Genomic DNA, 60948 nt, shown 5'->3' with positions numbered 1-60948 from the left:
GAAGAGTTGTGGGTAAAATGATACTAAACATTCTAGGGTGCCTTTAATCATATACAAAATCCAATAAAGACAAGAGAGAGATAAGAGAGTTTCTCATAAGCACAGTAGAATTGGAAATGATACACTATTTCAGGAAAGGTTTCCCACTTCACAGCATTTGTGTAACAACAGAAATGTTGTGTAGTAGATACTGTTGATGTAAATTATTCTAGAAATTTGAAAAATACAGCAAGAATATTCTGATATATATTCACTCCTGCTCCCAAGATCTGATACTCAGTCTGTGAGTTCGAGCCCCACGTCTTACTCTGTGCGGACAGCTCAGAGCCTGGAGCCTGCTTCAGATTTAGTGTCTCTCCTTCTCTCTCTGCTCCTCCCCCGCTCATGCTCTGTCTCTCTCTGTCTCTCAAAAATAAATAAATAAACGTTAAAAAAATATTAAAAAAAAAAATCTCCGTGTCTGATGGCAATAAAAGTAGAGCTGTAACAACATCAAGTGACGTATCACACTGTTCATGGGGCATAAAGCACCCTTCAGTCTTAGTACCAAGAAAAGTCTCTGAAATAACTGGCTTGGTTTATCCATGGTGAATTGCATGACTAGGTCAGCTTTGTTTTTTCACCCGTGAACCAAGTTTGTGGGTCATATGAAACGTATTTTGCAGATTCTTTCTTGGCTTCTTTTTATGCCCTATATTTCAGTTTTCTTTCTCCTTTTGAACATACTTTTAATTTACATTTTCACCTATATCCTTGAAGGCTTCTGTAAGTAGTTTTCGGAACAAAGTTCAATTACATGAATAAAACATAAATTAATTTGAATATTAATCTTAACATGATGAATGACAATCTTAAAACCCTTTCTTTAACCATATGTTAACTGGCAAAATTTCTGAAGCCTACTGTAATTCTATGCGGAGACTTACCAGGAGGAAGCTTACTGAATAAGTGTTTTTTATGATGCCATTTATCTTTCCCATTGTAAATGCCTGCATTGATATTACAGTTGAGAGATATGTCTCTTGACTGATTTTTTTTCTGACTCTGAAATCATACGTTTGGACCCATCAACCTGAACACCAGGCAGTGCAGACCCATTCCTTTACCCTGTCAGAGCAAAGAGCCACTGCCTCCTTAAGTGTCTCTTAGTTGTATTTACAGTTTATTAAAAAAATATTACAAGGAAACAAAGAGAAGATATAGCTTGAGCAGAACTAATATAAAGTAATCAAAGGCAGGGTTAGAATAACAAAAATATACTAGGTCCTTTATATTCTTGTCTTAATCTTTCTGAAAAACCCTACCAGGGAGTGATTAGTAAGCAGAGGAGTACAGTTAAGCTCAGAGGAAATGAAGCAGCCCAAGGTCATGGTGCTAAATGGCAAAGTTGGCATTGCAGTCCAGGCATTTCTGGCTCCAAGGCCGTGCCGTTTCCTTCCACAAATGGGTTTTGATGTTGCATTTACCAAAGAACTATGAACTTGAACTGTGAGCTTGAATTTAAGTGTTTGGGTCAAAACTGAAGCATACTGCAATTATGTCACATGAGAAGATCTTGCACAGTTATGATTCATTTTTCTTCTTCCCAATGCCATGTTCATTGTGAATCTATTCTCAATCTATCACTTACACTTACTCAGAAAATATATTTATTGTTGAGGAATTCTCTCTCAGGATCTTCTCTGCCAAGTGACCATCAGTTTGATGGCTTTTTGAAACCAAGGATAAAAGAAAGCATAAATTAAGGGGTCCATTGCTGAGTTATAGTAAGCAATCCAAACCGATATTTCATAAATATATGTGGGTGTGATGAAACCCAAGAAGGCATTGATTATTGGATCAATGAAGCATGGCACTCATGAAATCAGGAAAGCTATCACTGGTAGCCTATCAGTGATAGTGAAAGCTATCACAGGAAGGCGATTCCCAGGGTAGACCAGAGGGTCAGTGACAGCCATGTATCTATCGAGAGAAATAAAACCCAAATGGTAGATAGAAGCGTAGCAGAAAGACTCTTCGAAACAAGAGTGAAATTTACAGTAACTCTCCCCAAAGTACCAGCAGCTCTCCATGGACCTCACTGTGCTTAAGGGCATGACAGTCACCCCCACCAAGAAGTCAGTGCGTGCAGCCCAGGGGCACGATCAGAAAGTTTGTAGGTGTGTGCAGCTGCTTGAAATGAAGAATCGAAATCATCACCAAGAGGTTTCCAAATATGGTCAGCATGACCCCAAAGTCAAACACTGCATAGAGAATCATGCGGGGGCCTGGTGAGTAGGCAGTTTTGACACAGGATCTATGCAGGTTCTCAAAGCACTTTTGCCCAGCTGCAGGGGGGAGCAAATCACTGCTCATGATTCTTCGTTTCGATACCCGGGAAACTGTCTTCTACGGCTAAGAGTGGCATTCCAGTTTTCAAAAATCCTTAGGGAAAAAAAAAGATATATACAACATACCAGTAATTGCCAGTACATTCTTTCCCTATTTTTTTGTGAGTAAAATTCCCTATTTTCATGTTTAAAAAGTGATTGGTTCATATCCTCACCTTATAAAATATTTCACTTTGCAATGAATAAGCAGTTAGTTTTCATCTTTACATAAGATGCTGTTTATTTCTTTTTTTTAAAATTTTTTTTTTCAACGTTTATTTATTTTTGGGACAGAGAGAGACAGAGCATGAATGGGGGAGGGGCAGAGAGAGAGGGAGACACAGAATCGGAAACAGGCTCCAGGCTCTGAGCCATCAGCCCAGAGCCCGACGCGGGGCTCGAACTCACGGACCGCGAGATCGTGACCTGGCTGAAGTCGGACGCTTAACCGACTGCGCCACCCAGGCGCCCCAGATGCTGTTTATTTCAATTAAAAAATATTTTCCCCGTATCGCCTACTAGTTCATATCTGAGAAGCATTGGTCATCAAAGAGCTGTTATGTGATGCATGCATAATGCCACTTTTTATTAGCATTTCCCCCCTAATTTATCAGAGCTTTATCAATGCCCAAATCACTCTGTCCCCTCAGGAAAGTAGCCAAATAATTCCAAATACCCAGAGCCCTGAAGATTGAATCCCCATAGTGCAAGGTGTGGAAAGAAAAGAAAAATCTAAATAATGATTATCTTTAGGCTAAAAATAAGTTTATACTCTTCTAATTTCCAGATGACATCTGACTTTTTCATGAAAGAGAAATAGAAATAGTGCCTCTCCTTCAAAACCTTTGTATAGAACTTGAAAGCCATATTGTTCATTCTTACCAATTACTGGAGACCGCATTATCATTTTTGTAAGAACCATTTATTTATGATTCCTGTTTGTCACTAAAACCTTCAAATAAACTCTTTCTCCTTTTCATTGTTGGTTTGTGTTAAAGAAATTAAATGTATAATCATTTATTAAAATCTGGAATGTCTAAGGTTGAGTTTTAATAATTCTGATTTGGAAAAATGGGGGTATGGAAATATAGCGTTTTCTTCATGGAAATACGTAAAGGAAGTATATGTCCACCTAAAAAGCAGGTTTCTGCTAAGGCTTTTTGTTTTTGTTTATTTGGTAGTTTGTTTCTAAATGGGAACTGTTGGGAAGATATTAAAGAAGAAAAATCTTTGGAATGTGGATATTCCTACAGTATACTTTAGATTTTACCATTGACAAAGTTCTTTTTCCTCTTAGCTTTCTAGAACAGAGCTCAGCTTTAGGCTTTGAAAAAGATTTTTGTTTTTAAATAAATGAGTTCTGGTCATTTTTAAAAACCAGCTTTTTCGGGGCGCCTGGGTGGTGCAGTCGGTTAAACGTCCGACTTCAGCCAGGTCACGATCTCGCGGTCCGTGAGTTCGAGCCCCGCGTCAGGCTCTGGGCTGACGGCTCAGAGCCTGGAGCCTGTTTCCGATTCTGTGTCTCCCTCTCTCTCTGCCCCTCCCCCGTTCATGCTCCGTCTCTCTCTGTCCCAAAAATAAATAAACGTTTAAAAAAAAATTAAAAAAAAAATAAAAACCAGCTTTTTCATTGTGAGGGATAATTTGTGTGTGGAAAATTTACACTTTCACAGTGTTCAGGCTGATGACTTACAATAAATAGATCCATCTTTGCCATCAAAATATAGAACATTTTCAATGCCGCAGCAACTTCCTGAGCCTTTTGTAGTAGATCTCACCCATTCCTCTTCTCCTGCCCTAGGCAACCAGTGATCTTCATTCTACTAATACAGATTAGTTTGTGAGGTCTAAAAATCACTCGGGGAATGAATCACACAATATGTACTCTTCTGTGACCTTCTTTCTCTCAGCGTAATGTCTGGGAGATTCATCCGTTTATTGGCGATATTTAGTGGTTCGTTGTTATTGCTAAATAGCAATCAATTATATGAATAAATCACAATTACTTTATCCCTGTACCTGTTGGTAGACATTTATTGTGTTTACTTTGGGGTTATTAGTAACAGACTCGCTATCAACATTCATGTGCAATTCTTTGCGTAGACATATGTTTTCATGTGTTTCTGGGAAATACCTAGGAGTAGAATTGCTAGATCATATCGGAACCTTATGTTTAACTGTACAAGAAACTACAAACTGTTTTGGAAAGTAATTGCACCATTTTACGTGCCCCAAAACAATCTGTGAGCATTCCAGCTGCTCCAAGTTGTCTTCAATATCAGTATTCCCATTTCTTTTCGTTTTAAACAGTCCAGGTGATGTTAGCAGTATCTCGCGATGCTTTTAGTGAAATGAATGGTGATATTAAGAATCTGTTCATGTTATTATTGGCCATTGATGTATCCACTTTGGTGAACTATTCATTAACATTTTTGCCCACTTGTAATTGGGTTTTAAGAGTTCTTATTACTACTGAGTGGACTGGGTACAAGTCCTTTCTAAATATATGTTACGAATGTTGGACTTTTCGATTTCTTGAGAGTGTTTTTTTGATGAGTAAAGGTTTTAATTTTAATGAAGTTCAACTTTTTTTTGGTTAGCGACTTTGTTTCTTACCTGAGAAGCCTTTGCCTCATTGTCACAACGATTTTCTTCTATGTTCCTTCTGAAATTCTTGTAATTCTACTCCTAATGTTTACTTTTGTGATTCATGTCATATTAATTTTAAATATATTGTGAGGAATTTTATTATTATTATTATTTGAGGTTTAGTAGCATTAGCAGTAGTAAGATATGGGTATTTAGCACTTTCAGCAGCATTTCTTGAAATGACTATTCTTTTTCCAGTGAATGATGTTTGTTCTTTTGTCAAAAACCAGTCAACCATGTACATGTGAACCTGTTTCTGGACTCTCTATTCTAGTCTGTTGATCTTGTTTCTGTGTTTAGGTTCATACCTGATTGTCTTAACCGAAACATGATAGTAAGTATTAAAGTCAAGTTATGTAAGCTTTCCACCCTGCTGTTCTTTCCAAAATTGTTTTGGCTATTCTGTTGTCTTTATGTTTCGCACAACTTTTAGAATCACCTTGTCAATTTTTAGGAAAAAAACAAAACCTGTGGTTTTGTTATTGGTGTAAAATTTCATCTATAAAAGTTACAGAAAGACATACTGAAATATTTGATCAGGACAGTGAATTTGCTCATTTCTCCTTCTAGTTTTGTCATTTATGGTTTACGAGTGTAGATATTCTACCACTAACTGTATACATACTTAAGATTGTTATATTTTCCTGGTAACATTTAAGGATTGGACGTCCTAATAATATTGAATCTACTAAGTCTCCATATTATATTTCTCCATGTATAAGAAGCCCAAAGAAGAAAATAATGGTAACTAAAAGTGTTTTTTTTTTAACAAAAACTAAGGCAAGAAAGGAGCAACAGGGAAACAAAATACAAAAGAAACAAATGAGAAACAAATATCAGATAATAGAATTAACTTAAATATGTAAAATTTATATCAGATGTAAGTGGATTAAACTCTCCAATTAATAGACAAAAATTGTCAGGATGCATAAAAATAGTAAATCTCCACTATTGCTGTCTAGAAGAGACACACTGTTTAAAGGAAAAAAGAATTAAAAAATATACGCTGTTCACATAATGAGCATAAGAATGATGTTATGGCTATATAAATACTGGACAATATAAAAATCCTGACAGATCATACCTTCAGAAATAAAGACCGATTCCATAAAATGATAAAAGAACTATACTCCAGAGGAATTGAATCTTTTTTTTTTTTCAACGTTTATTTATTTTTGGGACAGAGAGAGACAGAGCATGAACGGGGGAGGGGCAGAGAGAGAGGGAGACACAGAATCGGAAGCAGGCTCCAGGCTCTGAGCCATCAGCCCAGAGCCCGATGCGGGGCTCGAACTCACGGACCGCGAGATCGTGACCTGGCTGAAGTCGGACGCTTAACCGACTGCGCCACCCAGGCACCCCGAGAGGAATTGAATCTTAAGATGAGTTCTCTGAATAGATTCTGGGTTTCCTGGAATTGGTTCTTTGATGCATTCATGACCCCATTTCCAAAGGTAGAAAGAGAATTTTTAGCCCGTAGCCTACAGTGGCAAAACATTTACTCAAATTATTATTGTAGATACCTGTAATCAAGTGCCTACAGAAGACGAGACTCTGGTGACCAAGGATTTGCTGCCATACCACATTTTAGTTAAAATAGAAGTGTAATACATTGGTTAGTTTCTTTTAACTGCTCTGGAGAACCTGGGGAAAGAAAATGATGAGCTTGAGAGTCTTTGAATTCTTTGCTCAAGGCCCATATGAAGGATTGGAACGTTCCCTGAATACTTTGAAAGAATCCCCTCTCTGCCATAGCCATAGGACTGAGTTTCTGAGAACCAAGCCCCAGGCCCAATTCTATAGCTGGCTGAATTACCATGCAAGCTGAATTCTCAAACTCCCAGAGCATCTTTTGCTAAAATTCTGGCATTGGTTAGGAAATAAAGATTCTAAATATTAGAATGTTGACCTATGGCAGGTCCTGATAAAACTGATTACCCCTGCCCTCTAATTCTCACAAGCCTTTCTCTGCTGGAAGAGGCAGCTGGTCCACTTCTGCCTGAGGAGGTCACTCTCCTTTGTTTCAAAAAGCTATAATGGCCTTCCCTGGGGAAATTGCCTTACGGTGCACCACTGACCCTCCTCAGGACTTCCCCTAACACCTTTTCTTGCCTCCAGAACTGTAATTACACTCAATTCCAGCAGCCCCAAAGAGAGAAGTACAAAGTGTGATCCATGAAAATGTGCAACTCAAAACAATATTAAAAATATTTTGATAACATTAAGATGTAACTCTTAAGATACTTTAACCACTTTTAAGAGGTACTTCCTAAAATATACCAATGCAGCTACAATTTAGTTTCCTTACGTAAGACAAAATATGCTAGGGATATATAGTCGAAGAAAATCCTCATTTGATTGAAACAAGCAAACAGTACTGAAGTAAAACAGATATTGTGAAATAGTAATGTCAATTTTGATACATTAATTTTTCATCACAAACACCACAATGATAAAGATAAATGACACAGTAACCCCTCCATATATACACACATTGTCCATTATACATAAAGTTAGACTTTAAAAGAGCATATGGAAATATACATATGTAGGGGCCATATTACTTATACTGTTATGTAATCTGGGGTTTTACAATCAGGGTGTTTGGGTTTTGTTTTTATTTTATTTTATTTTATTTTATTTTATTTTAATTTTTTTTTATTTTTTATTTTTGAGACAGAGAGAGACAGAGCATGAACGGGGGAGGGTCAGAGAGAGGGAGACACAGAATCTGAAACAGGCTCCAGGCTCTGAGCTGTCAGCACAGAGCCCGACGCGGGGCTCGAACTCACGGACAGCGAGATCATGACCTGAGCCGAAGTCGGCCTCTTAACCAACTGAGCCACCCAGGCGCCCCTGTTTTATTTTGATTTTAGTCAAAAAATATATTGTGGTTGTTTTTCCATGTCAATTTATACAGAACTCATTAGCACTTTTTAACAGTTTCATAATGTTCCATTACATAGGTGGAGCATAATTTATTTAATTTATCCCATGTTGACCTTGGCTTTTCCCAGTTAATAATTAAAAGTTATACAATGAATGTTATTGTCATGTTTGCTTTCTTGGCTGGCTCTTTTCTTAAGATTACTTTCTAGAAATGGAGCTATAGAGTCAAGTGACACGTATGTTTTAATTTTTTTAATGTTTCTTTTGAGACAGAGAGAGAGAGAAAAAGAGAGAGAGAGAGGGAGTGCAAGCAGGGGAGGGGCAGAGAGAGAGGGAGACACAGAATCTGAAGCAGGCTCCAGGCTCTGAGGGGTCAGCACAGAGCCCAGCCGTGGGGCTGGAACTCATGAGCCGTGAGATCATGACCTGAGCTGAAGTTGGATGCTCAACTGACTGAGCCACCCAGGTGCCCCTTAAATTTTTAATTCCTCTCACAAAGGAGATACTAAGTTATAGTCTCCCAAGATGTATGTAATTATAATCTACTTGCATGAAAGTATCCAATTTCCCATACTCTAATATTGGGTATTATAGAAACTTCAAATATTTGCCAATTTGGTATATTATACCATATCACACATTCATTAGCATTTAAAAGTTATTTTTAGATTTGCACTTTAATGTGTTTATTAAACATTCGTATATTTTTTCTCTGTGGAATCACCAGTCATATGCCCAGTCAGGTGTTAACCTTGTCTTACTGGTTTGTTAAAGCCTTTACATGTTTAAATCTATTAACCTTCACCATGTGTGCTGCCCAGACTTTTCCAAGTGTAACTTTTTAATTTTTCCCGAACTAGGCTTCGTTTCCTTTGAATTAAAAAAAAATTAAATTGAGTGCTTGAATCTATACAGATGTTCAGTCATGATTTCTACCACGAAAAATTCTAAAAACACTAGTTTTTTTTTTTAACATCTGGAAATACTAGTTTTGATTTTGTTCATGATATGAGGCAAGATGCTTACCATTCTTTTCCAAAAAGCTGTATGCCACACCATCACTTCCTAAATAACCCATTCTTTCTCCATAACTTGCAATGCATTGTTATTTTTGTCATCAACAATGTACTACTTTGGATATTTTTTATAGAAAAAAAAATGCCAGAAAAATACCCTCCACAACAGCAGAAAGGTAAAATAGCTCACCGCGTAGGGTGAGAAAACAGTCCCATGAAAGAACAATCACCAGTGTGGAAATTGCATCATCTGTTCAGAATTATTCCATAAAATATGCCCCAAAATATAAAACACAAGTCCATTTCGGAGTCTGAAATAAGCCTCAGAGAACTATAGGATCTACAGAAAAAGACCAGACCCAAGAAACAAGCTGCTTAAAATGGAAGTCAAGTGCTCAGAGTCCAGGGATGACAGGGACAGCGAGACTTTCACAGGGAACATGGAACCAGGCAACCTTTGAAGGTGACACAAGGGGAAGCCTAACGAGAGGCCTTGAAAAGGAAAATAATTAACAATTGGCAAAGCAGGGAATGCACAGATTTGAAGACACTAGAAAATATGAACTTACGTCAGCCATTTTTTAGTAAACATATTTCTTTCAAATGCTTAAAGGTGTTCACTGAGAAAGTAAAAACATAAAATTATGCTACTGAAACTGTGGCATTATTTCTCCTCTGCAGTTTGATGGGTCATCTTCATACAGCGTGATTCATGCCACAGTTCTGGGGAAATTCGCACTCGAGCAACAGATTCCTTGATTTGAAATTTAGGATCATTAAGAAAACAGGCTTATGGTTGAGGAACTGTCTTTTAATACTTGACCACTTATAATGAGTTTTACTGCTCTCCTAAACCAAGGGTAAAATAAAGCATAGATCAAAGGATTTACAGCAGAGTTATAATAAGCGAACCAGCAAAGTATCTCATAGACATAAGAAGGTGTTATAAACCCCCCAGAAGAATCAATGAATGAATCAATCATGTACGGTAACCAGGAGATCAAAAATGCTACCACCGTGATACCCAGGGTTTTAGCTGCTTTTCTCTCTCTCTTACTCACCCTGGTTTTGTATGTCCCTGATGCTTCTGTTTTGCTACTAATGTTTTCAATCTTTATAGCCTGTTTTCTAGCCACAAGAAAAATATTACTGTACAGCACCATCATTACAAAAGTAGGTGTGACAAATAATAGCAAATCTATCAAAATCCAAAATTGATTTATAAGTGGCCGACAACCGCCTACGCAGCTGAGGGCACTTACTAATTCCTCCAGCCCGTCATCATGAACACCTGTGAAGAACACGGCACCACTGTATACAAGGGGCAGGATCCAGGAGATGCCGATGCATGTCCCCGACACGGACACCGTGAACTTGGTAGGATAGACCAGAGGCTCAGTAACAGCGATGTACCTGTCGATGGAGATGAAGCACAGATGGAAGAGAGAAGAGTAACAAAACGCCACATCGAAGCAACTGTGCAGGCTACAAAAGCTGGCCCCAAAGTACCAGCAGCCCTCCACAGACCTGACCATGCTGAAGGGCATGACGGTCACCCCCACCAGAAAGTCAGCGCAGGCCAGAGAGGCGATGAGAAAATTGGTTGGCGAGTGCAGCTGCTTGAAATGCAGGATGGAAATCACCACCAGGAGGTTTCCAAAAACGGCCAGCACAGCCCCCAAGCTGAACAGTGTGTAGAGAATGAGCCGGGGTCCGGGCGAGTAGGGGGCTTTCGCGCAGGATCCGGTCACGTTCTGGTAGCAGAGCTGCTCGGATGCAGCGGGGGACGGGTTGGTGCTCATGGTGCTGCTGCAAACAGCTTGTAAACGTGGAGAAGTTCTGCCCTTGGCCAGTCGCACCAGGCAGAGGGGTTTCTTATTTCCTAAGGCGGAGAAAAGATCTTTTTAACTGATACCCCTGTTGTAGTTATCAGATATTATCACTGTGCCCTGTCATATGCATTTTATTTTAAGCTCACAACATATAAAATAGTACTATGTTCAATTTAAATGCTCAGTAAATCTTAGCTGTTAGTATCATTTTTATTTTTACTCTTTGGCATGTAGTTGAGCCAATTTTTTTAATCCAATAAGAATTTTACTTCACGTAAGACTGTGGCAAATTTGCTTTTGCCACAAAAGATTTGTTTATCTTGCAACTTATCGAACGTCTTTTATTACCTGCTCTTGATATAGGGGATATTCCTTTTTGCCAGTTAGCGATAATTGTGTGACTTGTGTTTTATTAGTTACCTTTTACTGCCACCCCCCACAAAATTGTCTGTGACGTTAATGACAAAAAAGATCCCAAGAAGCACCACCAAATCCCATGTCTCAAGTCATCGCAAATCAACTGGAGTCCCTGTAGTGCAAGGTGTGAATAGAGAGCAGAAACTTACTATTCTCCACTTAAAACTCATATTTTGACATAGAATAGCCTCCATACTAAAACCCAACAGAGACTATGTGAAAAACATAAACGAAAGGACACCTCACTCATATAAATAAATGCAAAAATCCTGAACAGAAGTTTAACAAACCAAACCTAGAAATATACGAAATGATAATGCATCATGATTGGAGTCGATACAAAGAAGGGAAGTTTGCCTTAACATTAGAAAGTAAAATAATACAATTCACCATTTTAACATATCTGAAGGAGGAAAGCAAATTATATAAAGTTCAACACTGATTCATTACTGAAAAAATTCTTAGCGGGGAGCCAGGGTGGCTCAATTGCTTAAGCATCCGACTTCGGCTCAGGTCGTGATTTCATGGTTCACGGGTTCAAGCCCTGCGTCAGGCTCTGTGCTGACAGCTTGGAGCCTGGAGCCTGCTTCAGATTCTGTGTCTCCCTCTCTCTCTTTCTGCCCCTCCCCTATTTGTGCTTCTCTCTCTCTCAAAAATAAATAAATAAACATTTAAAAAATTTTAGCAAAATAAAAATACAAGAAATCTTTGTAGGTTTAAAGGTCTCTACTGAAAATGTCTATTACATATAATTTACTCCAAAGTGCGATTTGAGAGCATTCTCTTTGAGTGACAAGGCAAAGATGCTTCAGTAATCACAAGATTCAGAGGGTAAGTCCTCCCACAATACCCATAAATTCATGTGCAGTCCAGTCATTCATGCATGCATTGTTCATGCTTATTTATTTAGCATCTATTTGTATCAGAGTCATGAAGATGCAAGAATAAGCAAGGAATGTGTCCTGCACTTCAGGGGGGTATCCATGTTAATATGAGAGACAGACGTATAACAATAACAGTTCACTGTGCTCTGAGTTAAAGTTGACACATGTAAAAAGGGTAAAGTGAAAAATGACAACAGCAACTAATAGAATTGGGTGAATACATAGAATTCACTGAGGGTATAAATTGAGAGCCAGGTCTAGAAGGCTCTTAATACCTTCCAGGAAGGTATTAATGTAAAGAACAGGGAAAGTTTCAAAACTCTGCACAGCTTTGAACACCCCAATGATCATTTTAGATTTAATCCTATGACTAGTGCAGGCAGGTAGAGAAAACATATTGATTAGCAGGTGAAGATCTCAACTACCACAGAAGGCAATTTTCTTGATTTTTCTGTAACTTATCTTTACCTCTCTTATAAGCCCCCATGTCATGGGATGCAATAGACTTAAGTTCAGTCAATTTGGGTTTCCCGCTCACTTCTCCCAGAGTAGCTATGTAGTCTGCCTCATTTCCACACGAATCGATTAGGATTGTGTCTGTAGGTGTGTTCTAGGATGAAATGGCCATCTATCTCCAAATGGAAAAATGGATGTACACACAACCTGAAACTCTGCATAATGTGCTTAACAATAGCCGCCTCTAGACTACGAATCCGATGTCTCTTACGCGTGTTCCAGACCACCCACGTGTGGCACGGTGAGGGGCATGCTGCCTTAGCTTTTTCAGATTTCACAGCCACTGTACCCTCATCAGTCTTTCCTCTAGCTCCAAGAAAAATGCCACTTTTGTTGAAATTGAGATATTAATTCTTACTTATCTGCCTTCAAGGCCTTCCTTCTCGGCGTCCTCAGCTAAGACTTGGAGATTTGAGTTACGTCAGAGTAGTCTGTCATTTTCTCTCTAGTTTTCCTTCCCTCCTTCCATCATCTCTCCCCTCCCCTCAGCCTCTGCTAATTACTTTCAGGATATTGAAAACATGCTGAAGTTCTCTTTCAACTCTGTCTCATCATAGCAATCAGGTATTTCTCAGCCTACTATAACTGCAGAGCACCTACCTAACATCTTTGTATGAATATTCTTACAATTCGGATAATAGCTCATTATCAGATTGTTATGGCTTTTAACAATCTGTTTTACAGAAATCCTTCCTAAAACATTACAGAAATGCCGGAAAAACCCACAAGTATCTTCGTGAATCACAGGGCACAGATTCAGGTATGCAAAACATGCTACCGTATTGTTAAAGCAACTATCACTATAACAGTAGCAAACAGCTTTTGAACACTTGCTATATCTAAGTGTTTTATACGTATTAAATCATTAAATCGTCACAGCAAGAAGAACACATGAAGTCATCGTGACTATTTTACTGAAACATTACAAGTTAATCACTTGCCCAGGGTAAACGTCTAGTAAATGGTGAGCTGGGGATTTGCATCCAAGCAATTTAGCTCCAGATTTTGTGTTCTCTATGCTCTACAATTATAAATTTACCTCATTTCTGGGCCAAGCTCCCTAACCTCCAGGTGATAGAAACTTCCTCTCTGTCAATCTGGGTTTTCTCTACCTTCCCTACTGTGTCAGTCACCCATCAACAGTGATTCTGTGGATTAGAGATCTGATCTGGGTGACCATCTACCTACAATGATGTCCAATAAGATGTCCTTCCTGGTCTCTGGACTTTGGTCCTCTTCTGTCACAGAGTAGTCATTCCTCATATCTGACAGCAAGGCTCCTTTAATTCTTACTTTTATCGGCCAATTCCAGTGCCTTTCTCAGAAGAATTCCCCTACGCTTGTGGCATCACAGGCAGTCAAACATTTGGTGGGGTTTCGAGGACCTGTCATGACTCCATGGCACCCTCAGGGGCTCAGGAATTTTTACTGTCCTTGTACCATGCAGAGCAGTGGGGTGCTCTGTGGTGCTGTCTCAAGCTGTATGCTCAGACAGCCTATGTAGCCATTTCTGCCCCGTGAGTTCTGCACAAGGAAGGAGAATGAGTTGCCCTTGCACTTGGATCTTTTCCCCTTAAACCTACCTGACTATGTTAGTTTCCTGTGGTTACTGTAACAAATTACCACCGCCCCTGATGGTTTAACACAGCACAAATTTATTCTCTTAGAATTCTGGAGGGCAGAAACGTGGAATCAGTTGTATTGAACCAAAATCAATGTGCCTACATAGCTTCACGCCCTCTGGAGGATGTGGGGGAGAATCCATCCTGGCCTCTCCCGGCTTCCGCTGGCTGCTGGCACTCCATTGCTTCTGGCCCCAACACTCCAATCTCTACCTGTGTGGTCACACTGCCTTCTTGGTGTGTGTCAGCTCCCTGTGCTTCTTTCTTATAAGGACACTTGAGATAGCATTTAGGGCCCTCCCAGTTAATCCAGGATGATTCCTCCACGTCAAGATTTTTAATTTAGTCACATCTGCAAAAATATTTTTTTCCGAACAGGATTAACAGTGGTAGGTTCCAAGTATTAGGATATGGATCTCTTTCAAGGGGATATTATTAAACGAACTGCACTGGCATGTCAATTTTTGCCCTTTCTCAACCCTGTTCCAGAGAGGGAGAGATGGGGCGCTCCTGTCTCAGAGATCCCCACTACTCTCTCCCTTATTTTGGCCATCCAATTATCTTTCCTACTCTTATTCTGGAATACAGGGAAATTTTTGATAGTGTGCATAACTTCCTCAAATCCAGTGACTATCAGCTCTTTCTTTTCTGAACAGGGCTTTGGCTTTTAAGGTTAAAGTGCTTGGAAAAAAAAAAATCTGTCTTGCTCATTTCAACTAAATCAATTAGAGCACAATAGATGTTCCAAAGAGTTTTTTCCAAGTTTATCTTTTCTAAATTTTATTATATGGAAATTTTAAGTTTATGTTAAATCTTCCAAAATTTTCCATTTGAAACTATGAAAGTATTCAGTATTTTTTCTAAATTTTTATGGTTTTGAATTAAAAAAAATTTTTTTTAATGTTTATTTTTGAGACAGAGAGAGAGAGAGACAGAATACGAGGTGGGGAGGGGCAGAGAGAGAAAGAGACACAGAATCTGAAGCAGGCTCCAGGCTCTGAGCTGTCAGCAAAGAGCCCGATGCAGGGCTCGAACTCACAGACTGTGAGATCATGACCTGAGCTAAAGTTGGATGCTTAACCAACTGAGCCACCCAGGCACCCCTATGGTTTTGTTATTTTATACTCAGATCTGTCCCAGGGGAACATCTATCTATTTAGATACAGATATAAATATAGATATAGATATAGATATAGATATAGATATAGATATAGATATATAGATATAGATATAGATATTCAAGTGTTTGTAGAGGAAGGATATAACTTTTTTCCTCCAAGGTAAATGTCCAAACATAATTTGTTGAATATATCATCTTCTATAAATATATGACATTGTAAGTTTGCATTATAACCAACAGTGACGATATTTATAATACATTATGAAAGGCAACTATTCCCACATGATGTTGAAGAAGTGAAGTGAAATAAACATGTTGGAAAGATAGTTATTGTTATAAATACATCATTTTGTCAATTTCACAATGGAGAGATGTCCTAAGGAGAATGTCCCTTAAACATCAAATCTCAGGCTTGAGTCAGATCTGAACTGGATGTCTGATTCCCTTGCTGTTGGAAGAGCACTGGCGAACAAGAGGAACTCAACTCCTCACTAGAGCATGAAACAGAGGGAGCTGAGGAGATTTAAGACAAGAACTCCAGCAAAAGAAAATGTTGGAATGAAAGTTGGTCGAAAAACACAAGAGTCTAGGGGAAGGCCAAGAGCACATGACATTAATAGAGAAGAGGAAGAAGAAAATGAGCATTGAAAGTAACAGGGAAGTAACCGTGAAAGGTGAAAATACCAAGAAATCACACCCCCAGAAGGCTGGGAAGTGGAAAAGTGACAGGACAAGAAGTCAGCAGAATCAGCAGTAGGAAGTAGATCTGTTCACCACGTCAGTAAATCTGTCTGTGGCAGATGCTGGGAAAAGCTCACTTTAAGCAATGTTTGGTTAAATCTGAGGAAGACTTTTTTCAAATTTGATGTCATATTCACACACCGTATCCCATGTCATAAAACACGGAAAATTCCCAACATCTCACAAATACCTCAATTTTAAGTTTAGGCTGATCTTGAAAACACATTTGTGGCGGAGAAGCTACCCTGTAGTTCCTGAGCAGTTAGGTTGTTTGACTTCTCTCCAAATCTCAGGGTAAATAAAACCAAAGATTTGGTCCTGAAGTTTGAAATCCAGGCCTAAAAGTTTGTTACCAATTTGAATGAGTCTTCTCCTATTTTATTATAATCATTGATGCATTTGGGTTTAAGTCAACTATCTTAGTATTTTTCTTCATTCTTCACATTTTGTCTTTGTTCTTTTATCATTTTGGACTCATTTTAAATTACTTTTTTTAGGGGCGCCTGGGTGGCACAGTCGGTTAAGCGTCCGACTTCAGCCAGGTCACGATCTCGCGGTCCGTGAGTTCGAGCCCTGCATCAGGCTCTGGGATGATGGCTCAGAGCCTGGAGCCTGTTTCTGATTCTGTGTCTCCCTCTCTCTCTGCCCCTCCCCCGTTCATGCTCTGTCTCTCTCTGTCCCAAATAAATAAATAAACATTGGAAAAAAAATTTTTTTTAAATAAATTACTTTTTTTATTATTCACTCTTTCTCCTATGAAATTATAAATTGGACTAACATATTATTCTGTTGGAGTCCTGGAGTTTTAATATGTATCCCTGATTAATTAAATTCTCCAATAAGTTCATAATTTTGCTAATTCAGAGCAATGCAAAAGATTGCCAGGAATTTCAATATACACTTTAACTCCGTTTGTCTAGTCCATTTTATTGATACTGTGGTCATTTATTTTAATTCTGCGTATAATTTAAGTCAAAGAGATATTTATTTTTACTTTTATCATTCATTTTATTTTTCTGATATTGACACTCTGTGGCACACTTTGTTACTTCCCACACTACAGTGTTTCCTCTGGGATTAGTTTTTTTCTGCCTTGAAAACTCCTTTAGTTTTTCCTTTTGTGTGGGTATGCTGGCAATGAAGATTCTTGGGTTTTGTTTATCTAAAAATATTTTTATTTTGCATTCAATTTTGAAAGGTATTTATGCTAATTTCAGAATTCAAGGTTGTCAGTTATTTGCTATAAAGGCTTTAATGATCAGGGCACCTGGGTGTGTAAGTCGGTTAAGGGTCCAACTCTTGATTTAGGCTCAGGTCATGATCTCAGGGTTCGGTTCCTGAGACGGAGCCCAGCGTTGGGCTCTGTGCTGACAGCGTGGAGCCTGCTTGGGATTCTCTCCCTCTCCCTCTCTCGCTGCCCCTCTCCCTCTCATGCACACACACACACTCAAATTAATAAAGAAAACATGAAAAAATAAAAGAAAAACATTCCTAAAAATCACTGTCGAAAATAACCTACCAGTTCACACACCTTATGCTATAGGGATCCCATGCAGGGATTTTCCCGTTGATGGCATTTATTTATCTGGAAGGACTACATGTCCTAGTAAAGCAATGCTGAGATAAGGATAAGAAGAGGTGATCCTTCAGTCCCAGAGTTACATACCATATCAATGACTGTTGCAAAGAGAAATGCTAAAGGTAGAAAATAAAGATATTTATGACTAAAAGGAAATTTTATCAAATTAAGGCAACCAAATGTTTTTTAATTGACATCAACCCCTCAGTAATCTTTTATTATATAATTTTAATTTTATTATAGAAATCAATAGATTTATCATAAAAATGGTAGATTGAAAAATATAATAAACATCCTATCTGATCATTCCTTTAGACATCCTTGTGGATTTTTTCCCAGATGTGTTGAGAAGTAAAATCCCACTTCCTCTGTGAAAATGAAGAAACACAGAATTCTCCACATGTAAACAGCAGCATCAGGAGTAGCACCTGTCCTCACCTGCAGCCCAGAGCTCTGCTACCAGAACATGACTCTGACCAGATCCTGCGTGAAAGCCCCCTACTCGCCCGGACCCCGGCTCATTCTCTACACACTGTTCAGCTTGGGGGCTGTGCTGGCCGTTTTTGGAAACCTCCTGGTGGTGATTTCCATCCTGCATTTCAAGCAGCTGCACTCGCCAACCAATTTTCTCATCGCCTCTCTGGCCTGCGCTGACTTTCTGGTGGGGGTGACCGTCATGCCCTTCAGCATGGTCAAGCCTGTGGAGGGCTGCTGGTACTTTGGGCCAAGTTTCTGTACCTTCCACATGGGCTGTGATGTGGCATTTTGTTATTGTTCTATCTTCCACTTGTGCTTCATCTCCATCGACAGGTACATCGCTGTTACTGAGCCTCTGGTCTATCCTACCAAGTTCATGGTGTCCGTGTCGGGGACATGCATTGGCATCTCCTGGATCCTGCCCCTTGTATACAGTGGTGCCGTGTTCTTCACAGGTGCTTATGATGATGGGCTGGAGGAATTATCTAGTGCCCTCAACTGTGTAGGAGGTTGTCAGACCGTTGTAAATCAAAACTGGGTGTTGATAGGTTTTCTATCTTGCTTCATACCTATTCTTGTTATAATAACTCTTTATAGCAATATTTTTCTTGTGGGTAGACAACAGGATAAAAAGGTTGAAGATACTGGGGGCAAAATAGAATTTTCATCAGCTAGTTGATTTATATCCAGAGTGGCCAAGAGAGAGTGAAAAACAGTGAAAACCCTGGGTATCACTGTGGTAGCATTTATGACTTCATGGTCACCGTATAGTATTGACTTATTGACTGATTCTTTTATAGGCCTCATAACCCCTCCCAAAACTTATGAGATTTGCTATTGGTGCGCTTGTTATAACTCAGACATGAACCCTTTGATTTATGTTTTATTTTACCCATGGTTTCGGAAAGCCATAAAAGTTGTTGTGAATGGTTGACTTTTCAAGGACAGTTCAGCTACCGTGAATTTGCTCTCTGAACAAACGTAAACAATTGGACTGGGAAGTTAAAGAAATCTTTACAATTTCTAAATGAAACGAGTTTTAAAAATCAACTAAGGCTATTAATGAGGAGAAAACAAATTACTCTTCAAATGTAATAGGGTAAATGTATTTATGAGTAAAAGGAATTTTTTTTCCACTCGTTAAAGTGTGAACTTCCTTGTCACTTCTCCAAAAGCATGTACTTTATTAATAAGTGTTGAATTTTTATTTGCTAACTACCTCAGAGCTCAGCATATCCCACTTTCTAAAAAGACTTTTCTCCCTCATTCCTTTCAGTTCACTGACTCTTCCCTTTGTTCTGATATGTCATCTACAAACATCTTCATTCTTTGATTCACTTTCCTCTTTTCTTTTTTTTTTTTTTAATATATGAAATTTATTGACATATTGGTTTCCATACAACACCCAGTGCTCATCCCAAAAGGTGCCCTCCTCAATACCCATCACCCACCCTCCCCTCCCTCCCACCCCCCATCAACCCTCAGTTTGTTCTCAGTTTTTTACAGTCTCTTATGCTTTGGCTCTCTCCCACTCTAACGTCCTTTTTTTTTTTTTTTTTCCTTCCCCTCCCCCATGGGTTCCTGTTAAGTTTCTCAGGATCCACATAAGAGTGAAACCATATGGTATCTGTCTTTCTCTGTATGGCTTATTTCACTTAGCATCACACTCTCCAGTTCCATCCACGTTGCTACAAAGGGCCATATTTCATTCTTTCTCATTGCCACGTAGTACTCCACTGTGTATATAAACCACAATTTCTTTATCCATTCATCAACTGATGGCCATTTAGGCTTTTTCCACAATTTGGCTATTGTTGAGAGTGCTGCTATGAACATTGGGGTACAAGTGCCCCTATGCATCAGTACTCCTGTATCCCTTGGGTAGATTCCTAGCAGTGCTATTGCTGGGTCATAGGGTAGGTCTATTTTTAATTTTCTGAGGAACCTCCACACTGCTTTCCAGAGCGGCTGCACCAATTTGCATTCCCACCAACAGTGCAAGAGGGTTCCCGTTTCTCCACATCCTCTCCAGCATCTATAGTCTCCTGATTGGTTCATTTTGGCCACTCTGACTGGCGTGAGGTGATACCTGAGTGTGGTTTTGATTTGTATTTCCCTGATAAGGAGCGACGCTGAACATCTTTTCATGTGCCTGTTGGCCATCTGGATGTCTTCTTTAGAGAAGTGTCTATTCATGCTTTCTGCCCATTTCTTCACTGGGTTATTTGTTTTTCGGGTGTGGAGTTTGGTGAGCTCTTTATAGATTTTAGATACTAGCCCTTTGTCCGATATGTCATTTGCAAATATCTTTTCCCATTCCGTTGGTTGCCTTTTAGTTTTGTTGGTTGTTTCCTTTGCTGTGCAGAAGCTTTTTATCTTCATAAGGTCCCAGTAATTCACTTTTGCTTTTAATTCCCTTGCCTTTGGGGATGTGTCGAGTAAGAGATTGCTATGGCTGAGGTCAGAGAGGTCTTTTCCTGCTTTCTCCTCTAAGGTTTTGATGGTTTCCTGTCTCACATTTAGGTCCTTTATCCATTTTGAGTTTATTTTTGTAAATGGTGTGAGAAAGTGGTCTAGTTTCAACCTTCTGCATGTTGCTGTCCAGTTCTCCCAGCACCATTTGTTAAAGAGGCTGTCTTTTTTCCATTGGATGTTCTTTCCTGCTTTGTCAAAGATGAGTTGGCCATACGTTTGTGGGTCTAGTTCTGGGGTTTCTATTCTATTCCATTGGTCTGTGTGTCTGTTTTTGTGCCAATACCATGCTGTCTTGATGATGACAGCTTTGTAGTAGAGGCTAAAGTCTGGGATTGTGATGCCTCCTGCTTTGGTCTTCTTCTTCAAAATTCCTTTGGCTATTCGGGGCCTTTTGTGGTTCCATATGAATTTTAGGATTGCTTGTTCTAGTTTTGAGAAGAATGCTGGTGCAATTTTGATTGGGATTGCATTGAATGTGTAGATAGCTTTGGGTAGTATTGACATTTTGACAATATTTATTTTTCCAATCCATGAGCAGGGAATGTCTTTCCATTTCTTTAAATCTTCTTCAATTACCTTCATAAGCTTTCTATAGTTTTCAGCATACAGATCCTTTACATCTTTGGTTAGATTTATTCCTAGGTATTTTATGCTTCTTGGTGCAATTGTGAATGGGATCAGTTTCTTGATTTGTCTTTCTGTGGCTTCATTGTTAGTGTATAAGAATGCAACTGATTTCTGTACATTGATTTTGTATCCTGCAACTTTGTTGAATTCATGTATCAGTTCTAGCAGACTTTTGGTGGAGTCTATCGGATTTTCCATGTATAATATCATGTCATCTGCAAAAAGCGAAAGCTTGACTTCATCTTTGCCAATTTTGATGCCTTTGATTTCCTTTTGTTGTCTGATTGCTGATGCTAGAACTTCCAGCACTATGTTAAACAACAACGGTGAGAGTGGGCATCCCTGTCGTGTTCTTGATCTCAGGGGAAAAGCTCTCACACTTTCCTCTTTTCTAAAAAGCTTTTTAACTCTAGCAACCAGTCAAAACTTTCACCTGTGAATTGCATCCCAAGATTCTTGCTTTCTTTTGGTTTGCTTCATTTCTGGAGGGAGCCTTATGGGGAGCAGTTACATGTCTTGGGCTTAATGTCTGAGGAGAGAGACCTGAAATATTTATCTATAAATTGTGTGTAGACTAACACAGCCACTGTGTCTGATTTAGAATTAGTGGAGATCTCTTGGGGGTTGGGGGGCATTTGCAAGCATAGATATCGTTTTGACCAAGCTGTTGTGATGGCCAAACAGATTACTGTCATCTTGTGTAATTATTTCCTCCCCCAATGTAGGAAGCAGAAGCCACTGTACTTCCAGAAATGATGATAGCATGATTATTTCTCTGCTCTTCTCACTACTGCTGTTACAACTCAGAACTGTGTAAATGGTTGGTATGGATAGGACTCTATGCTATGCTCTTCTGTTTAAACTCATTGAATATTACTTTCCCATTCAGGGTAATTCTTTTTTGAAAGCAGTCTTTAGTTCTTTCTTTTCTATAACAAAACTTAATTTCAACAGAAAATTTGCTAGTTTTAGGAGGTAAGTGAAATATACATCAATAAAGACATTCACATATTCACCTTGTTTTTCATTTTTGACATATGAACCACATGCCCACATTGTACCAAATCAGTGCTAGATTATGTAAAAATGGTAATACCATCTTACCTTTATGTTTCAGAATCTGTAACTCTGGCAAGAAGCAATGTTGTTAACTGTGAAAATTTTAAAAGGATAAACACTAGTTCAACTAGATCAAGATTAACATCGATAGTGACAAGTCATGTTGATAGCAGTGTGCCTTTGTCATGATGTGATGAGAATGGCATGTTATTTCAATGCTTTTCCCCCCAAAAAACCAATAACCTCAGTGGAATCATGAGAAAAATCATTACACAAACCCTCATAGAGGACTATCCTACAAAATGCCTGACTAGTGCTCCTCAAAACTGTCAAGGTCATAACAAATAAGGGATAAAAGGAACTGTCAAGGTCTAGAAGAGCCTAAGGAGACATAACAACTAAATGTAGTGTAGTGTCCTAAAGGGGAACTAGAACAGAGGAAGGACATAAGGAAAACCTAAGGCAATCTGAATCATGTATGGACTTCTTACTGATACATTAATAATAATATATCAATGTTGGTTCATTAATTGTAAGAAATTTATGATACTAATCTAAATTGTTAATAATAGGAGAAATGGGGTGTAGGGTATAGAAACTCTCTGTACTATCTTTGCAGCTTTCCTGTAAATTTAAAATATTCTAAAATAAAATGTTTATTTTTAAAATATAGAGCACACAATTATGTGAGGACAGTGAGCATTGATCCTTATACTACTGATTCATTGATCCATTTCACAAATACCTTTGAAAACTTAGCATTCTGGGTTCTGGTTCAGAGCTTTAGGAATACAAAACAAAAACCTTAGACTATCTTATAGAAAAAAATGGTATATCAACAATTTTTATGGTTTGGAATGCATGGAAGTTTAAATGATAAAAGATGTGTTTGAGAAGCACAAAAGAAAGGAGAACTTGGTTTCTCGAAGGAAGATCAGGGAGACTTATTAAAGAAGTGGCACTTAAGCTGGGCCTTATGAGATTCAGAGTTTTTGCAGGAGGGAAAGGATGGAAATGGATTTTCAGGCTGAAGGAATGGCATGACCAAAGAAACTGAGAAAGTGCACAGAGTATTCAGGAAATATGGAGATAAAGCAGCTAAACAACTACCAAGGGAGTCGTCACCCTTTTGACCTCCCTGAGGTTGGCATTCAAGCCCCTCCACCTCTTCCTCTCCCTCCATCTTCCCAGGCATCCCCCACTTTAATTTGGAGGCATTCTTACCTCCACTGCTTTGCTCAGGTTTTGACTCCTCTGATTCTCATTGTCTTCTGAGCCAACATTTCCCAAATGAGGTTTTATCAGACAGTCATCCTACGAAATGCTCCAGGGGAAAGAAATTCCTGCATCCCCAACATTTTGGAATTGCTGCATACAATAGTCTGCTCTTGGAGAATAACACTAACACTAGACATGACAAAGTAAAGACTCCGAGAAGTCCTGTTTCAACAAAAACCTGTTTAACATCGTTTAAATATGCACATAAAAATTATTTATGCAGAGTTCCACCTTGTGATATAACAGAGCATCCTTCTAGGACAGACAGTGCCATACTCAGTGGATTGTGAAGAGGTGTGGATTTATCTCTAAGAAGAGGAAAATGTGTTTTTAAAAATTTTTTTAAATTTATTTTTGAGAGAAAGAGAGAGAGACAGAGAGAGAGAGAGAGAGAGAGAGAGAGACAAGAGTATGAGCGGGGGAGGGGCAGAAAGAGAGGGAGACACAGAATCTGAAACAGGTTCCAGACTCTGAGCTATCAGCACAGAGCCTGACATGGGGCTCGACCTCATGAACTGCAAGATTATGACCTGAGCTGAAGTCGGACACTTAACCAACTGAGCCACCCAGGTGCCCTGAAAATGTGTTTTTTAAAGTAATGACTGATTTATACTTTGCAATTTTTATTTATTCCTATATCTAAGGCACAGTGTTCCTTGATATCTCAAAATTGCATGTATTAGAATAAATTGTAATTTATAATTCTTTTTAAATTTAATTATGTAATAATACCAAAAAGATAATTGGAAAAGAAAGAATAATTACTTCGAAAGAAAAAAGAAGCATTAAAAAATACATCGAAAAATATGTTTATAATAAATAGTTTTTTTGAGAGAGAAAGAGAGAGCATGAGTGGGGGAGAGGGGCAGAAGGAGAGAGAGAGAGAGAGAGAGAGGATCTTAAACAGGTTCCACGCTTAGCATGAAGTCTGACTGGAGACTCCACATGACCTTAGATGAAATCAAGAGTCAGATGATCGACTGAGCAACCCAAGTGTCCCTACAATAAATAATTTTTTAATTAAAAAAAACAATAAAGTCAATAAAAGTTATCTCTCTAGCCAGAAAGGAAGGAAGGAAGGAAGGAAGGAGGGAAGGAAGGAAAGGAATTCATTTCAGTTAACTTCCATGACAAAATAAAACATTACTTTTTTATTTATGGAGATTGATTGATTTATGTTCATATATATATTACATCTATCTATGTATATAGATACATACATACAATATGTTCATATATATATTACATCTATCTATATGTTTGTACTTTGGAGACCTCAAATTAACTTACAAATACGTTTTCCAAATCAGCAATTATTAATTTGAAAAATAGTCAGTAAGAAATATGGGAGTTATTAGAGACCTGTAGGAAAAGATTTAGGAAGAAAAAAGAGGTAAAATGTGCATAGAAGATGTCAATACCTTTACTAGTAATAGGTCCTAAGAAACACTTGGTTCAGTGTTGAACAAGCATGTGGCTTAAGTACTTGTATTTCCAAAGAAAATCATATACTGGTGTCCCTGGAAAGATAGTAGATCTAACTTAGGTAATTTTTTTTAAAAGGAAAAATATTACAATGGCCAGATGTGGATCATTATCACTTTACAAACGTTTCACCATTTCCAAGTTTTAATAATTAAAGAAAAGCGAAAAAATATTCCTTCAAGAATACAATACATTTACTCAGTGATCATTGAAATGGGCGAACATAGTTTACAATCCTGTTTAGGGAGACAGGGATTCTAAAGAGGACATTTTGAAAAAGAAACACTCCCAACACTTGACTACAATTATGAAAAGTGATGTCAAACAGGATTTTCCAAAGTTAAATTATTATACAATATTTGAGCTTCAGGTTACCTGAACAAACAGTACAAAACCCTAATTTTCCAGCTGCAACTCTGAGATGGGGAGAAATTCAAAGGTTGTCAAAATAGTCTCACCCAAGCACTGCCAGGAGGCAGAACCAGTATGAGAACTCAGAAATCTCCACCTCACGCTCTTTTCTCTCCACCTCTGTATCTCAGTCTCAAGGAAATGATAACAAGGAGCCAAATATTTTCACAGAAGTTTAACGCAGCCAATAAATACTTGGTTGATTTCATTCCCTCCTTTTCTACAGAAAAATTAAATAAAGAGAGTGCTACATTCTACTACAGAAACATTGAATTAAGAGAGTACTATATTTCTTTTCAAATTAAGAGGTTGTTTTTTCTCCTCCACTTAAACCATGGTGCCCTAAAAGCATGCCCACAAACTCATGACACCACCCCTGCCACAGAGCACTCATCCTTCCTGCAGGAACCTACCCCTCGCCCGCATTCAAAGAAGTCACTCTTGGTACAAGTCAATAGTGGGTGTCCGAGGTGAGAAGATCTCTCGACTCAGGCAGAGTTTCAGTGCCTTTCTGAACCACCGGTAGGAGAAGACATAGATGATAGGGTTGCAGGCCGAGTTGAAGTAAGCAAACCAAATAAAGATGTCAAAGACCAGTGGTGGTGTGACGAAGTTAAGGAGGCTGTCAACCAGCGTGTCGATGGTGAAGGGAAGCCAGCACAAGAGGTATATGCCCACGGCAATGCCGAGGGTCTTGGCAGCTTTTCTTTCACGTTTGGCAGCCCCAGCCAGGTTTTTGCTCAAGGTGTTGATCTGCTGAGCCTGCCTGATGGCAACCACAAAAATCTTCACGTACAAGCTGATCATGATGAGGCAGGGGAAGAAGAACATAGGAAAATTTAACCAGCCCCAAAACTTATTGAAGAGCAGCTGGCAACTGCCCACACAAGGCATCTCTTCCAGCCACTGACTGAGCGCATTCTCTACCACATCTGTGTACAGGAAGAAGGCAGTGTAAGCTGCTGGAATCCCCCACCCTGCCAGGATGTACCTGATGGCCACCCTGACTGTGAACTTGGAGGGATAGATCAAGGGCTCACAGATGGCACAGTGGCGGTCTATGGAAATGAAACAGAGGTGGAAGATGGAGGTGAGGCAGAAGAGGGTATCCAGATAGGTATGCAGGCGGCAGAGGAAGTCTCCAAGGAACCAGCAGCTCTCCACTGAGCGAATGGTACTGAGAGGCAGCACCAACAGACCCAGAAACATGTCAGCCAGGGCCAAGGAAAGCAGCAAGAAGTTAGTGGGGGTGTGAAGCACTTTGAAGTAGGACACAGCAAACACCACAAACAAATTTCCTAGGACCGTAATCAACATGCCTACTGCACCGGCCAGGTAGATGGCCAACCGGATGCCCAGAGGATGGACTGTCCTGGGGCAAGATCCATTCACCTGGTAGCAGAATGCTGCGGGGTGTTCTTCAGCACCTTGGTTGAGGACAGCACTCATTTATGGTTCCTACTCTTCCTTTCTCTCTGGGAACTGGCCACCTGTACCACCCAAAAGACAAACAAACAAAAAAACAACCCCCCCAAAAAACCACAAAACAAAACAAACAAACAAACAAAACAAAACAAAACAAAAAGATGTGGAGGAGAAACTGAAGGGCATTTTGTAACCTAGTACAATTTACTTAGGTACTGAAGCAAATATTGTCCAAAAATCAGTATAATGTGAGATTTAAGGTCTCATAAGAGTCACTTCTCTGCTGGCTCTGGTTTCTCTAACTGGGCACTTTTGAAGTTAGTGTAGACTGTATCTTTAAGGGAAAAGAAGTAGAATGTAAGCTAACTGTTCCCTCAGAGACAAAGCAGGCTATGCCACGGTAGGTACCATACAATTACTGAGAGGCCGTCTCTTCCATTTTGATAAGTTGACCTATTGTCAAACATACAGTGAGATTTCAAGTTATCAGTCTGAAACAAGGAAGAATTAAGTCTTTGTAATAAATCATTGCTTGGGGAAAGAATAACATCTGGCTCCTCTCTTCAAGAATTAAATAAAGCAACAGTAAAATCAACAGATTGAGCTGTTTAATTACATGCCAACCAAGAAAATAATTCAAAACACAAATAATTAAAAAAGTAGAGAATTACCAATTTCAGTTTTGCATGCGGCACAATTCCTAAAGAGAACACACATTGTTCATACATCCTGGAAGAACTATCTGTTGTGAAAAAGTATTTTTCTATCTTAACACCGGTCTGCAATTTTAAACAAGTTCCAGTAAATTGAATTCAAGGTTTCTAAACTACTTACAGAAGTAGGAATCAGGATCACTTCATCAGAAGTCCTTCTTGTAGCAGGTGAACACAGGTATGTAGAATTCTCTTCCATCAGCAAAGACGACAGATGTGCAATCAGTTAATGATTTTATACTCCAAATAGAAACTAGTCCTCAGGGTGGTATGCCATGCAAATGAGTGTTGGAAGTGCTCCAAGGGACCTAGTTTGCACTATTCACAAGTTTCAGTAGTTTGAAGCTTCTTCTCAGCACGAGATCATTTATCTTGCCAATTAATTAGAGATGAAAACTGAAGACACCAGTTTTATATATCCTTTTGTTTAATTTTATTTTTAGTGAGTTCTGTATATCCTTTCTGCTTTATTTTTTATTAAATTTTTTTTTAATTTATTCATTTTTGAGAGGCAAAGAGAGACAGAGCATGAGTGGGGGAAGAGCAGAGAGAGAGGGAGACACAGAATCCGAAGCAGGCTCAAGGCTACTGTCAGCACAGAGCCCACTGTGGGGCCCAGACCCACAGACCATGAGATCATGACCTGAGCCACCCAGGCACCCCACTTGCTTTAGAATTATTCGTGCACAGGGTGTCTCTGTGGCTCAGTTGGTTAAGGGTCTGACTTTATCTCAGTTCATGATCTCATGGTTTGTGAGTTCGAGCCCTGCATCAAGCTCTGTGCTGACAGGTCAGAGCCTGGAGCCTGCTTCGGATTCTGTGTCTCTCTCTTCTCTCTGCCCCTCTCCCACTTGAATTCTGTATCTCTCTCTCTCTCTCTCAAAAATAAATAAACGTTAAATATTAAAAAAAACATTATTTGTGCACATTTCTTTCAACAAAATAGTTGAGAATAATTGATCATAAGCCCTTAGGTTCACTTCGTGTTGGTTAAAGAAGTCACAGTAGATGAAACAGTTCCCTGAATTCAGCCAAGTTAGATTCTTTTTCTGTTACCCCCTCAGTCATCCCTTACCCTTTTCGACCCTCTGCCTCCCCATTGGTAAGAGTACCTACAATTAGACTCATATGTCCATACTTTATTTGGATACTACCAAGGAAAATAACACATTCGATCATGTTCTGCTCTCTCTGATTTTTGGTACCAAACCTCCAGGGGATGGGATGCCTCTTTATGGCCTTGGAGAGATCATTCCTCAAAATAAACCGGTGTTGCAAAAACCACATAACTGTAAAGGTGACAAAAGATTACATCTGCCAATGGGGCCTGTAGTAGGAAGTATAGGGGTCGAAGGAATGAAATAAAAAAAAAAAAAAAATGAAGGAGGTTGACAGACACCTCCACCTTCTCCACAAAGCCTGGGCCAAACCCAGTGATCGTCACTGGAAACTTGCACTGTATCCAGTCCACGTGCATAGAAATAGATTTTTAACTCCAGAACTTGATGATCAGACCAGGAAGGATCCTGCGTTATCACATACCGTGACACCTTTTGATTCATAAATCATAATCCACCCTGCAATCAGGCAGAGATTCCCATGGCTCTAAGTCCAATCTGACCAAGAGTTTGTGAAAAGTAAGGACAAATATCTTCCAAATAAAAGAAGGCCTAAGAAGGAAACTCTCAAAAAGGGTCTTGTGTTTTGTCTGTTTGGGGGATATATTGCATCAAACCTGAAATGCAATATGCAAGCACATGTGTGATTCCTCTGTCAGAGATTACCTAACCTTCTGTGCCCTGTTTTCTAATCTATTAATTGAATATAATACAATACCTACAACCACAAGTTTGTCATGAAGATGGATGAGTGTTAAAGAATGGTTCCTGTTACATGGCAAGCTGGACAGACAAGAGTGGGAATAGATACTAGTCCCGATTCTGTGTTAACCCTCCCAAGTTAGGGCTCTGATCCCCTCTTCCAGACTGACTTTCAGAAATACACTCCAGGTACATAACAACTGGGAGCAAAACTAATTGGGGTTTGGATCCTCTAGATTTTCTTGCTCATCTTGGGATTCATTGATGTTCCATTTGTACAGCTTTCATCAAAGAGGCTTTATATTTTAGAAACAAGACAGAAGAGAAAGTGGAATATTTATAAGGTAGTCAAAAGTGTTGTTTAGATTTAGGATCTTAACAATTAGTTTTGCTATTTAACAATGCTAAAGCTACTAGAGTAGGCTATAAGACAAGAATATTAATGTTCCCCCCTCCCCCAAAGCAATGTCTGACTCCTTTGAGATAAGCTGTGAGTGTTGGTCCAGGAGAGATAAAGGTTACTAGGAGATATTCTAGAAAAGAAAATAATCTAACTGATGATACCCAAGGGACCCATAAATGCTAGCAATATTTGAGACAGGCAGTCAGTAAGTTTTTAAGAATTGCCTCTATTCATATTTGCAGTCTGAAACAGTAATCACCATTGATGACTAAGGTCTAAGAAAGTGAGGTTTCTCTTTTTCTTTTTCTTTTTCTTTTTTTAACAGAAAGAATAATAAAAGCAATTCCCTTGAGGACACAAATAAAAAAGCAATTGCAGAACAAGATTTCCTGTTTTTCGTAGCCCCTCTGCAATCCAGTCAAGATCAATTAAATGCATATGAAAGGGAAAACCTACATTAGCAGTAGATGAGGCAAAAAAAATGTGGGCTTTACCAAGAGATACACCAGGTTTTGAATATTATGATCTTGGAAAAGTTGCCTAATCTCTTGAACAGGGGATTTAAGCTAGAGGTTGTAGAAAGTGCTAGGAAGATTAGGTAGTTCAGTGGTAGGAAGCATCTCCTTTACTCAATGTGATGACACATTCCTTCGGCCTAAAATGCAGTCTTCCCTACACCCCAAGCCAGGCAAAATTTTCCTCCTCCATATTCCGTAACTTATTGTGCCTGGCCCTGTCATAAGATATATTACCATGCAGGGTAATTGAATGGCTATGTCTCTCCTATTAGACCACGAGCCCCTTAAAGCCAGGATTTCAGCTTTATGTGTCTCTGAACAAAAAACACTCAGAGTAGTACTTGGCACATAGTAGATGCTCAGTAAATGTTTATTGAACTGAGTGGCTTTTAATATAGGCTGTCCATGGCAGCCACCATCCTCCTGGGATAATGGCTGCTCTATTCAACCTCAATACATTCTGGAAAGAAGAGCACTGGGTTTGTAATAATAATGGAATGTTTCACTTTTCCTCGGACTAGCCACCTTCCACTAGGGAAGAGAAGGTGGAGCTGTTTTGAGAAACAATTGAGCTGATGTTCATGGACATCCTTTGTAAATTACAGAAGTGCTTTATGAAGGTGGGGAGTGATTATGACTGCAGCAGAAGCTTCCATATGCTCTTTCATTTCTCCTCTATTTAGCTATGCTTTTAGTGGGCAAGAGAAAATGTGGCCTGTGACCACAGATCTGAGTTCCTTGATACTAAGTCAACCATTTTGTGTAATTCTAATTTTTGTAATGTTTTGTTTATTTTTGAGAGACAGAGAGACAGAGCACGAACTGGGGAGGGGCAGAGAGAGAGGAGACACAGAATCTGAAATAAGCTCCAGGCTCTGAGCTGTCAGCACAGAGCCTGACATGGCGCTCAAACTTGTGAACTGCAAGATCATGACCTGAGCCGAAGTCAAATGCTTAATCAACTGAGCTGCCCAGGTGCCCCATCCTTATGCTATGCTGAGGGTCAAATGAGAAAATGCATATATACTGAGTAAATGGCTGTCCTTCTCATTCAGTCTCTCAGTTCTAGCAGTGCAAATAACCTTGTTGAATCCCGAAAAAGGAAGAGAGGCTCATCATGGGAAGCAGATTGTAAAATACTCTTTCCATCATATGGTGCTCTATCTATTGACCCATCTGACCCAGGAAGGAGGTCTATGTTGGCCTAAAGACCAAGGAACTCCTCCTGTTTCTTTGAGTCTTCAAAAGGAAGGAGTACCATTAGCCTCTGGAATGTCGTGTTTGGGATTAGGGGCAGAAGAAATCTCCTCCTGAAGGATTAAATGACTGTAGTCATTAAAGAATAAACCAATACTTTACCAAGCATCTCAAAACCTAATTCTGATTTCAAATACTGTCCTTTGATGATGATGATGATGATGATGATGATAATAATAATAATTTGCCAAAACATCTCAGGATCTAAATATGCTATATCTAAATGATGAAATTACAAGTACTGGCCTCAGGAAACTATAAATATTCAACAGAACATGTAGATCCAGAGGGTATTGGGAATTCTCAACTGAATAGAGATGTTATTAAATGTATTTTGGAATAATGAGTAGTTCCTAATAGATAGTCTAGAGTGCGGATGGAGTCAAAAAAGCAAAAAGGTTCATAACAGCTTTCAGGATTTCTATATATATGTATATGGACATTAGAAACTTTAAGTATTAAGATGTCCTGCATGGATGTGTGATATCATTTAGCCAGGTCAAAGAATGGAGGGGGTTTGATTAACCAAATATTCTGATATTACTATAAGAATTACTGTAGGGGCACGTGGGTAGCTTAGTCGGTTAAGCGTCTGACTTTGGCTCAGGTCATAATCTCACTGTTTTGTGAGTTCAAGCCCCACATCAGCCTCTCTGCTGTCAGCACAGAACCCACTTCAGAGCCTCTGCCCCACCCCCACCCCCACTCTCAAAAATAAAAGAAAATAAATTACTGCAATAAAATGCACTTAATATTAAAGCCTATGCTAATGGTAACAAGATTTCTCTTTGCAACATACCAGTGTCCGAAAGTTATGAAAAGCAACCTTACTTCCTGCAAAAATAAGCAAAAGTTATAAATAAAGCACATCAGCCACATACAAACTATTTGCAGATATAGTCTATTTGGCTGGAAGAGTCCTTCTATTGAACATCTCCATTTATGAAATTTCCTAATCTGTCAATCTATTAGATAATCAACAATATTTCTACATAACCAAACCTTTCAGTAAAATACTTCCACCACTGAGGCATTAGGAAAGAAAGGGAAGATCTGACTTCTATTCACGGGAATCTCACTATATGGGCATGAAAGCTTCATTTTGAATGTTGCAAATGTTTCTGAGTCAGTAAGTCCTTTTCCACTATGTGCCTTTGCTGGCTCTGTCCCCCAGTTCCCCAGTACAACACCGTGCACATGTGACCAAAGGAACAGGAATTAAATTCAGTTCAATTTCTACTTTACAAATAGGCTTTTTCTTCCGTCTTCTTTCCCAAGAGAAGGAGTCCCTACTTGCCCAGAATTCTTTGCTTTGTAGTTGTTTATCTTGGTGGATTTGAGTAACTCCCATGTTCTTCAAAGTTTGTATGTTTTAGTTATCCAGTGAACATGTTCAGGGCTTTTAACGGGAAAGGAACCATCCCAGGCACTGTGGGATATAAAATGGAAAACATAAAGGCATAGTGTCCCACAGAAGAAGCTTACAATCTAATGAGGAACCAACACACCGGTGCATACTCAACTCTGGCACAAAGCAGGAGTCAGAGAAATGGGTTTGAGGTGGTGGGTGTGCATAGGAGGAAGATGCTGGTTACACTGAGTTTGCGATCTTGGTAGAACATTCAAAATGGCAGTCTATTGGTAGTAAGAAATGAGGGGCTTGAGTTTGGAAGAAATGATAGGCTGCAAATAAATATACTTGAGAGAAAGATATATAGACATGAATATTGAAGCTGTGAGGTTAACTAAGGTTAAAGCAGGATTTCTTAACCATGAAACTATTGAAGTCTTAGGCCAGATAATCCTTTAGTGTGGGGGATATTCTGTGCATTGTAGACTCTTTAGCAGTGTTCCTTACCCCTACCCTCTAGCTGTCAGTAGCATCCCTCCCTGGTTGTAAAAACCAAAAACATCTCCAGACACTGAATGGCCACAAAGGGCAAAACTGCCCCTGATTGAGAACCACCAGATTAGAGAGACAGAGGGATGGTATGAAGGATGAAAAGAAGGTTGTAAAGGACAAAATAAGTTTGTGGGGTAGGAGAAGCAAGAGCAAGACAAAAAAAAAAGACATGAAGAGATATGTGCAGCATTAAGTATTATCTTAAAACTATGGGGTAGGGAAAGAACTTCAGTTGTGAATGAAACTCAACCTTAGTGAATAATTAGTATGTACACACAGACACCCAAAGACATGGAAATACCACCTATGTGTATATACACAGGCTGTAAATATATACAGCATATATAATTACATATTGAGAGGGAGAAAGAATATATTCCTAAACTCTTATTTATTCATTCTTCTCATTCGGTAAGACAGTCCAATTTTACCAAAATATTACAAAATTCACATCAATGCTTTTTGAAGAGGTTTAAGTCAGAACCAAAAAAATTGAAAGTAGCTACAACTGTCTGCTTCCTTCTCCCCTTCCAAGTCAATCACATGCTAAATAATCCAGACTCCCAATGTTCTCAAGCTCTCTCCCTGGCTCCCCTAAGATAGAACAATAGTCTCAAGAAAGATTTAGATAAACTCTGCGTGGCTGTCAATAAGTGTGAAGACCAACTCTGTCTCCTCTTCTGATGTTCATAAGAAAAAAAAAAAGATCTCCATTTGATTTAAGTCAAAGGAGTGAAATTCTAAATCTCTAATTTTGTGAATTCAGGAATCAGCAAGCCATGGGACAGAGTTTTTTATTGGAGATGGCTTCCCCAGAACTCCAGAAATTAACCAGTTTGGTAGCTCTGGTAAACCCAGAACGCTAGATCGATTGCTCCTACTTAGATAGATGTCCATAACACCAACTGGAAGAATATGCTTATCCAGTTTATGGCCTTACCTTTGAGGAGGAGCACCCAACAAGATTCCTTACCAGGAAAGAATCTTACAGAATGGAGAGTATTGCCTAAGTATCTGCAGGATATAGGCTTAGGGTAGAAGAGTCAGGGTGGAAGATGGTTCCCGTGACAATCATCCGCAATGCCTTGCGAAACCAGGGATAAAACATGCCATATATGATGGGATTGAAAGTGGAGTTGAAATAACCCAGCCAGAGGAAGACATTGTACAAATCTTCAGGAGTTGTGAAATTAATGAAAGGGTCTGTGATTGTCAAGATGAAAAAGGGCAGCCAGCACAATACAAACACTCCCATGACTATGCTTAAAGTCTTGGTGGCCTTGCTTTCTCTTTTGGATGATACTTTCATTTTGCTTTCTGACCCAACGTGTTTCCTGGTAGGACCCATGCCAATTTGCTTAGTATGCTTCCTGGCTACGCTGAAAATGTGTATGTAAATCCCCACCATTACAGTCCCAGGTAGGAAGCAGGCTATAAAGGAAGCCAACACCCCCCAGAGCTTGTTAAATATCAACACACACAAACCTGTGCAGTCAATGGCTGCAACAAAGTCTTCTGCACCAACTATGTTTAATTCTGAGAATACCAGGCCAAAGGCAAAAAAAATTGGAATAGACCAACTGATGAGTAGAAAGACCTCTATTACAGGGATGGTAATTTTGGTGACATAATGCAAAGGGTCACAAACAGCATAGTAGCGATCCACTGAGATGAAGCAGAGGTGAAAAATAGAGGTGGTGCAGAGCATGATGTCACAGCAGCTGTGGACTTTGCAAAAGAGGTCTCCAAAATACCAGCAAGACTCAATGGACCTGACCATACTGAAGGGCATGACCACACAACTCAACAAAAAGTCAGTCGTGGCCATGGAGAGAATCAGGAAGTTGGTTGGGGACTGGAGCTGCTTGAAGTGAGCGATGGAAATGATCACAACCAGGTTGCCCAACATGGTCATCACTATAGCACCAGTCATGACAACATACATGGCACACACACTCAGCACAGACCTCACATTTCTAGGGCATGAATTGTTGACCAAAGCAAAGCAAAATTGGACTTCTGGAGGATTCCAAAGTTCAGGTGAATTCATCGTCTTTGTCCTGTGGGTACTCTTAATCTTTTGCAAAATTACTGTGCTCCTCTCCTTTCTGTGAGAGAAAGAAGAAAAACAATAAAAATCCCTGGTGGGCAAATTTTCAGAAAGGCCCAGGTAGCTGCATTTCCAATCCTAAACAGAACTTCCTACCGACCAAGAGCACTGCTTCCCAAACTTTAATGTACATACAAATCACCCAGGGGTCTTTCTAAAATACAGATTCTGTTTCTGGGGTGGAGGTTAAGAGTCTGGCTCTCAGGAGATGCCAATGCTGTTAGTCTAAGGACTATCCCTTAAGTAGGAAGGGACTAAAGACAACTGAATGACTATCCAATGTCTAAGTAACCCAGTTAAAACCACCTAAGTAACCCAGGTAAATGCCCATGTTCTAGACACTAATATGTAGCCCTTACTTAGGATTCCAAATCTATAATCAGATCAAGAATTTTCTCTATCCCACTTATATTAACCAATTTGATGGATAAAACCTGTCAAGAATTACTAGGACTTATGGAACTTTTATTTAATGTTTAGCTTCAAAAATAATTACAATCTAAAGATTGTGCTTCCCCTCCCCCTTAATTTCTCTTGTGGGTATTTGCAAATGCTTTGGATCCTGTTGATTAATACATACTAGTCAGTTAAGGGAATATTTTTCTTTCCAATGTGAAGAATAAGTTTTTAGATTTTTAGAGCAATTTGTGGTCGACTAAAAATGTGCTAAAGTCTACAAAATTATACATGAATAATCTCCAAAAAAGGCAGGGGGATACTGAAATGATAAATTCTGTAAATCTCGTGTGTTACCTCCTTTCATTTAGCAACTCCATCCATGAATTCAAATTTAGGTTGAGGTCTCCTGGTCCACAGATTGCAAGACTTATATTGGGAACAAATTTGACACATGGGCGTGCTCACTGTTTAAACTGTCACGTTACATAATTTATGCTGTTGCCTTTAAAAATGTGAAAATAATGAGACTGGCTCACCCAGAGTATGGCAGAGGTTGGATTTGTTTTTCCAGTGCCCGGACTGGCTGTGTAGTTCTGATGACCAAAGACAAGCATTACTGAGCTCTAAGGCCAGGTGGGTAGAGTGGACTTTGGCCTGAGAAGAAATGAAAACTCACTGGTCCATCGTAAAAACAAACCCACAATCATGTCCTCATGAGATTTACTTGGAAAACACACTAAATGAGAATACAATTACCTTTGAAAATAATATTTACAGTATTTGCTACTATAGCTCAGCCATTTTTTTTCCAATGTGTATTATTTGAAATTTTAACATCATGGCACATTTTATTTGATCTGGATATAGTAAGTTAATTTCTCAAATTAACATTTTTCTTTAGGTTTGTTTTAATTTTGTCAATCAAATATTGTGCAATGGATTTGAACTTGAGAAACCAAACACAGGTAAGAAGGACAAAGACTTATTCAAATCCTTTTTAAACTGTAGCTTATCAATTTTGGAACATACAGCACAAATTATTTGGTTACTTATCACTTTAGCCATGAAATCTTAAATAATGAAATAATGAAATCTTAAATGCTCAATTAACTTCTTTAACAAATTAACTTTATTCTGCCTTTCATCTTATTTTTGTGAATTTAATTTTTTTCTTTAATTCTTTAAAAAATCATCCTTAAAGATAGCTGACAGGTACCAAAAAATTTCTTAAGCATTTCACCGCATATCCATAGACAGACAGAATTCTCATACAAAATAGACACTCTTCAATTGTTTATGGTATAATTTTTGGAGTTTGAAGTTTCGTTTTTGAAAATTTAATCCCTGAATGAATTGATACAACTTAACCTCCTAGGTGTGTAAAGTGAATATCATTTATTTCATCTTATTTATTTATTTTTTGTGGGAGGAAGCAGGGTATGAAACAGCTGCCCAAACTTAATAGCATTATCTCATGTTTCTGATGCATGGTTACCTATATTAGGGAAGTGTTTAAACTTATTTACTTATAAAGTCATTACGCGTGTGAATTGTGAAGGTAATGTCAAAGGTAATAGTGCTTTAAGCCCCTATCGTAAACTCTTGGACCCAAATTACAAAAGCAAGTAAGCAAATGCAAATATGGCTGCTGGTCTACTGCTTTGTTAAACAAGGAAATTGTCATGAAATCAAGTGCAGTCCGGCTTTTGTTTGTTATTTGAGAACATAACAGACTAGATTCCTTTAGGTTGAAGACTCACTTCCAAAAGATATACAGTAATTTTTAATAAGATTAAATAAAGTTAAGCCCACTAAGACATCTCACTTTCAACATAGGATATTATTATTACACTTCTTTTTCTTTTTACCAGTTACATTTCCGGGGGCCAAATGCATGACAGCACTGTAAACAATCACCCAATGCAAGCATAGAAAATTGTTAGTTATTTTTCCTAAGACGTAAAAAGAAACATTTGCAAACAACTCTGGAGAGGAGCAAGCATTGCATTGTCTTTTAGTTCAAATTTAATTATTTAAGGGAAAAGATAACATAATAAGGAAACAAACAAGGACTGAAATAATGATTTCAAAAACACAAAAGTCCCTCAGAATTGCAAAGAAAAAATGAAAAAGGACTCACGTAATAATTTTCCCCAAGCATTAAATACCTAAAATTCTATTAATATATATTTATTTCTCCAAAATAAGAAGGAAAATATTCATCTAGGTCAAGAATGTATTACAAATACAGTGGAAATTTTAGGAAAGGACATATCAAACCTGCTTACTCAGGCCTGATTTTTCTTCTCTTGCTAGTGACATAGTTCAGCTGCTTTACTTCTGAGACTATTTCTGTGGGGAAAAATGATTTTATCTTACCTTGACGTACATCACTTACGCAATAGTTTCCTAGGTAAGGGAGCTTGCTTGTGAATCAAATTCAAGAAAGAACTGCTGTGGGTTTTCCTACCATGGCCTGTTTAGAATTTCGGTGATTAAAAAAAAAAAAAAAAAAGTCATCTGGCTTTATTTTTTAGACCAGTGTTTTAAATTTGATTCCTTTCAACATAAATCAGAAAAAGGATGAATGTATCTGATCTTTTTCTTCTTTTAATATATTCTCCTCTTGTTTACCAGAACTTGTCTGGCTAATTAGGTAATTTGGAGCTAAAGTCACTGTGAGATGAAATATCTGTTGTGCCAAGGTTTCTTACCACACAACTGCTCATTGTGTCTCGCGGCTCTCCTCTCTGCTGACACCCGACCAGAAAAGGCACTTAGGCTCAAGTTCTTATAGCTGGAGCCCTGGCAGGCTATCCTGTCATCAGTGTGTACACACAAAATATGCCTCCTGAGGCTGCATTACCTCCTTCTGTCCTGCTTTTGACAGGCGTGTCCTTTAACAATCTTCCATGTGCTGCCGTCAAAGCCATTACAGCAGGTCACCAGAGAATTGGCTCTGGGAGGGCGAATCAGTGCCCTACTGTCCCTTTGGCATCAGAGGAACTGCATGGAATAGGCTAGCACAAGGCCAAAGTGGAGACAAATGAGAAAAAGTGAAAAGAAGGGAGGAAGGGGGGGGGGTGGATAAGGAAGCAAAGAAGAAAGAGTGAGAAAGGAGAGAATTTGGTTAAAATCTAAAAAAGTGCTCACTCCACTTATTACCAAATGACAGGTGTTTTGAAGCACTGAGTTCTTTAATCCCTAGTGAAAAGTTGACTCATTTATACTGTTGCAGGATTTCTTACCTCAGTACCGGGGATTCCTTGTCTAGTCTCTTCGAAGAATGAAGAGGGGGGCACAAAATGAGCCGCAGGCAAAAGCTTATTAGAGTATGAGATCAGCAAGGAAGAATAGTTTCGTAAAGAGAGCTTTCATAGCTCTGTTTAAAGAGAGGGGACTTTGGAAAGTGAACGCCTGACGACTATAGGCAAGAGTCCTTGTAAGGTTCTGGTCGCCCCCTGCTTCCCTTCCCCCATATTTCTTCTCAGGTTCTATGCTTATTGGCTTGGTAATTAGGTTCTGGGTTGTCCATTCCTGATTGGCTCATTTCCATTGTCTGAGGGATGGTCTATGGCCATACCATTCCTTGTGAGTCATATGTTTTATGGTCTACTTATTTTGAGTCTACTTATCTTTGTTCAAATTCCTGAGGGAAACCTGAGGGGGAGTAGGTGGGGTCTGTTACGTTCTTAAGAGGACCCTTACGCCTTGAGGGGGTTCGCTGTGGTCAGACCTGCCAGCATTGCTCCAAAAAATGTGTTTTTCCCCACCCAGGGACCTCAGGTCCTATCCTTTCCCTCTCTCTCTGCCTATAGAATCCTATCTTTTCCTATCAGTATTTTTTCCTTATGCTACCATGCACGGGTCAGTGATATTCATACTGCAATGAAGTCCATAATTTTCCAAATGAGGATCCTAACCACGCAAAAAGCAATAAGAACCATTGCTTCAAACCAACCAAACGAAAAGCGAAAACTTCTTTCACCATGTGAGTATTTTCATAATCCCTGGGGGAAGGTGCTTCTATTAGGGCACCACAGTTCTAAACACTAAGCTTCAGGTCGTTTACATGGATAATTTTATCACCCATCAGGGACATAAAACTGTTATATCTAAATACTCAATGCTTTAGAGAGCATCAGAGTTTAGGTATTTAGAAAACATTGAATCAAATTATTCATATTTAGAACTAGCAAAAACTAACTTTATTCCATCCTCTGGGGATTTTTCTTTATAAAATGAAAACCCTTGGTGAATGGGGACAGTTAGAAGATGTTGGGTTTTCCTTCAATGCTCATCTGGGTTTATAAAACTTCTCTTTCCAAATGTCTTCCTAGATATAGAACTAATAACTTCATGGCATATTTTTATAAATTCTCATTCTATCGGGCAGGGTCCATTCAGGAAAGTAGAAAGGTACATTGTTGTTTTAACAGAGAGAAATCAACTGTGAAGTTGTTTTAAGAGCTAGTGGAGGACTTATGACCTATTGGTGGCTTTAAGAGTTTGTCCAGGTGAGGGGCGCCTAGGTGGCTCAGTCGGTGAAGCGGCCAACTCTTGATTTCGGCTCAGGTCATGATCTTACAGTTCGTGAGATTGAGCCTGGCTTCAGGCTCTGCACGGACAATGCAGAGCCTTCTTGAGATTCTCTCTCTTTCTCTTTCTCCTCTCTCTCTGCCCTCCCCTGATTGCTCTCTCTCTCTCTCTCTCTCTCTCTCAAAATAAATAAATAAACATTAAAAGAACAATAACAACAGTTTGTCCAGGCTCAAACCAAGGCTCAAATGCTTCAATGGTGTTTGACGAAGCAAAATTATTTAGCATGAAGATTACTCCTCAGTGAGCTTCTGAGATGATGAAGCATAAAGCACACACTTAGCTGCTACAGTCAGATTCTGAGCTGTCCGATCCATCATCCCAGCTCTCCTGGGGCACAGGGGACTTTTGGAGCCCCAGGACTTAATTATTACTAAAAGAGCTTAATTTGCAAAAAGGAAAAACAATTGCATCCTTTTGACCTTAAGAAGATCTTTTCTTTCCTTGGCATTAATTTACCAGCAGCCCACTCTCAGTGGCTTATCCCCCAAGTTGAATAAAGTAATATAGGATAAAGTATAAATAAGAATAAAGCAAGTAAAATAAAAGAAATAAGAATCAAGTTATAGAGACTAAAATAAAGATCAAAGAATAAAGTAAAAAAGAAAAAAAGAATGGAAGTAAGGAAGGAAAAGACAAACCAGATCAACAGGTACCTATAAATTGCACGCTTGAATTTTCAGAAGGATTTCCTTCATACACTAAATAACTAATAGATCTAAATTAAACACAAGATTTACATGGTTCAGGTCAGGTATATTATTCTTGAAAAACTTTGCAAAATATGTGTTCATCTGCCCTGTTTTCTTTTCCCTCACTAAGATTCAAATTTCCAGAGGACAGGGTTTAGCTCTAGCTTATCACTATGTTCTGTTCTGTATCCCTCTGGGTAGACATTGATAACTAAGCACTGTATTGAACCACAAAGGGAGAAGTGATATAATGCAATCATGGAAATGCAGTAAAATAAACATCAAAAAGCAAACAACTAAGGTGTTTGCTGATATACTCAATAAATAGATATGTGCTTACATGGATATTTATTGCAGCATGATTTGTTACCACAGAAATCAGAAACAGTAGAAATCCAGTTATATACATTATGATACTTCCAAATAATGGAATATTTTTTAGAGCTTTTGAAAAATTAGGAAAAACTGTTTCCTGATAGAGAATGAATCCCTAATATTACTAAGTGAAACAATCAAGTTGCAGAACAGCATGTATAGTATTTTGCCATCTTCAAAAAAAGTACGTGAGAACAATGTGTACATATATGATTGTGGATGTGCCTGTGTATTTCTAGAAAGATACACAGGAAAGTAATTGCCTCTGAAAAAGCAGTCTGCAAGCCAAAAGGACAGATTAGAGGGAAATTTATTTTTTAGTGCACAGTTTTTGCTTCCTTTTGCATTTTTTAATATGCACGCAGTCTCTTTAAAATTTTTTCAAAAGATTTTGGGGCGCCTGGGTGGCGCAGTCGGTTAAGCGTCCGACTTCAGCCAGGTCACGATCTCGCGGTCCGTGAGTTCGAGCCCCGCGTCAGGCTCTGGGCTGATGGCTCAGAGCCTGGAGCCTGTTTCCGATTCTGTGTCTCCCTCTCTCTCTGCCCCTCCCCCGTTCATGCTCTGTCTCTCTCTGTCCCAAAATAAATAAACATTGAAAAAAAAAATTAAAAAAAAAATTTTTTTTCAAAAGATTTAAAAAAAATTTTAATGTTCATTTATTTTTGAGAGAGAGAGACACAGAGTGCAAGCAGGGAAGGGGCAGAGAGAGAGGGAGACACAGAATCTGAAGCAGGTTCCAGGCTCTGAGCTGTCAGCACAGAGCCTGACAAGGGGCCCGAACTCACAAACTGTGAGATCATGACCTGAGTCAAAGTCAGACGCTCAACCGACTGAGCCATCCAGGCGCCCCTCAAAAGATTTTTTTAAAGGTTTTCTTTATATCATTTAAATTTATTATTTATTTTTATCATTTATATTTACTTTATTTATATCATTTAAATTTATTAAAATTTTGTGTATAAAAACCCTTATATTCATGCTTGTGAAGGATCTGTAATTCAAATTCTTAGTATTAATATAGTTTACATTCAGTTTCAAAGTAATCTTTGTATATGTGTCATTTTCAGTATTTGTAATGTTTAAAAGAATTTAGTATGTTAGGGCATTTATCACCATAGCTTTGTGATTCCCACTTAAAAAGTGTTTTTATTTTTTTCCTTTCTATATTCTTAAAACTTTTTATTGTAGTACAACACAAACCCAGTAAATGCACAAATATCAAGCATACAGCTTATGAGATTTTGAATACATATAGACCTGTATAGCCATAATCCAGGAGAGACCTAGAATATTTCCAGTATGTAGATGGTTCTCTTGTGCCCCTTTCTAGTCACCTCTTCCCGTATGGGTAACCACTATTCTGACTTTTTTCATCAAAAATTAGTTTTTCCTGTTCTTGCAATTTTTTTAAAAGTGTCTTTCTTTATTTATTTAGTAATCACTACACCCAATGGGGTTTGAACTCAATACCCCAAGATCAAGAGTCATATGCTCCTCTGACTGAACCAGCCAGACGCCCCTCCTGTTCTTGCTATTTTTATAAATGGAATCACAGTATATATAAATGCAGCGGTGCCTTGATCTCATGTCAGGTAACCAAATATATATGGAACTGGTTCTGGGCTTTCTATTCCGTTCTATCCTTTCACCGTTATAACACTGTCTTACTATGGCTTTGTAGTAGTAATCGATATTTGGTAGTGGAAAGTCCTCTTTGTTCTTCTTCAAGATTGTTTTCTATATCTTATGCATTTCCACATGAACATTTTAGAACCAGCCTTTCAACTTACACACACACACACTCGCACACACACACATCTTGATGGGCTTTTGATTGGGATCGCATTTAACCTATACATCGACAGGGAGCATTGTCATCTTCAATCCATATTGAGAATTTAAATCCATTAGTATGGAATATTTTCCTACTTCTTTAGGGCTTTTTTATTAAGTTTTTAAATATTAATTCAGTGTAGTCGAAATATAGTGTTATATTTGTCTCAGGTAGATAATACAGGGATTCAACAATTCCATACGTTACTCAGTGCTCGTCATGATAAGTGAACTCTTTAATCCCCATCACCTATTTCACCCATCCCCTCACCACCTACGTCCTCTCTGGTAATCACCAGTTTGTTCTCTATTGTTAACAGTCTGTTTCTTGGTTTGTCTCTCTCTTTCTTTCTCTTCTTGTTTTGTCTTTGTTTTGTCTCTTAAATTCTGTATATGAGTGAAATCATATAGCTTTTGTATTTCTCTGACTGAATTATTTTGCTTAGCATTATACTCTGTCGCTCCATCCATGTCGTTGCAAATTAAAAAGATTTCATTCCTTTCAATGGCTGAATAATATTGATATACATGTATATTCCACCTCTTCTTTATCCATTCATGGACACTTGGGCCGCTTCCATAATTTGGCAATTATAAATAATGCTGCAATAAACAGAGTTGCATGTATCCCTTTGAATTAGTGGTTATGTATTTTTTGAGTAAATACCCAGTAGTGAGATTACTGGATCATAGAGTACTTCTGTTTTTAACTTTTTGAGGAAAAGCCATACTGTTTTCCAGACTGCCTGCGGCAGTTTGCATTCCCACCAACAATGCAAGAGGGTTCTTTTTTCTCTACATCCTTGCCAAAATTTGTTCTTTCTTCTGTTTTGTTTTTTTTTTCTTTTTTTGATTTTAGCCATTCTAAAAGGTGTGAGGTATATCTCACTGTGCTTTTGATTTGCGTTTCCCGGATGATGAGTGATGTTAAGCATCTAGTGTGTCTGTTGTCCATCTGGATGTCTTCTTTGGAACAATGTCCGTTCATGTCTTCTGCCTATTTTTTAATTGGATTATTTGTTTTTGGCTGTTGAGTCGTGTAAGTTCTTTAAACATTTTTGATACTAACCTTTTACAGGATAGGTCATTTGCAAGTATAATCTCCCATTCAGTAGGTTGTCTTTTAGTTTTGTTGATTGTTTTCCTTTGCTGTGCAGAAGCCTCTTATTCTGTTGTATAAAATCTGTTATTAAATAATTAATTTAGCCATGATTTTTAAGTTGAAAGGCCCAAGAAAAGTTTGGTAAGTCTATAAATGGTATTATAATTGCTAAGAATCTTAAATTACCGGATCGCTTGGGTGGCTCAGTCAATTGAACATCTGACTCTTGATTTTAACTCAGGTCATGATCCCAGGTCATGAGATCGAGCCTTGTGTCAGGCTTCATACTGAGCGTGGAACCTGCTTGGGATGCTCTCACTCTCTTTCCCTCTGCCCCTTCCCCTGCTCGTGCTCTCTCTTTCTCTTTAAAATAAAAAAATAATAAAATAAAGCAAAAGAATCTTGAAATTACCATATTTGTAAGTCATTAAGTCTACAAGAGTTTCTAAGTACTAGGAAAAGTTTTATGCATTAGTCTGACAAATTTTCGAAAGGGAAATTAAGGGGTGTTCTTGGCTAATTCAGTTGGTAGAGCATGGAACTCTTAATCTTGGGGTCGTGAGTTTAAGCTCCATGTTGGGCATGGAGACTACTTAAAATAAAATTAAATAAAATTTAAAAAATTAAAAAAATTAAAAACTACAAAAAAGAGAAGTTGAACATTTTAATTTGATAAATACAAATAAAATATTAAGATAATTCAATTAAATAGGCTGTATTTGCCCCTTAAAGATGTTACAAGTTACTAACTGTGGAAATAGAGTAACTATATTCTGTTTATAAATTATAGTTTATATGTTACCATTAAATAAAACTTATAAGTTAGATAAGATTTTTAAGGAAGAGCTACGTTTTTCAATATTATTATTTTGTAAGTGAAAGATTAATTTTAGAAGCCAAAATTACCTCAAATAATCTTTTCTATACACAAAAAGGACACCATAAATCTCAAATTGATGACTGATCTTAAAAATAAAAAGTTTGTCAGGTAGAGGAGGAAGGCAAGTTGCCCCCAGGTAGGACTAACAGAAGAATGATTTATTGGACACCAACAAACCCTTCAGAGAAGTGACTAAATGTGAAAACACAAAGAAAGGCCAAGTTGGGTTTGGACAGACTTGATGTTTTTGAGAAGAATTTCAAAACTTTGTCTTAGAGCAATGAAAGCTACACTCACCATGTGTCTAGCAGGAAACAGATGGCACAATCAACCTGGGTGATTGAGGAGAGTTTAATAAAGGGACTATTTACAATGATGTGGGCAGCATTAAGAAAACCAGCAAGAAACAGCCTAGTATCCAGGGGCAGCAATAGCATAGAGTCACCACCCTGTGGGGCCCTAAGTGACAGGGAGAGGGAGTGGCTATGGGAACTTGAGAGAATAGTTGTATGGAGAGGGACTCCACATGTCCTTTCCTGTATGAAGTCAGCCAACTCCAGGGCAATGTGACAGAGAGATTATCTGCATTACCCTGATTTCAACTTCTGTCCATCCTTCGATCTCTTGTGGGTGCTTCTCATTGGTAGAATGCCATTGGACACCCCACAGCAAGGGACCCCCTTAATCCTAATCTTAATCTGTGCTCCCCACTAGTGTAAATAGAGGGAATCTAGCATAGAAACAACGGAAGATGTTTAAGAAGAAAGTTGTTAACTTCAGAAAACTGTGTAGAGTAGATCAGAAAGCTGTGAAACCTGAGGCAAGAACACTAGTTAACACAGATGGGATGGAAGGCATATGATGAATATTTATATCCTTTATTGAGGACTCAATATCTATATCAATGAATAGAGACTTTTCCTATAGCCTTAGAGATATCTATTACATGCATTGCCTAGCTGAATCTATTCCAATAGATTATTCCATTTATATTTAGAATAGATTTCTATCTACAGTCAGCAAGTCAGTTGTAAGGTCTTCATCTGTGATAATTTTTTTAAAGTAATCTTTACACTCAATATGGGGCTCAAACTCAAGATCCCGAGATCAGGAGTCATATGCTTTACCGACTGAGCCAGCCAGGCCCCCTGGTCGTCAACTGTGAGGGAAGAGGTATACTTGGGTGGTGTCCACAGTCTTTTGGGACTCTCAGGAAGAAGGAGCCAGGCAGTGCTACTCATACCCAATCTCTCTCCCTCTCGTCTCAAGACGAGCAGTTGCATTGCATTAGTAAATATTTTGGCAGGCATTCAATTATGCATTTATTACACCCCTTTGCTTTTCTACCAACAAGTACAGGGAATGAAAACTGTAATGATGGTGAAGAGGAATCATCCTTATGGAATCATGTTGTCCTTCAAGGCACAAGTGGAGCCCAATGATTGCCCATAGCTGGACCTAGAACATGGATGTCAGGGTATGGGGAGAGAAGGGCTTAGAAGAGAGTCGGGAAAAAGCCAGAATTAAATTTGCCTATTCAAAGTCTGATCTAAAGCTGAACTTGGATTCAGGAGCGATCTGCCCTCCTTCTGCTCCTCCTCTTTTCCATCCCACAACTTAATCCAACGTAGGACAGGATGTGCACATGGTTGTTACACATACGCATGTGTTTTCCAATCTATCAGATAAAAGGAAGTTTCTGTTTTTCCTTAATGTTTCACAGAAGAATCACTGGAAGGATTCTCACCAAACATTCATGATCTGACTTAAATCATAGGCATTGTGGTGTGGATGAAATGTATTTGGCCGGATGGCAGGGCAACTTACAGAGAAAATGATTTAAACGAGTACAGGGAGAGGCTTTGTGATTGCTGGCAGGTGGTGTAGACACAGCATGCAGAGGAAGAAGGTGGGGACAAAGAAACAGGAAGTCATTTCAAATATAAACCACGGAGTGAGAAATCACAAGGATAAAAGCTCAAATTGCATATGATGATTTGTAATCAACTGCTTCTCCAATGGGCAGCTCTTTGTAGTAAGCTTCGGGGTGTCAGGAAATGACTGAATAATTCATATAATGATGGTTAATAATTCTCCCAAGCCAAACAATAAAGGAGACTGACTGCTAGTTGGTAGTATAGACCAACCTTATGTCACACTTTCTCCATGGGTCCGCAGGCCTCAATAATCTATTTTCTGAATTCCTAGAGTGGAGTCAGCAACCAAAACCATTAGCACTTTATTTTCTTCATTCTTACATTGATTGTTTTATGGGTTTATAATTGTCTCACGTGTGTAAGTAGAGGCCAACCTATTCTGAAATGTTTCATACTTCTTTTGTGTATTTTCCCCCAGTCAGACGGGAGTGTTGATTAGATAGAGGTCACAGTTAATACATGGCTGATGCCTGATGGGTCAAAGATACTGAAGGTAACTGTTGCGCACGTTAGGAGACACTTATCCAGATTACTGAAATTCAATAGTATCATTAATGCGAGGCATGAGGCCAAAATGATAAGTCTCATTTTCAATACTCTCTTCACTTTTGTAATAGCTTTTTTTTTATTAATGTGCCTCAGGAAATAGGTTTGCAGTTCCTGAGTGAGAGCTAAATATTTTGCCTGACAATATGTACTTAAGAGCTTTCCGAAACCATGGGTAAAAAAACCCATGAATGAGGGGGTTGCAAGTAGAGTTGAAGTACCCAAGCCACACTAAAAGGTCAAGTACTATTATGGGAGTGGAATAGTCTAAGTATGGGTCTATCAAGACAGCAAGAAAGCAAGGCAGCCAGCATGCTAAAAACACCCCCATTACTATTCCAAGGGTCTTAGCTGCTTTCCTGTCTTTTTTCTTAGATAAGTTTTTTTTCACTTCCACCTTTGTGTTTTCAGGCATGTTGCTGATAACTTGAGCATGTCGTTTGGAAACAAGAAAGATTTTGCCATAAATACCAACCATGATGGAGCCAGGAGTAAAGAAACATGTAGTGAACAATATCGTCCCCCAAAATTTGTTGAACGTAAGTGCACAGAAATGGAAACAAGCAACAAGAATCTCGTAGCTCTGCATGCCGGCAACGTTGGCCTCAGACAGAACTAAACTGAATGAAAAAAGAGCAGGTGCCGACCAGCAAAATGCTAACAGTCGCTTTATCATGGAGGTGGTCATTGTGGTCGCATAGTGTAAAGGGTAGCACACGGCATAAAATCGATCAATAGCAATGGAACAGAGGTGGAAAATGGAGGTTAGGCTAAGCATCATGTCAAAGCTTGCATGGAATTTACAAAAGCCATCCCCAAAATACCAGCAGCTCTCCACTGATCGCACCATGCTGTATGGCATGATGACAAAACCCAGAAGGAAGTCGGTGGTTGCCATGGAGAGGATCAGAAAGTTTGTGGGAGAGTGAAGCTGTTTGAAATGTGATATGGAAATCATTATAACCAAGTTTCCAAAGATAGTGATAAACATGGCTGCAGTCATAATTGAATACATTATCACTCGGACATGCAAAGAGCGGTTTACGGGAGGACAAGATTTATTCCCAAATTTTGGACAACCGGATAAGTCTTCAGGAATATAAATTGGATCCATAGTGCTTTATCACTTAAAAGTCCCTTTTCTAGGAAGATGAGTCTGTGTTTCCTCTCCTCTTAAAAATGATTCCAGGAAACTTCAGCTCCTAAGTGCATAAAAAAAAAGCATTAATTGCATAAAAAAAGACATCTGTTATGAATTCATTTCAATTTCCATTTATTTAAATATTTAAAATTATGCCAATTGTGGTTGCGCTCTGAGTCATTTGCTGCATTAGGGCAGGAAAAGTTTCAACTACTTATTCTTTCCTGTTCTATTTTATTCTATTCCACTCATCCATTTGTTCATTCGATCTGGGTTTATCTATTGATTGCTCTGTTCTTTTTAAGGTATTGAGAGCTTCTTAAGAGTTTATTTCACTTGTATAGGGATCTGTAATAGTCAAACCCATGAAGCAGAGAATACAATAGTGGTTACCAGTATGGGGGAGGTGGGGAGTTATTGTTCAATGGATACAAAGTTTTAGTTATGCTACATGAATAAATTCTAGAGGTCTGTTGTACACCAGAGTGCCTATAGTTAATAATATGGTATTGTGTACTTCAAAATATGTTAAGAGGGTAAATCTCACGTAAGTGTTCTTAACACACACGCACACACACACTCACATGCACACACACACACGCACACAACTAAAACTAAAAAGAAAGGGCCAGAACTTGTTGGGTATGTCCATTACCTTGACTATGGTGATGGTATCACAGGTGTATGATGTCCAAACTAATCAAATTGTGCAGTTCTTTGTCTATCAATATACCTCTCAATAAAGCTGTTTAAGAAAAAAGAATTTATGGTCAACTTTTACCTTGAGCAACCACTTTTCTAGAAACTCCTTTTCACTACAACAAGTTAACATCTCTCATCATAAAAATACTTAATACACAAAAGCTAAGTGAGATCGCGGTGTTTTTCTTTAGGTATTCTTTCAATAATTTAAACTCTTCGTTTTAAAGAGTCTGCAGATGTTGTAAGAGTTATAAATGGCATATAGCTGTTGAAATACAAGGAAAACCACGTACCTATGGGTCAAACCATGCACCTGGGTTAACGCTTCAAAGTTTCTCTACTCTCTACTCCCTTCCTCTCCTGTCCTCTGTCCTTCTCTTCTGCCCTTCCTTCTTTGTTCCCCTCCCCTGTATTTCTGGAGTGTTGTCATTCATCTGAAATTCTAACTACTGGACATATATGCCATCCCCGAGTGACTCAGAAGTATCACAAATTTCATATTCACAGACTTGGGTGAGTCAAATCTCACGTAACTGCTGTTGGTCACAGTGGGCTGAATAAGAGATGATGGACAAATTGCATAAGTCCAACCTCTCAGTAAGTTATTGCACCTCCCTGCTCTTTACTTTGGGACGCCACCATGAAAAACCACTGGCTGGTTCTGGAGAAGCTAGACACCGTGCCTCTCACAAAGCATCAAATCTACTTAGTGAGCTACAGAAAGACAAGTCCAATCTTGTCCGAGTCAGACACAAGAGACACTCTTGCCCTACGTCAGATTCTTCCAAGCCACAGAGATTCAACCATAGTGTACATTTGGCAAGTTCATCTACTTAGGCAGACTCAACTTAGTGTTGCCTTTAGAACCCTAAGGAAGAGCAGCACGAAAGGTCCCTTACTGGTCTCAAAGTGTCAGAAGTTCCTTTCATTCCTTCTGATTCTGTCTCTCTTTCCTGATTGACAGGGAAAAGTAAAAGAACCTGGTCATGACAGAAAAACCTGTTCAATGTGAGTTGGAGAAGCATCTTTTCCCAAGTCTCAGGAAGGTTTCTCTTCAGAAAGTCTTAGGGGGACCCTTCTTGAGCTGACTGTTCCATGTGGCTCTCCTGTTTGCTCTGGGTTAGGGACGAACTTACTTCCAAAGGAGAGGGGGCAAAATATCCTTGGATTCGGGGTTCTTCTTCTAGTGTGAGCGTTACCTCTCACTAGCTGTGAGCTCCCGGGAAAAGGAGGTGTGCTAGAATAGATGGCCTTTCAGAGGCTCTGAAAATCTGTGAATGATTGGTACCCGAAAGGTCCTTGGTTTTAAATTACCTTCTCCTAAAAAAAAAAAGAAAGTGGAAAAACAGAGAAACAAGATGAAAGGAAAACATAGAATAAAGGATGTGGCTCAATGCAGGAATTCATTGAATAGTACTTTCAGTCCTGAGGCACATCTGACCAAGATCACGGATTTGTTTCTCTCCACTGTAGATGCTCCTCCACTCCTCATTGCCTCTCTTTCTTCTTTGGTTTTCACCAAGGAAAGGTTGTGAGCATCTAACCTGGGCCCCATTTTAGCATATAAGTGATAGCAGTCGATAAACAGTTGTTGAATGTATCATCTGTGTTAAAATATACATCAGCTCGCATCTTGTCTTTTCTTGCCTTTATAATCAACTCTAAGTAACAGCTAAATCTTATCAGACACAATTTTTTTAATATACTACCTTGAGGCAAGGAACCTGTCGGATCTCATTCACCCCTGGATTCTCAGCACCTTGGTTAGTGCTTGTGGCAGACACTAGGTACATATTTTTGAACAAATAAAAGTAAAAATAAATGGCAAATTATGTCTGTTTTAAAAAATATCTGCATTGTTCCAATTAAAGCAGTTGCTTCAATGTGCTTGAAACTTTGCTGTAAAGGAACGGACTAGACCCGGGAGCACAGTTTGTGAACATACCTTCCAGGATTCAATTGCTTCTGATGGTGTTGTAAAATAATCCCTCATTATTTAGACAACGTTTAGACAGGCAGACAGGAGGGATTGCTGTAGACATACTTTATTGATCCCTTAGGCTAGTGATAAGAGGATTAAAGATAGTAAGTTCAGATAAATACAAAGATGTCAGTAAAAGAAAAAAAAAAAGCTGCTGAGTGTTTTAGTTAAATGCACCTACGATGTGGTGGTGATGGTGGCATAAAACTCCATTGGTGTTTCATGAACACGTTAAAATGAGGTTATACTGGCCCTTTTCAGCCCCTTTTACAATGTTTAGAACCTTACCTACCACTGAGGGGAGTTGAAGATTTTCTTCCTGCCGAAACTCACAGACTTTCATAAATTAAATACGATCTGGAAAGCACAGACTCACCATTGACCTTATACAGCATGTAAGTCCATGAAGACATGAACGCTTAAAGTGTAGTGTTGCCCAAGAAACTCCCTGTCACACCTCAGTTGCCCGTATGACCTTAATGATGACAGCCGTGACATTGAAACAACATCATATGAGGGCTGTATGTAAATAACTGCTCCATTTCTTTAAGGATTGAGAGGATTCTAGGAGGTGTTTTAACATGAGATCAAATTTTCCTCTATGCACATTACTATTTATATAAGGGAAACTGCACACACACTTTCAGAAGTAGAGACCTCAAATGGAATGTTTACAAAGACATAGCATGTGATTTTGTGCATTTTCCAGCTTCCTGGCTATCTTACATCCCACAAGATGACTTTGAAATCAGGTCAACCTTGTTTGATGATTGGCTGTAGCACTTACCAACCATATTACTCTGGACAACTTTTCAGTGTCCCTGAGCCTCAGTTTCCTCTTTTATAAAATGGGAGAGTTGGCTGTGAAGATATTTAAGACCATTAGCGTTATTTTTACCTTCCTCCTTGATTTTCTGCATAAGAATTATGGCATCTCCGCCAAGTTTTCTTTATTTTGTACTTCCATGTAATCTATTATGTTGAACCACACGCCTCTATGAAATTGCCATTTTTGTTAAGTTAAAATGTTAAAATATTAATACTTTTATATAATTTACATTAGGTACATTACATTAGGTGTTTTTTTTTTCTTTTTTCCCCTTAGGTTTCAGTTCCAAGCACTGACTGATAACAAGGTTGGCATATCTCCAGTCACATACATGTGCAGGATGTCAGATTTTCTGTTCAAGATTATAACATGGAGTTAAAGCTTCTTGAAGAAAATCTTCATGTGAACACATGATTTTAGTAGGAGGAAAAAGTGGTCCAACACAAAATTTAGGTTCAGAATCTAATTTTCATAGCCTTAAAATATGAATATCATATAAGATGTAGTAGAAAATGGGCATTTATAATCCATGGTTCTAATAGAAGGAGACATACATTTGCATATGCTATTAACAAAGCACCAACTAACATAAGTCCGTAAGTATCACCATTGCTAGAAAACACATTCTCTTCTGGAACCTAACTATTTGGTAAAGAACTTAAAATTGCTATCGCCTCCTATGTATATATGTCTGTGTACATATACATAAATTAATCCCAATTAAGGTTTTTCTCATTTTTAATTGTTGAAAAAATGTCAGGTATAAAGGATCAGCAAAGGAAGATATGAGTCAGTATTATTGTTCTGTAATACTCTGAGTCAAATTAAGTGTAATAAGAAGGAGATTTTAAAGTTTCTCTCTTATTTGCACACAAATGTGGATGATGATCATAAATAATGTGCTTTCTTTTTCTCCTTTGAATTCCGATCGCCCTGGAATTTAAGGCTGAAGTCTAAAGTATTTCAGCTGATCACCTAACTGCTTGAGAGAACCACGTAAAATTTCAAACTAGCCTCTCAAACCATAGGCTCTTCTGAATGCCTGCTCATGGTGTGCCGGTTAAGACAGTCTCTTATCAAAACGAGCACCAATTGGAAGGCCTAGAACTGACACTAAAAATGACTGTTTCATTTCTCTTGCCACAAGTTAGAAAATAACGTCAATTTTCATATAATCTTCCAAGAAATTGATCCCAAACTGCAAAGTCTCAGATATAAATTCCGTTTTTAAAGCTCCAAAATCATTCTGGGCCTAAAACCAAATTCCACCCGAAGAGCAGATTTGTGTTAATTTTCTATTAAACCTGTTAAATCAAGAGAGCAGGGCGTAAATAGTGTACATAGTGTAACAGAAAAAAATAAGCCAAGGTTTGAAATTTATGAATTCATGATATTGGATCTTTTCTGGTTAATTCCTTAATATCTAACATAGACTACAATGAATATTTAAAGACTACAATCACAAAGACTCTTTGGAAGACATTTCAGGGATGATAATAAGTAGGCTATATTCAAATGTAACACTGAAAACAAAACAAACAGAAGAAAAAGATTGTTTTTTCTATAAATCGACTTTACAACTATCTCTAGCAGTTTACACATCATGACATCAAAAAGTAAAAATGATACCTAGCGTGTAAATGACTGGTTGACCCCAAGTGGCTCACGGTTCTTAAGTAAGCCTTATAACACCACGTAGCAGCTGGCAACGGGCAGAGATGACATCTTGAAAATGTTGTCTTCTCAAAGGCAGCTGGGATCAGGAAACATTTTAAATGACAGTAAACACACATGGAGAACAGACAGAGCACCTTTCATTTCAGAGAGCGGGGGCAGAAAGAAGAGTGAAAATTAAGAGCAAAGGAAAACATCTTTCTTATAATTAGCTATAAATGATGGCATGTTTGAAAACCAGCAGAACAGAGGAAGTTTTACTAAAACTATGCATCAGAAAATGTGTCAGAAGTAGACAGCCCAAGAGGAATTGATCTAAATACACCTTTTATCAAGATCACGTGTACATTTTTCAGTGGATACAAGGGAAAAAGTCGGAGACAACATACCTTGGCATAATCCTGCATGCCATAAATTTACGCTTTCAGCATCTGTCTGTCACCTGCCCCCCCTTCAGTCTGCAATAGCGCAGTCACTTTTGCCCACAGTTGTCTCCATGTTGCCCTACAAAGGCCCACTCCGTGGCTTGGCCAACCCCATTTCCTGATTGCCTATCCCTTCATCTCTGAGCACTTCAAGGCTCTACAAAAATATCATTTCCTTCCAGGAACCTATTTTTGATTCTCCCAGTTGGAGTTAATCTCATGAAATTCCAGACCGTTGGGGTGGCCAAAGATCATAGAGATAAGTGGTTCCAATTCCTCTTCTCACAGCTGACTTTGAGTTGAAATACTTTTGTTTCCTTTTTCAGCAAAGTTCTTTTTTCTTTTAAGTTTTTTAAATAAAATTTCTAGTTAGCTAACAGTGAATATTGGTTTCAGGAGTACAATTCAGTGATTCATCCCTTACATACCACACCCAGTGCTCCCAACAAGTGACACAACTGTTTTTTTAAAATGACTTCACCCTGACTGTAAAAATTTTTCAACCCATTCCGTTAACCTTCCTACTCTTGCAATACTCAATACAGAGCTGTGTGTTTGGGGACTGTGCAGTAACAGCTTGTTGGATTAAATGCAAAGAAATTAATCCCAACACATGATGTAACCTGGTTAATAAGCGTCTCCTCTCATAGTGTTAGAGACCTCTGGTTTGGGAAAGTTTAAAACATTAGGAAAACAGTAAATGTTGTTTATCCCCAAATAAACAGTATTCTAAATGAAACCTAGCTGACAATTAAAATTTGGGGTGCCTTAAAGTTTCTAAATTACTTGAAAGCCACATTCCCCATATAACTAAGGCCCTGAGGTAGATATTGCCACTAAATGCTGAAAAACAACATTATAATCTAGGTCTTTTCTACAGCTTTGTCTGCTTATAGTTTTTCCTACTAGGCCTCACCAATCAAAATATGGTCCCCAGACTGGCCACATCATCATCTCCTGGGAATATTTTGGGAAATGAAATATCTTAAGCCATCCCAAAATGTACATCTTAGCAAGATACCTATGTTATTTGTATGCCCAACGAATTCTAGAAGAACAATTCCAGACAATAGAGAAACTGCATTTTTAGTTCGGACACTCTTTGTATCTGAAATGAGTGAATAATTTTGAGGAGCAAAGAGCAACTGAATACCTTAAGTAAATGCTGCTGGCAAGAGAAAAATACCAAAAATGAAATATGTAGTGAATTAAGCAGTAGCAGTGAATTAAGTAGTATACAACAGGATTTGCTTATTAAAATATAATATTAAAGAGGAGAAAGCATTTTAACATTATTGAAACATAGATGTACCTTACATTTATTGAATCATGCTTGGAATAATTCTAGAATTTCACAAAAACATTTTTTTATAGGCCACCACATAAAAATTTACAAAACTTGCCAGACAAAACTTAATGGAAAATGTAAGAAGTTTCGTTCACTTAAATGTCATAATAATTATCATTTTCCAGTTAGAAAAATACCTTACCTTTTTTATGGCAACAATTTCTGGTTTTCCACCAAATTGAGTTCTCTCTGTTCAATTATTTTGAAAAAGCAAACAAATTAGCAATATTTAAAAAACAATGGTACATTTCCAATTCTTTTTATTGACTCAGTACCTTCCATCTCCTGAAAAGTTAGTTGTGAATCATTGAGTCTTTTCTGGTGACTTGGCAGGTATGAGGTCAGGAAGTTCTAGGAAGTGTAGGGTTGAGGATTGAAATATCTGATTCATATAAGTTTGCCTCTGCTCTCAAGAGACTTGGAGTGGGGAGCTCAGATCCAGGAGCTCTGAGAGAGTAGCTAACTGCAGAGCCCCAGTGGAATTACTCTTCTAACTCTCTTTCTTGGAGGATATCAAAATATTCTGTGTATTTTTAATGTCCCGAGTATTTTCAGTTTCCTTTTTTTCCAAACGAAGGACAATTTCATATCAATTTCATGGTCCTTTGGGCTTCATTCTGACAAGATAAGGTACCAAAGATAAGGTATCCTTTCTGTATATTAAAAACACATAAATATGTGTAGGCTAAATTAAACATTAGCTGATATCCAAAGGAGGGACAATTGACTCTGAAAAGGTTGCTGTTTACAGTTTGACTCCTGAATGTAATAAGATATTGGGGTAAGAGGGAAGTATTTATTTTTGCTTTAGTGATTTATATTAGTCTGACTAAAATCCTTAATAAAAAAGAAGAAGAAGAAGAAGAAGAAGAAAAGCCAGTTAAGGTGCCACAAATCTTGAAAAAATCAGTTCAGCAAACAAAGAACATTGAATGAGAAGTCAGTAGAGCTGAGTTCTAGTTCTGGTTTTCATAATTAGCTGTAAAATTCAGGGCAAATCATTTAATATTTCTGGGTTCAGTTTTCTCATTTGCCACCTACCGTCAAATCCTAGGAGTGGAAAGGAGGCTATTTTACTAACTCTGGGAAATGATGGAAGGTGGACAGTAGGTAGGAGGCTGGATCGCTTTCTTCCGCAGCAAACAAGTCAGGATGACTACATTCTGAAGCCAACAAGTGCCATGAAAACCTATAGAGAAAATTATCTGTTTCAATGAAAGGGGACTAACTGAGCAGAACTTTACACGGGGCTATTTGATGTTTTCAAATACGAATAGGATCTAGAAGAAAGAAAGAAGTATTAGAAGGAACTATATGGTGTAGGGCTGCCAACATTTTCTTGCATCTGTAAGCACTAGCATAAACAAGAACCACCATCACAAACATTATCCTTTGGCCAAAAAAAAAAAAAGAGCAATGTCTAACCCTCTCCACCGAATTTGTTGTAAGTTTGTCAACAAACTTACATCAAGATATTTAGTTTTCTTTTCTAAAGTCATACGTTAAGGAATTGGGAGGAAATTTAATACAAATTAATTCAAGATACTTCTACTTTCCAGTAAAACTAAATTCGATTTTACTTATTATTTTTTTTTCAGCAATTGGTCTTTTAAATAAAAACAGAACATCTGTGTGTGTGTGTGGGGGGGGGTGTTCAAATACCAAAGCAGCATAAACATCAGTACAGTAAAACCTTGGATCGTAACTTGCTCTGTGAGTGATCCGCAAGATGAGCAAACATTTCTAATAAATTTTAACTTGATAAATAAGCCGATGTCTTGCAACACGAGTAATACATGATGCCGAATATGACATGGTCACGACTGAGCCGGTGGTTCGTCTCTCACAATACACACTGTAGGATTGTGGGTGATCATCTCCCATGCTCGGACACTCGGTCTCAGGCTGTGGCGTTTGGCAGAAATCGGTGATTTTTCAGAACGTTGGAAGCTGCCCACAACTGGCACTAGTGAATTTTTTGTCACTTCAAAGCACCTCTGGGCAGTCCTTTGCTTTTCCATACAAGAATCAGCTTAGGAACGCTTTGCTTCATTCTAGGTCAGGTGGCCTGCAGATACAGACCCTTTCTTCTGCTGCCTTATTGTCAGTTACATTAAATACAGTATATGACAAGAGTTTATGAATACTGGATTGTGGTCAACATCTGTGCTAGCATACACAATGGCCTCCGTGCAGAAAAAGGTTAAAAAGAAAGGCAGTTATAAGGAGATGATCGCAGTGGAAGGTAAGAAGGAAATCACTGAGAAGTACAAATGACGTATGCAGGTTGCCGAAATTGCAAGATGTTATATGAAGTCTATGTCTGCATCTTGTTTGCAGAGGAGGATGAGACAAAGGAGGAGGAATCGCTCGCTTCAAATGAGATTAGGGAGATGTGTAAAATGTGTGAAACAGCGCAAAATTTTGTGGAAAAGCACCACCTGAACAAGTCTGTAGCAGTGCGAGGGATGAATCTGTTGAATGACCATGCAATGTCACAGTTCCCCGAAATCCTCCAAAGGAGGCAAAACCAAGTGTCACTGGGTAGGTCCCTTGTTAAAGTTGCATGAAAAGGAAAAGATTCCCTTGAGCCAATAGACAGCAGTGATTCCGTTAGTGATAGTGAAAGTCGTCCTACACAATAACCCTCCTCTCTCTTGTTTCCCTCACACCAGCCATGAAGGTTTTCAGAGGTAAATGCAGGCTAATTTGCTTATTTTTCTTTATATTTTGTACTTTCTTTATAATTTTGTATTATGTTACAGTATTTGTAACCATTTTTATATGAATATTTTTGGGTTGTGGAACGAATCATCTGAGTTTCCATTATTTCTTTCGGGGAGACTTGCTTTGATATACAAGTGCTTTGGATTACAAGCATGTTTCTGGACGAAATTATGCCACAAACCAAGGTTTTACTGTATTTCATTAAAAAGAATTGCCAAGGGGCGCCTGGGTGGCGCAGTCGGTTAAGCGTCCGACTTCAGCCAGGTCACGATCTCGCGGTCCGGGAGTTCGAGCCCCGCGTCAGGCTCTGGGCTGATGGCTCGGAGCCTAGAGCCTGTTTCCGATTCTGTGTCTCCCTCTCTCTCTGCCCCTCCCCCGTTCATGCTCTGTCTCTCTCTGTCCCAAAAATAAATAAACGTTGAAAAAAAATTTTTAAAAAGAATTGCCAAAAAGCCACAATAGCATCCAACACACCATATTAGCTCTCATCATTGCACCCGGCTTTAAGTCCTCTCTTCTTGGAAAATCAGTGTTTCCACTTATTTTGTACTTGCAGTCTCTTTCACCATCTCAAAGAATCTCCACCATTTCTCCTCTACTCTAAGGCTACGGGGAGGCACCAACCTATCAGCATGCTAGCAGGGATGGAAGGTCTAGACAATATGTGGCAGGGCCATCTTTGGGCAGGTAGACAAAACTAATATTTCAGCTGACCACAGAATGGTCACTGCTTAATTGTGATTTGTGCAATTAACTAAGATCAAAGCAAATTTACGGGCAATGATGTAAGCTTTTCCATAAAGAGGAGAAATTGCTAATTTGTTCATCAATATAGTTTATCACTTTCTAAATAAAGAAATTAGGGGCACCTGGGTGGCTCAGTTGGTTGAGTGTCCAACTTCATCTCAGGTCATGATCTCACAGTTCGTGGGTTTGAGCCCCGTGTCAGGCTCTATGCTGACAGCTCAGAGCCTGGAACCTGCTTCAGATTGTGTGTCTCCCTCTCTCTCTGCCCCTCCCCCGCTTGCACTCTGTCTCTCTCAAAAATAAAAAAAAATTAAAAAAAAAAAAGAAATGAACCACAAAAAATTTTAGTGGAACGCAGTTCACTTACACACACACTCACATAACTAAAATTAAAACATTATAAGGCATTACTTACCCTCAATGCAAGCAACGTATTCTGAGACAATTTATTTTCTTCTGTTTGCTTTTCATGAAAAATGCTGTTTGCAGCCAGTGGTGTACTGGCACCTCTCATGGCCACTGACAAGAACAGGTTAACTTTTCAGGACTTCTGAGAGCCAGTTGACATCACATTTATAGCTTGATTTCAGCTAAATGAACAATATATATTCATTCTGCTAAATAAATGTATGTGTGTATGTGTATATATATATGTACTGGAATCATAATTTTCATACATATATATATAATCTCTCTCTCTCTGTGTGTGTATATATATATATATATATATATATATATTGAGTTTATATGTATATTTATAGTCAAATTCTGCAAATCAAGGCTTTTTTTTCTTTGTTTTTTTCTTCCTTTTCAGAGTCAGGTGTCAAACACTTAGCAGCACATCCCTGGTTGCAGACCACTAACTTCACTTCACAAGTTACTCATGGGCCTCAACTTATAGTTAAAAAGACACTGAATAAAAACTTCATGGCTCATAAGTTCAAGTCCTGGGCTCTGCACTGACAGTGCAAAGCTTGCTTGGGATTCTCTCTCTCCCTCTCTCTGCCCCTCCTCTGCTCTCTCTCTCTCAAATAAATAAACTTTACTTAAAAAAAAAAAAAAGGAAGATTTAACCTCACAATAGTAAATTCTAGTAAAGGTTTAATTCTCAGCTAACCAGTGACTGGTTCCTGACAGAATATGCATGTTTGAAATTATTTCTGTATTTATTTGCCTATAATTATTAGCTGTTGACATTTCAAACTATATCCGGTCAGACACGAAGGAACAAAAAACGAATGGAAGAATCACACAAAGTACTCATGGTGGTAAGAGGCAGCAGGAGTTTTTAAGCTCGGTTTATGCTCTGATCCCTTCCAAATAGTATCAAAGTTGTGTGTTCTTTTCACACCATTCCTGGCTTTTCCTTGTCTTCTCTTTATCCTTCCAAGTTTCTTCCTCTTTTCTCCCTAGAAG

The 60948-nt window shown here is 38.5% G+C and overlaps 5 protein-coding genes and 1 pseudogene across 5 annotated transcripts; 1 reads left to right on the top strand and 5 right to left on the bottom strand.

Annotated features, from left to right (window-relative positions):
• Nucleotides 1–1856: 1856 nt before the first annotated feature.
• Nucleotides 1857–2355, bottom strand: LOC124529079 (trace amine-associated receptor 7a-like). Its single transcript, XM_047102994.1, is given in 2 exon segments — nt 1857–2126; nt 2128–2355. Coding segments are annotated over 2 exon segments (498 nt in total).
• Nucleotides 2356–9699: 7344 nt separating this feature from the next.
• LOC124529016 (trace amine-associated receptor 6-like) lies at nt 9700–10725 on the bottom strand. The gene has a single exon (XM_047102912.1). The coding sequence runs from the start codon at nt 10723–10725 to the stop codon at nt 9700–9702; it is 1026 nt and encodes a 341-aa protein (XP_046958868.1).
• A 2009-nt stretch (nt 10726–12734) lies between these two features.
• On the top strand, nt 12735–19096 carry LOC124529078 (trace amine-associated receptor 6-like; annotated as a pseudogene).
• A 6785-nt stretch (nt 19097–25881) lies between these two features.
• On the bottom strand, nt 25882–26895 carry TAAR5 (trace amine associated receptor 5). Its single transcript, XM_047101752.1, has one exon. The coding sequence runs from the start codon at nt 26893–26895 to the stop codon at nt 25882–25884; it is 1014 nt and encodes a 337-aa protein (XP_046957708.1).
• A 7596-nt stretch (nt 26896–34491) lies between these two features.
• Nucleotides 34492–35535, bottom strand: LOC124528306 (trace amine-associated receptor 4). The gene has a single exon (XM_047101877.1). The coding sequence runs from the start codon at nt 35533–35535 to the stop codon at nt 34492–34494; it is 1044 nt and encodes a 347-aa protein (XP_046957833.1).
• Nucleotides 35536–48040: 12505 nt separating this feature from the next.
• On the bottom strand, nt 48041–49072 carry LOC124529407 (trace amine-associated receptor 3). Its single transcript, XM_047103309.1, has one exon. It carries the CDS (start codon nt 49070–49072, stop codon nt 48041–48043), a length of 1032 nt encoding a protein of 343 aa, XP_046959265.1.
• Between the last annotated feature and the right edge of the window lie 11876 nt (nt 49073–60948).

This window comes from Lynx rufus, unplaced genomic scaffold (genome assembly GCF_022079265.1).
Source record: "Lynx rufus isolate CCGP_SWC_20201006 ecotype Redwood Valley unplaced genomic scaffold, mLynRuf1.p SCAF_6, whole genome shotgun sequence".
NCBI classification, from domain to species: Eukaryota; Metazoa; Chordata; class Mammalia; order Carnivora; family Felidae; genus Lynx; species Lynx rufus.
This window is presented reverse-complemented; position numbering and strand designations above follow the sequence as displayed.

What these genes read in the sequence shown, in the direction of transcription:
- LOC124529016 (XM_047102912.1), bottom strand. Translation starts at nt 10,725, where the DNA reads ATGAGCACCAACCCGTCCCCCGCTGCATCCGAGCAGCTCTGCTACCAG.
- TAAR5 (XM_047101752.1), bottom strand. Translation starts at nt 26,895, where the DNA reads ATGAGTGCTGTCCTCAACCAAGGTGCTGAAGAACACCCCGCAGCATTC.
- LOC124528306 (XM_047101877.1), bottom strand. Translation starts at nt 35,535, where the DNA reads ATGAATTCACCTGAACTTTGGAATCCTCCAGAAGTCCAATTTTGCTTT.
- LOC124529407 (XM_047103309.1), bottom strand. Translation starts at nt 49,072, where the DNA reads ATGGATCCAATTTATATTCCTGAAGACTTATCCGGTTGTCCAAAATTT.